Source organism: Olea europaea, chromosome 3 (genome assembly GCF_002742605.1).
Source record: "Olea europaea var. sylvestris chromosome 3, O_europaea_v1, whole genome shotgun sequence".
NCBI classification, from domain to species: domain Eukaryota; kingdom Viridiplantae; phylum Streptophyta; class Magnoliopsida; order Lamiales; family Oleaceae; genus Olea; species Olea europaea.
This window is the reverse complement of record NC_036239.1, coordinates 16444604-16516692: the sequence shown is the minus strand read 5'-3', so window position 1 is coordinate 16516692 and position 72089 is coordinate 16444604. Positions and strand designations below refer to the sequence as shown.

General features: G+C 31.9%; 2 protein-coding genes across 2 annotated transcripts; both read left to right on the top strand.

Moving 5' to 3' along the window:
* Positions 1 to 21093: 21093 nt before the first annotated feature.
* LOC111379036 lies at positions 21094 to 22188 on the top strand. Its single transcript, XM_023002361.1, has 3 exons — positions 21094 to 21275; positions 21349 to 21995; positions 22093 to 22188. Exons 2-3 carry the CDS (start codon positions 21429 to 21431, stop codon positions 22186 to 22188), a joined length of 663 nt encoding a protein of 220 aa, XP_022858129.1. The 5' UTR covers positions 21094 to 21275; positions 21349 to 21428.
* A 17380-nt stretch (positions 22189 to 39568) lies between these two features.
* On the top strand, positions 39569 to 41632 carry LOC111387479 (transcription factor MYB61-like). Its single transcript, XM_023012036.1, has 3 exons — positions 39569 to 39914; positions 40134 to 40263; positions 40552 to 41632. Exons 1-3 carry the CDS (start codon positions 39782 to 39784, stop codon positions 41456 to 41458), a joined length of 1170 nt encoding a protein of 389 aa, XP_022867804.1. The 5' UTR covers positions 39569 to 39781; the 3' UTR covers positions 41459 to 41632.
* Positions 41633 to 72089: the final 30457 nt, after the last annotated feature.

The window sequence follows — 72089 nt, the reverse complement described above, 5'->3', positions numbered from 1 at the left end:
CCCTTAGAGGCATTCTATTTTTAATTTCCAATTGTAAAGTCATCGTCAATAAAAGAACACCCCTTTTTGGGACTTTGTCTCAAGAGGTTTGTCCCTTACACAATCGTCTGATCCCTTTTAATTGTTAGCGACGAACCCGTGCGAAACAATCTCAAAAATAGAAGAATAGGAAAAAAAAAACAAACGAAAAACAATCACATAAGTGAATTGAAGTAGTGGTAAAATAATTATAAGCCTTGTTTCTATTTGACTAAGCCTCGAATACTTAAATTCATGATGTAGATTTCAGTGAGAGTCATTATTTTAGTTGAAGTTTGGAGATTAAGACATTCAAATTTTGAGAGAATCATTACCTATCCCCGATTACGGTGCCAAAAATCTATTGATTTTATATCTCGCAAGTATACAAATCATAATAAATAATAAAATGGACCTAAGGGTCATGATTATCATTCCTATGAGGACTACGGTCTAATCATTAGTTCAATTATTCACAACTTGAATTCCATTTAGGACAAATAGAAGTAGTTTCTTTTCTTTTTATGATTTTTAAATATTTTAAGTTAATTTTTAATGATTTAAGAGTTAGAATTTACAATTTCACCATAGGCCTTAATCTCAATTACCAAATTTTATAACGACTAAGTCCGTGTACCCACTTAGATTCTTCTAAACTAATTGATTTACCTCTTTCGAGTTGAAACCAATCCTACCCAATTAAGTCAACACACTATATCTTTATATGAATCTGAGTAAGCCTTAAATCAAGAACATTCAATCCCCATATAATTCAGGGTTCGTTTGATTGCAAAGATGGAATTTGGATGGAAAGAAAATAAATCTCGGGGAATTGAATTGTTTAGAAATTGTTTTCCTGGGAATTATCAATTTATTGTGTTTGATTGGTGTAATTTCTCACGTGAAAAATGTCGAAATATAAGTATTTTTTGGTGTTCGTTTGATTTTGTTTTACATAAAAATTGTCAATTAAAGGGATAAAATTTATTGGTATTGGGATAGAATTTGGTTCCATTGCCAACCAAAAAAAAAAAAAATCCAATAAAATCATCTATCTTTTCGTGTTTGTTTGGTTTTGTTTTATATGGAAATTGTCAATTAAAGAGAAATATTTTTTTACAATAATTCTTAAAATTTGTTTTCATTGTCAAATAATAATAATAATAATAATAATAATAATAATAATAATAATAATAATAATAATAATAATAACAATAACTTGCTACAATAACCAAGAAAATGGATTCTCAACATTTTGGTGAGAATTCAAATTCATCAAAAAGCTAGAATTTAGTGGAGATGGCAACAAAGTGAGAAAATGAATTCTAGGAAAAATAAATGCTATCAAAGAATGGAAAAGTGGAAGATGGAATTTCAATGGCTATCAAACACTGCCTTCATGTAATGATCGTGACAACCATGAAAAGCATATCTTACTCTTTATCCAAATTGTAGGTTTTTACTACCTGGTCTAGTAAATAATTCACTTTTTGAGAATTATCGCTTAAAAATAAATGAATTGATGATCAATTAACCCACAGCACTAAGAATAGAATTAAAATTATTCACAGCATCACTTGAATATTTAAAATTTTATAATTAAAATTAAGGCTCAAAAGTTATATTACAATTGTTTATCACTAACTAATCAAATAATTACACATCATATGAGAAAAATAAAGAAAGGATTTATTAAAGTACATTACCGAATTTTAAGGAAAAACAAGAAAAAGATGATGATATTGTACTTTGACTTGTACAATATGTGTTTAATCAAATCCTTACAAGCATCTTTCAGTTGTTGGACTAATGTATGTATTTATAGAACAAGATTTAGTTCAAAATTATTGTACAATTTGATATCTACAAAGAGTTAAAGAACAATTTCCCTCTAAATTTGACTAATTTTCTTATGCAATTTTAATCATTCATCTACTAATATTTACAATTAAGCATTCTTCATCCCAAAATCATTAATATTTCCAACGCAGGTTTTGAAATTAACAATTTAGAACCCTTGAACTTTTAAAATGTTGAATTTGAGTCCTATAACTTATGAATTTTTAGCAAACACTACTTTAATACTTTCAATTGATCAATTGCATTTCGATTAATTTTCGACTACTTTGAATCAACTTCCATTAAGCTCGAAATAACCCTTTTTGCACCAATTGTATCCAAATTAAAAAGTTTTCTACAACTAACATAATTTACACAAATTAAGTAGATAACTGTTCAATTTATATATAATTGAACAAGAATATAAGCTCGGACAAGTGCATAAATGCACTTATCATTTGTGTTGACTAGAGAAGCATCCTCTGGATGATAGCGGTTGATAAGTGTACTTTCTACACTTATTTGGGACCTCAAACTATAGCATTTTAATGGTCTTTTGACCAAATATGACCTAAATTGTGTTATGTTGTGTTTAATAGTTAAAAGTCGATGATTGCATGAAGAATTGGAAGAAAGATCGGAAAATTGAAGAAAATGATGAAATTCAAACCATGAGGACCGAAGAGTAACATTTTAATAGCTGTGTCAAATTATAGGACGGTGATTCAAAAATGCCAAGGGTCAATTGGAGGTGAAGAAAAGCCAACGGAATTAAAAATTTGTCAAAAATGATCAAAATATATATTTGAGTTCAACGAACAATATACAATTTGGTCAAAAATTGGCAATAACATGTGTAAGCATAGGCTCACAGGCCAAGAATACACTCAAACCTTAATTGGGTTGATTGAGGCCAAATTGAATGAACTATGTGTACACTCAAAATTGAACCAAGTGTACGCGTGATTCATTCTCAAAGAAAATATTTTATTTACTTATTTGTTCCACCTTATTTTAGTATGCCATATTTTGGTACTTTATAGAAGATATAATATGTCCAGAATGTCCCCAACACCTCCCCTGACCTAAAATTCATATATTCTACATATTGTGGAGAACGAGGTCAATTTATCTAGAGAAACGCATTTGCACAAGATTATTGAGGATTTCTCTTCCCTCCCCTTCAAGATTTCATTCAAGAAAGTGGATTTCTCCACTTTCGTCCATCATTTCTTAATCTGGGTGATGTTATTATTTAGGATGATTAACTAAGTTTTTCTATTGTACCGGATGATTGAAGAACCCTATTTTTGTTTATTCAAATCTAAGACATTAATTTAGGTATTTCTTGTTATTTCTTGATTGATTTTACATTCCCGTTGCACTATTTAATTGTTTGGCCATCGATTGAGTAATTGATTTACTTGTTGTAGTGTAGGAATACTCGCAATAAATTTAGAACGCCGTGAAATCAACACATAGGCAATAAGCATTAGGAATTATAATTATGACATATGCAATGACATAGATAATCTAAACTAAATGCATGATTTTCATATGACTAGGAATAGGAATGGGTCATATCAATAGTAGGATGGTGTATCTTAAAAAAAAAACATATTAGCATTATCGATTGTCAAAAATGCATGATACTAGCTAAATTATTAATTCAAAATTGAAATAAATAGAAATATGAGAAATCATAAATCCAATACAAGCATTCACATTCGATAAAACCACAATTTACTTGTTTTATTAATATAGATTAGAAGTAGTATAAAAAATCATAAAATCACTCTTTTGCTGTCACTACTCACTCAAATTTAATATTGACCATTAAACTACATTTTAAACCTTATTCCTAGTGGGAAACAACAATAACTCAAAATTCACTATTTCTATTACTTGTACAATGATTATGTATGCTTGTGGGTTTTGTCCAAACAAATTTTTGACGTCGCTGCTGGGGAATAAAATGGATTTAATTTTTGTTTAGTAGTTTATATTAAGTTCATTTGTTTCTATTTTTTCTTTTTGTTCTTTTTAGGCTTTAATTGAAAACCTAATCTCTTCTTATTTAATTCTTTGCAGGTTTCCACTAATTTATGCAATATCCTAATGAGATCAAGATACTCCCAATAGATTTTGAGATCGAAAAGACCTTCATTCAACGCAAAAGAGAACAGAGAAGAGCAAGGATATGGGCTGAGAATCATAATTAAATTTAGTAAGCATTTCAGGAAGCACTTTCAGTTCTACAACCACCTCCGGTTTAGCTTACATTAGTGGGGGGCTATGTAAATCGTATACTTGCACCAGTATAGCCAGCAAATATCTACCCATCTTTCGGACAAGCCAACTTATACATCCTGTCAGATGTCATAAACCTCTTCTAGAATCATCAAGACATCAGGTTCTAAGAGAAAGCCATGGAGAATCCACATGAACACTTACAAACTTTTCTCATATTGTGTGAAGTCATTTGCTATTAGGAAATGTCACAAGATGCATTTAAGATGCGTCTATTCCCTCACACTTTGAAGTAGGGCACAAAAGCATAGATGTATTCAATACTTTTCAGGAGCATCGTATCGTACAATGACATGGTACAAAAATTTATTGCTATCTAGAGTCCACGAAATCATAAATGAAGTATGTCATTTTAGACGGGAAAACTTTGAAATATATCCTGAAGTATATGACAGGTTCAAAAATGCGTTTAGGAAATATCCAAATCTTAACATTCGTAAACTAGCGCAAATATATCTATTCTACAACAAATTGCGCTTTGAACTCCGTATTATTGTAGATGTTTCTATGGGCGAATTAATTTTAATTATTGAAGTAAATGATGCACATAATCAATTTGAGAGGATTGCTGAGAATTAGGGAAATTAGCCAACAAACAAAGAAGCTCCAAGTAAAGTAGTTGGGATGCATAATGTAGATGTAGTGACAGCGTTGGTAGCATAGGTAGGAGCAATAATGAAAAAACTTGACACTTTAACTCAATCTGTACATATAGTACAACATCCAGCTCCAATTTGTACATGTCGTGGAATAGATCACATCAATGCAAGCTGGCCTTTGGCTTTCACTCACATGGGTTAGCCAGTAGAGGTGAATTATGGACAAAACTATCAGAAGAAAAATGGACCTTACCAACACAGCTACTATCTGGGTTTGAACAAACATCCCAACTATTTGTGGATAGATAATTTGGATTAAGTAAATCGGATGAATGACAATCTACCATGATTCAGCAACCAAAAAAAAAAAAAAAAAAAAAGAGGCAATCATTGGAGGATCTATTTGTTAAGTACGTCACAAAGACTAATATACATAACTTAAAGAATCAAGTGGGATAGATAATAGTTGGATTAGCCAATAGACCACAGGGTACATTGCCTAACGATAGAGAGAAGAATCCGCGGAAGTAGGTACTGGCAATTGAAGCTGTGAATTAAGATAAAGAGCCACCATTATTTACACTTGCTGTCCCGATAAAGGCTTATGTGCCATGCATATCATTCCCTCATAGGTTAACAAGGCAACCAACAAAGGAGTAGGTTCAGACAATCACTACCAGAAGTGGTGTCCAATTGTCAAAAGTCATTACAAAGAAGAAAGAGATAGAGAGCGCGCAAGTATCTACTGAGGGCAACGAACAGGGCAAGTTGTATAAAGAACAAATAGAGAAAGATCAAAAAATAAATTTAGATAGCCCATAGCTTTAGGCAATAGTTCGTGGTACTTCATTCAGACTTCTAGTCATTTTTCCTCAAAGGCTACTAAACACCAAACTGGAAAGGTAGTTTACTAAATTCTTAGAAATTCTTAAAAAGTTGCATATCAACATCCTATTCATTGACATAATCAATCAAATCACAACCTACTTCAAGCTTTTGAAAGAAATGTTGACCAAAAAAGAAAAGCTTCTCGAGCACAAAACGATAGCACTATCTGAAGAGTACAACACAATTATCAAGCACAAGATCCTTCTCAAACTAAAAGATTTAGGGGTTTTTATTTTACTTTGTTCCATAGGAAATTTACATTATATAAATTTTTTTAATTAATTCAGGAGTAAGCATAAATCTAATTCCTTTACCTCTTTACAGGAAGTTGAAATTGGGAGATCCTAAGACCTTCTCTATTATCCTTCAGCTAAATGATAGATCATTGAAACACCCCTATCAAATAGTCATAAACATGCTTATCAAGGTGGGAGAGTTTATTTTTTAACTGATTTTATCATTTTGGACATAGAAGAGGCAATCAAATGTCAATAATCCTGGATGTAAGGACTACTTTTATGAATATTTTATTCTTTAGCTCTTTTGCACGAAATACGAAAAAGTTGTCGTAAAGTTTCGATGTTTGTTCCGTAGTTGAGAAGCTGTTTTATTATTCTCCGAGCAAGAGAACGTGAAGCTTGTTTGCTCTTTTGATTGAGTTCGACACTATGATTTTCAAGGAGAGACCCACGAGAATTTCTTTTCTCTCAATATGCTCTAGCGCAAGAGCAATGTGAAGGGAGGCCATTTGAGTGAGTAGTATAAGAATATTCATGATAAGTTTAGAACGTAGTAAATTCAATACATGGACAATATGTATTAGGAATAATATTTATGGCATGTGCAATCATGTTGATAATCTCAACTAAACGCATGATTTTCATATGAATTCAGACTAGGGATATAATCGGGTCATGTTAATCATAGGTTGATGTATCTTGAAAAAGAACATTTAATATATTAGCATTATCAGTTGCCAAAAATGTATGAAATTAACTATATTATTAATTGAAAATTGAAATAGATAGCAATAGGGAAAATCATGAATTTAATACAAGCACTCACATTCGACAAAATCACGATTTACTTGCTTTATTAATATAGATTAGATGTATCATAAACAACCACAAAATCATTGTTTTGCTGTCACTACTTACTTGAATTTAATACTAACCATTGAATTACATTTTAAACTTATTTTTCACGGAATGATAAATTCGAAATTCACTATTTCTATTACTTATGCAACGATCATGTACGCTTGCGGGTTTTGTTCGAATAGCTCTGTACTCTGTCGATGGAAGCTTTGAGATGGATTACAATACGGATCTTTTTATGTCCTTCAATCTCGATTTGGGGTTTGATTCAGTTTAATAGTTACCAACCATTTTTTTGAGGAGATGAACATTGAGATTTTCAAGCAGTACTTATTAGGTGTTTTGGATATTACTAGTGGCAGAGTCTTTTCTTATTTATTTGGTATTTAAACTTTTCGTTGTCATTAAAAATATAAAATTTGAAATTTTCTTTCAGAATCAAAATCATTTTTCGCTATTCTTCGAACTCAACATATTTAGAGTAAGGCACCAAACACTTGGATAACATGAATAAATAAAATATATGAATGGGTGTTAAATTTTCTCGGAGTACATTTTCTGTGACGACCATGTTAAAATCAAATATGTCTTTTATAAGTTTTGGGTTGATTGGACATAATTGCTATAAATCTTTTAGTAGATTTGCAAATCAAATGAAATGGTGAAGGAAGATTTATATAGAAAACTTAAGCTCAGTCTGGCGATTACATCAAAAAGATGAAATATGAGGCAATTCAAACATAATTTTTAAAAATTATGTACTGTTATATCCATAAATTATATAGCATGGGCCTAAGAGAAAGAGTCCCACATTGACCAACGTAACGTTGACTATTTAATTTGATTGACCTATTAAATCAAGAAGCCTTGTCTTAGGCTATTTAATTGACCGGTTGCATATTGGACTTGGAACATGATTCAGCCCATTGGCTCACGGGACTCACTTTTTTTTTTTTTTTTTTTAATTTAAGTGTGCCTCATAGGTAGATCCCTTGTACACCAAGCATGCTGAAAAGAATAATCTTAATTTTTATTTTATTATTTTTTATGATCACGAGTGTTCAAGCCAACTTAAATACACCTCAACTAATCACATAGACCCTGAAGTTTACAATTGAGTACTCATCTCAGTAACCCCATGGGGACTCGAACTGATAATTTTTGGGGAGCAAATTTAAGGTTTGACCACCCTCAGCTGCTCAGGGAGGTAAATCGCAGGATGTGCCCTTGTTAGTTCTCAGATTCCCACATGACTTTTACTCCTTCCCCAAAGGGAGCCTCCTCCATGATGATTATCTACCAATAATTCCTCCTTTATTGGATCAAAGGTTCCCACTAGAAATCAAACTCCCAACACTTGGTTTTAGAGCCCCCCAATGTGATTGTTCCGCCAACTTGGATGTGCCCTGGAGGGCTCACTTTTATTTTCTATATATGTGTGTGTGTGTGTGTGTGTGTGTGTGAATTCATTTCACACAATGAAGGATGGAGGAGGTGAGGTCGAGATCCCATTGGCACATTTTTTTGGGTCAATAGATTATCGTCGACTGGAGGAAACGTACGATAACCATGTTTCACCACATCTAAAAGGCCATCAGAAAAGAAGAATTCTCTGGACAGTTTCTCTACTAAAGAAAGCGAAGATAGCAGCTGGAAAATGAAAATTTTCAAAAAAAAAAAAAAAAAAAAAAAAAAAAAAAGGAAGAACCATCACCCAAAATCAGCTACCGGTGATGCCAATGAGAAGAAGCAAAAGTAAGCCCTCCACATTCCACTTACTGGATTTTGAGAAATGAAAACCACAATTTTCATATAGCTGTTGGCATTAAGAAAATCAGAGAGTGAGAAAACATATGATTTGTTTCAACCCAAATAAAGAAAATCCCACTCCTACAGCCATCTTCATCCCATTTTTCAACTCATTCTACTTCCAAAATTTACATCTAGTTGCACTAATTTTGTGTACAAGACAATTCCAAATAAGTCTAAATAGATTCAAGTGAAAATACAATCCAAAATCTCAAACCGACTTGAAGACCCGCCGAACTATGACTATCTTGTTCTTTGCAAGCTATGGCTTCGACCTCCTGATATCAGAAGTCACTACAACCTCCAGCAGTGACCATCGAAGTAGCTAGAGTACTGGCTGCCCAATGGAAATTTCGACCATAAGAAGCAATCATCGGCATTAGCAAAAAGCCGCAACCCATAGCGCCAAGGTAACCACCAGACGGTGTGGTCCAGCTTTGGCCTATTGTATCTATATTAAATTTGGTGGAGACATGACCGTGTTTGGGCAGAGATGGGTCGATTATTTCAGCCTTTTTGTTGGTGGTTTGGCTGCCCAATGCAACGGGTTTTTGACTTTTCTATTCTTCCGACTTAATTTGTCTTAATTTGCTATCCTTCTTGCTGGGCCAATTATCCTATTAAATGATTTTATATTTCTCTTCAAACTCTGGCGCAATGGATTCACAATGAGTTCTTCTTTCATCCTTTACTTTTGGGTCATATTAATATGGGCTCAAAGATTTATTTTCTCTTGGCCCATAATTTTTTTAAGTGAAATTGTATAGGATACTCTGATTTAAATCAAAATTCCAATATTACTTTTCAAGAAGTCAGACTGCCCTGATTTGAGGGTACTTTTTAAATTAGACAAGTCAAAATGCCATTTTTTTCACTTTGATCAAAAAATTTTGCCAATCTTCAAAATGGCCATTTGTTGAGTAAAAGACAAAAATATCCTTAACTAGTTTATACAATTACAAAGATAGAATTTTGTTTAAAAAGATAAAAATACCCTTAAGTTACAAATTAAAAAATCACACACTTTTCACTTTATATTTAATTATTTATTTAAAACAATTACTCAAATAAAAAAATTAATATTTAATTTACATTCTTGTTTAAATATTTCATTAATTAATTTTCTTAATCGATTATGTATATTATTTATTTAATATTTAATTAATCTATTTAATTATTTATTTAATCACTTTTTTTAAATAAAAAATTAATGTTCAATTTGATTTCTTATTTAGATATTTCATTAACTAATTATCTTAATTGATATATGTATATTTAGTTAATTATTTAATTATATATTTTAAACACTTACTCAAATAAAAAAAATTATATTTAATTTGGTTTCTCTTTTAAATATTTCATTAATTAATTATCTTAATTAGCCCTTATTTAATTATTAATTTTAAACACTTACTCAAATTAAAAAATTAATATTTAATTTGGTTTCTCGTTTAAATATTTCTTTATTAATTACCTTAATTGGTTATGTATTCATTTAATATTTAATTACTTTATTTAATTATTTATCTAATCACTTATTTAAATAAAAAATTAATATTTATTTTAATTTCTTATTTAAATTTTTTTTAATTAATTGTCTTAATTGGCTATGTATATTATTTATTTATTGTTTAACTAATTATTTAATCACTTAATTAAATAAAAAAATTAATATTTAATTTAATTTCTTATTTAGATATTTCATTAATTAATTATCTTAATTGGTTATGTATATTATGCATTTAAAATTTAATTACTTTATTTAATCACTTATTTAAATAAAAGAATTAATATTTATTTTAATTCTTATTTAGATATTTCATTAATTAATTATCTTAATTAATTATGTATATTATTTATTTAATATTTAATTACTTTGTTTAGTTATTTATTTAATCACTTAATTAAATAAAAAATAATATTTAATTTAATTTCTTATTTAGATATTTCAATAATTAATTATCTTAATTGGTTATGTCTATTATTAGTAATTAATATTTAATTATTTTATTTTAGTTACTTATTTAAATAAAAATATTATACCATAATGTACAAGTGACATAATATTATTGGATATTTGAAAAACAGTTTTTTCAATCCTCGACTCATGAAATTTCATATGTACATTATAAACATCCTTATGAATTAGTACATGTAGAATTATCCAATATTTAATTTGATTTCTTGTTTAAATATTTTCTTATTAATTACCTTGATTGGTTATGCATATTTAATTATTTATTTTAAAAACTTACTCAAATAAATAATTAATATTTAATTGAATTTCTTTTTTAAATATTTCATTAATTAATTATCTTAATTTGTTATGTATATTGTTTATTTAATATTTCATTACTTTATTTAATCACTTATTCGAATAGAAAATTAATATTTAATTTAATTTATTCTTTAAATATCTCATTAGTTAATTATCTTGATTGGTTATATATATTATCTATTTAATATTTAATTAGAATATAAATCACATGGTGTATGAGAATATTTAACAGAGATGGAAGTCAAACTTTAGGCATGGTCACATTTACAATACATCGAACATTATTCAATAATGCCGATACTATATTTCCTCTACAAAATGAAGTCGAGTGAGAAATTCCCAATTATAGTATATTACTCTCTACCCAACGAATGTGTAATATCTATTTAAATCCTATGTACTCTCTATTTATAGTTTATTATTGATTTTCTCAGTTTTCTTTATTTATAGTGTGTTATATATGTAATTAAGAGTAATTAGTTATTTATTATACAATTACATAAAAACTGAAGTATTACAAACGTTTTAAAAAAAATGCTTACTTTTGAAATTATTACAATTACGGATCACAATGTACATAAAAGAACGCTTGCATTTTAATGTGTGTTTAGTTTATTAGCTCTACACCACGTTCGATGCTAAAAATTCAATGTATTTCAATTAGAGCTGTCAATTAATTGGATTTTGATCCGAATCTAATGAAATAAATGGGAGATGGATTTAGGGTCTTAATCCGATAATCCAATCGAGATTCAAATTCGATAATCCGTTAATTAAATGAATCAAATATGGATATAGGTCATTCCGATCTGATAAATAAATAAAATATTTATTTTTCTAATTTTTTCAATTTCAGATCAGATATCCGATAACATAGTTAATCGGATATGGATTTAACATTCAAATATCCGTCTAATTATTGGATCGAATCGGATAGGATAATTATTATTAATGGATCGGATCGAATTTGAGCAAATTCGATCCATAAATCTGATCCATTTACAGCCCTAACTTCAATGCGAAGATTTCACAATCGCCCTAGTCGATTTCACGGAAGAGGTTGGGCAACGTACCGTAAACAGATGTTCTCATCTTTGCCTCAATCGTGTACGGAGAAACAATGTGTTGTGACAGCAATCTAGTCCTCTTGCTAACCATTTACTCTGGCACATCAATAATATGTTTCGTATAAGGTGCCATCCAAACTTGCGACATTATCTGTCAAGTTGGGGGTCCTCTTTGGCATAGTTATGTCTATTATTTATTTAATATTTAATTACATTGTTTAATTATTTATTTAATCACTTAATTAAATAAAAAATTAATATTTAATTTAATTTCTTATTTAGATATTTCATTTATAAATTATCTTAATTAGTTGTGTGTAGTATGTATTTAATATTTCATTACCTTATTTAAATAAATTTTACATTATATACAATTATTTCATAAATAAAAAAATATATACAATTATTTCATTCCTGACACCGACACCTCTCCCATCTCCACTGACATCCATAATGATTCTAATGGAACATCTATGTACATCTCCACCCCTCCACCGTCACCCTCCCTGTCACCATCTCCGATACTCTCTGTCACTGTCTGAGACCCCTATCACCTACGTACTGTGCCTCCTGGGATATGACTCCGACCCTCCTCCTCGATCAACGATATCATCTCAGTGAGCAATTCAAGCGGACATATTAACATTTCACTGAGTTAATGACCACGCATCAAGATTTCAAAATAATGTACAACATAAATCATAAAATGAATAATATGTATCTCAAGATCGTTGAAGAGAGTTGATAACTGTCAGCTTTGTCCCGTGGATAGTTGTTGAATTTGTCAATGTCATCGACAACCTCCAAATGAAAGATGCCGATCAACATCTTCTTGTGATGATACCTCGGTATGCTCTCTAGTATAAACACCATCCCCAATTTCAACTTGTCAAACATATCGTCGTATTTCTTGAATGCATCTCCTAATTGTGCCAGAGTTACCGTCATAAGTAGGATCGGTGTAACAGGTCTGCGTGTTTCTCATCCAACAAATTTAGGACTAATGCGAAGCTGACAAAGTTATAGTTCGACGTAATTTTGTCAACAATATGTCTCATGACAGCGTCCAAATGGTAATTCATCTCGTAAAATTTAAAATATTTATATTTCTTTGTTATTTATGTCAATTAATTATTTTTATTGCTTGATTAACATTTAAGTTACTTGTTTATTGAATTTATTTCAATTAGCTATTTATTATCATTTAAATAATCATTTAATTATTATTTAAATGCTCATTATTTATTTTTGTGCATTTCAATTAATTATTTATTTCAATTATTTTTCATTTATTTGTTTCAATTGTTCATTTAAATTATTTGATCTAATTATTTATATTGATTGATTATTTAAATTATTTATTGAAAAATTAAACGTAAATATTTAATTATTTATTTTAAATGTTAGAAATTTATTTCAATTAAATTTTAATTACATATTTTGATTATTAAAATTTATTCATTATTTACATTTCTTATTTATCATTTAAATAATCATTGAATTATTATTTCAATGTTCATTATTTATTTTAGTGCATTTCAATTAATTAGTTATTCCAATTGTTTTTCATTTATTTGTTTCATTTGTTCATTTAAATTATTTGATCTAATTATTTATATTTATTGATTATTTAAATTATTTATTGAACAAGTAAACGTAAATATTTAATTATTTATTTTAAATGTTAGAAATTTATTTCAGTTAAATTTTAATTACATATTTTGATTATTAACATTTATTCATTATTTATATTTTTTGTTTATCATTTAAATAAGCATTTAATTATTATTTCAATGTTCATTATTTATTTTTTACATTTAAATTAATTATTTATTCCAATTATTTTTCATTTATTTGCTTCAATTGTTCATTTAAATTATTTGATTTAATTATTTATGTTGATTGATTATTTAAATTATTTATTGAACAAGTATACGTAAATATTTAATTATTTATTTTAAATGTTTGAAATTTATTTCAATTAAATTTTAATTACATATTTTGATTATTAACATTTATTCATTATTTACATTTTTCATTTTTCATTTAATTATTATTTCAATGTTCATTATTTATTTTTGTACATTTAAATTAATTATTTGTTCCAATTATTTTTCATTTATTTATTTCAATTATTCATTTAAATTATTTAATTTAATTATTTATGTTGATTGATTATTTAAATTATTTATTGAACAAGTAAATGTAAATACGTAATTATTTATTTTAAATGTTAGAAATTTATTTTGAATTAAATTTTAATTACATAATTTGATTATTAACATTTATTCATTATTTACATTTTTCATTTATCATTTAAATAATCATTTAATTACTATTTAAATGTTCATTATTTGTTTTTGTACATTTCAATTAATTATTTATTCCAATTATTTTTCATTTATTTGTTTCAATTGTTCATTTAAATTGTTTAATTTAATTATTTATGTTGATTGATTATTTAAATTATTTATTGAACAAGTAAATGTAAATACTTAATTATTTATTTTAAATGTTAGAAATTTATTTTGAATTAAATTTTAATTACATAATTTGATTATTAACATTTATTCATTATTTACATTTTTCATTTATCATTTAAATAATCATTTAATTACTATTTAAATGTTCATTATTTGTTTTTGTACATTTCAATTAATTATTTATTCCAATTATTTTTCATTTATTTGTTTCAATTGTTCATTTAAATTGTTTGATTTTATTATTTATGTTGATTGATTATTTAAATTATTTATTGTACAAGTAAATATAAATATTTAATTATTTATTTTAAATGTTAGAAATTTATTTTGAAATAAATTTTAATTACATATTTTGATTATTAATATTTATTCATTATTTACATTTTTCATTTATCATTTAAATAATCATTTAATTACTATTTCAATGTTCGTTATTTATTTTTGTGCATTTCAATTAATTATTTATTCCAATTATTTTTCATTTATTTGTTTCAATTCTTCATTTAAATTATTTGATTTAATTATTTATGTTGAGTGATTATTTAAATTATTTATTGAACAAGTAAACGTAAATATTTAATTAATTATTTTAAATGTTAGAAATTTATTTTGAAATAAATTTTAATTACATATTTTGATTATTAACATTTATTCATTATTTACATTTTTCATTTACCATTTAAATAATCATTTAATTACTATTTCAATGTTCATTATTTATTTTTGTGCATTTAAATTAATTATTTATTCCAATTATTTTTCATTTATTTGTTTCAATTGTTTATTTAAATTATTTGATTTAATTATTTATTTTGAGTGATTATTTAAATTATTTATTGAACAAGTAAACGTAAATATTTAATTAATTATTTTAAATGTTAGAAATTTATTTCAATTAAATTTTAATTACATAATTTGATTATTAACAATTATTCATTTTTTACATTTTTCATTTAACATTTAAATAATCATTTAATTACTATTTAAATGTTCATTATTTATTTTTGTACATTTAAATTAATTATTTATTCCAATTATTTTTCATTTATTTGTTTCAATTGTTCATTTAAATTATTTGAATTAATTATTTATATTGAATGATTATTTAAATTATTTATTGAACAAGTAAACGTAAATATTTAATTATTTATTTTAAACATTAGAAATTTATTTCAATTAAATTTTAATTACTTATTTTGATTATTAATATTTATTCATTATTTACATTTTTTATTTTTCATTTCAATAATTATTTATTTATTATTTAAATGTTCATTATTTATTTTATGTATTTAAATTATTTATGGAATACAAAGAAAAAAAATTATAGGGAAGCCGTTTGGAGTTGGGCCATCCTTTCCAGACGTCTGGGCCACCTGTAAACAGACAGCCCAGACTTCTGGAAAACAAATGACTGGGCTGTTTGGTCGTCCTCTCTTCCCTTTCTTCTCCGATCTAGGTGCTGGAGATGGCCATTTTTGGCCCAAAAATACCTCAAAAAATGTCATTTCCAGTAATTTTACATAATTTACAAAGATTTCTACCATTATTTCCAACAAAATTTCTTCCCCTTCTTTTTAAGACGTCAGTTTGAGAGTGATTTATTAGGGGTAATATTGGGTTTTCATTGTTTTTACAGTTTTTACAGATTTTTCAATTTTTTTTTAAAATAATAGTCAACGGTCATTTTGGAAAAGTGTCCTTTTTTGTGGTTATCTGCCACCATTTCCTCCCTAATTTGCGCTCAAGAAATCAGATGAAATTTCTTCCAATAATCTTTGCTTTCTCAAAATCCATAATTTCACACATAATCTTCTCCAGTGATATATACAAATTTGCTTTGTTGGCTGTTGACACTATATTTTCTCTTGTAATCTTACATTCTAGCAAAAAAGGGAAAGACGAGGATGCCTATACGTTTCGATCAAACCAAAGCCTTAGGCTCTATGGAAGAATTTGGATGTAGAACCCATGTATTGCTCTTAGTTAGTTCTGTTCTTGTTTGCCATTTTGTGGGAATTGAATTATGAATCATGAATAATTAACAGGTTGAATTGTTTTAAAATTCTTGAATTGTTGACAATGAGTAATTCACCACCTTCAATCTTAAGATCCTCCATTTTGATGGTTTCCCACCTCTGTGGTATGGCATTGTACTAAAATGGCATGTTAAAATTTTCAACATAATAAGCCAACTGATACCGTGTCTCTTCAATTCTTTTCGTTGGTTTGAATCCAGGTTGGGGAAATACTATGGCAGTGGAGGACCATTTTTCCTTTCAACAATACATTGAAGAAAGGTAGGCCACTAGAAACCATAGAGGATCCTAAAATCTATGACATGAACTCTTCTTGCATTTTCTGTCTTCAGCTCAATTGTTTTATTCAAGGCAAAAATTCGATCTTGTAGTATTCCTTTTCGTTATTCTACTTCTTTCATCGCCTCTTCCCCTTTCATCCCTGCACACTCTTGCTTGTATTATTCCGAAGGTCTGCTAACTTCTGTTTACCAATTCTCTCTCCATATAGACAAATAAAAGGTAGGACTTGTTCTGGAGAAGGAGGATACTTATATTCTAGCAAGTGTGACTATAATTATTGTGGATTGTTCTTGAACATGCAAGATTACAGAAATCATCCCCATTGATTTCATAATTTTAATGTTTTATCACATCTTTATGAATTTAAATTCTTGCAAGTTTTAATGCTTGATTACATGACACGTGTTGGAATATGATTTCTCAACATAAATTACCATTGTGTAAAATATCAATTGCTTAAACACGTGAACAAGTTTTGTTTTTATCATTGTAATTATTTTGACACTCGACATAGCGTGTATCACATTTTTAAACCTATAATATGTTACCTTTTTTCTTAGATGAATTGATTCAAGTGTTTATTTATGTATTATTTCATCTATTATATTAAGTGATACTTGAGTCCATACATGAATTGATTCAAGTTATTCCATATCATTTATTGTAGTGTAATTCTTTTCATTTTTTCTTTGCAATATTTATCATCATATGATTCATTATGTTTTGTGTTTTCATAATTGACATATTGATTTTTTGCACGTGTCAAGCATGTAAGGCAATTTTTTACTTTCATTCATTTGTAAAGTATATCACCGATCCAATATTTCTATGTACTTGTCACCTGCTTAAATGCACGAATACGTTTCATTTTTATTATTGTAATTATTTCTTGACACGCGACATGATGTGTATCACATTTTTCAACTTATATACATTATACTTTTTCTATTTTATGAATTGATTCAAGTCATTGCTTATTCCTGTTTCTGTGTTATTTATCTATTATATCAAGGGTTACTTGTATCCATGAGTGAATTGATTCAAATTAGTCCACATGATTTGTCGAAGTGTAGTTCCGGCTCATTTTCACATTGCAACATGTATATTAATATGACTCATTATGTTACATGTTTTCGTGATTGACATCTCGATTTTTTTACACGTGTTATAGCACATAATTTAATTTTGCACTTTCATTCATTTGTAAAGTATATTATTGATCCCATGCAATTCTCCCTTTTCTGTTTAGTTTGAATTTTCCATACGTTTTTAATTGACCGTAAACTATAAGAAATTGCAATTAATGGTATGCGTGTTGTTTGCCATTGCATGTGCTTCAGTTATAAAAATAGAATCATAGTAATTTTGGTATAATTTTCTATAATATTCAGTATCCATAAAATATAAATTGATGTGTGGTATTTAATGAATTATTTTTATTTACTTGGTTATTTGTGATTTTCTCCCTTTTTTTAATTATCTTACAGTATTGGGGCTTGTTGGATACTTTAGTTGGCTGGCACATGTTTCTTTGAATGAGGCCGCCTAAAATTCTAATTTTTATTAGGCCACTTCAATTAATTGCGAACTTTATATCTAAGAATTATAATTGGGCTTCTATTTTTCAAGAAGGAAAAATAACGCACAATCATACTTATAAACTTTACATTTCAAAACTAGAGTGATTAGGTTTAATTTTCTAAAATCAGGTGTTAATTATTTATTTTAAAATTAATAAAAATAAGTTAATTATAAACTAATTGTTCATTTACGTGATGAAATCTGTACTGTCCATATTTGAATTACACAATTTTCATATCACTTCTTTCTGCACGTAATCACCCATCATCCAACCCACATCCATTGCGTTTTACCATAAACCGCCTCTCTCTCTCTCTACAGTGCAGTGCAGAAACCACGTTGCTCTCTCTCTCTCTTTCTCCCTACCGAGAATACAAAAACGATGTTGCTCTCTCTCTCTCTAATACAGTAAAGTAACGTCCCACTCCGTTTCTCCACTGCTACCAACCGCACAATAGATCGTCATTTATTAAATTTTAGTTTCAACCATAGTTGTGTTTGAAATGGCAAAAACTCGTAGTGTTGGTGCAAAAGTGATGGAGAAGGATAAAGGAAAGAGGAAATATGTTGAAGGAGATTCTTCTTCAGCAAAGAGAATTAAAATGTCGTCCTCTGGCTGGAAGCCCATGAAGAAGGTGAACTCCGATTTTGTGACCTATTACTAGAGTAGTTTGTGACCTGATTTGGGTATTCTGCGTAGGAAACATCATTTTGTGACCTGCTTTAGATATTTTGTAATTTGAAGGTTTTGTGACTTATTTTATGTGTTGCGTAATTGTGATTTTCTACTTCTTTGTGTTATGCTTTTGAAAAATTTGTGACCAACTATTTATGATTAGGCGGGAAACCCATGAAAAAGGTGAACTCCGATTTTGTGACCTAATTTCTGAAATTTGTGACCTATTATTTGAGTAATTTGTGATCTTATGTGGGTATTTTGTGTAGAAAATATCATTTTGTGACCTGTTTTAGTTATTTTGTAATTTGAAGGGTTTGTTACTTATTTCTTGTAGTGTGTGATCAATTACTATTTATTTTAATCTAATGTGTTTTCTAAGGAGTGCTGGATTGTTTGCGAATGAAATAGGTGTTGTGACTTTTTACTTCTTTGTGTTATGATTTTGGAAATTTGTGATCAACTATTTATGATCTGAATATATATGAGTTGGTTACAGAAAAAATGTTTGTGTGTTGAAGATCACAGTAACATTTTTGATATTACGATTGTGCGGGACTGGGAATATTTAATAAAATCAGGAATTGGTTTCTGGGAAGATCACCACAACATCAATACAGAGTGTTATTATGCACTTTGTGATGAAGTTTAATGCTGCCCAGAGGACAATTCTAGACAACACATGTTTCTCTTACTACATGCATTGTAAGGAGATACTTGTGCAGCCACAATTGATTCACCAAGTTTTACTACGGGAGGTCAAGCAATTGAACAAGCAGGAGATGTGGTTTAACCTAAATGGGAGATATATTCGTTTTTCAATTGCTGAATTTTGTTTGGTTACAGGATTGAGATATAATGGGGTCGATGGTTGATTGATGTTAGATGAAAACCCGTTTTTAGTGAAGGACACATATTTTAAGGACTTAAAAGTTGTTACAAGTGAAGATGTCAAGAGGGTTTTTATTTCACTGGATGATGCACTAGACCTTGACATTGTTAAGATTGAAATTATCTATCTCATCACCTCATATTTATTTGCTACATCATACCGAAGGTGATGGATCATTACATATTTGCACTTGTAGACGATTTTGCCACTCTTGAAACATTTCCTTGGGGTAGATATTCGTTTGAGACCACCTTATCGTTACTAAGAAAGGGATTATCAAAACAAACTAGTCACTATAGATTGACAGGTTTTTTAGTGGCTTTCCAGGTGTGGCTGTATGAGTGCATACCTGCACTTGAGGGGAATGTCACAACAAGAATTTGTAAGAAATATTCACGCATTATTAATTGGACTGCGCACAAAGATCCTTCAGTGGCAATGTTGGAGGACAAAGTGTATGGAAGTGAGAATGTAAGGTTTTAAATACAACTAAATTGTTATGTAATAATTTGGTTAATTATATAAATTTTGAAATAACATATGCACAATATTTTTTCATCTTATGTGAAACGGGTTGTGATAAATGACATTGATCCATCTGAAGTTGAGCTGACAATGCCATATATGACAGGTTCTAAATATGAACTTCACATATATTATGATACGAAATATGATTTGTGACCTAAAGTATGAATATCCTGTTTGTAAAGTAACATATCTTTTATGACTGTGACCTGAAACATGTAACTTGTGACTTTCTTTGTCCTTATGTATGTTATGGCTTGTGCCTTATGACTTTCTTTGCTCTTATGTGACTTGTGACTTGTGAATGTGAATTGAAACGTGTGATTTGTGACTTTCTTCATACGATTGTGACCTGAAGTATGAATTTGTAAAGTGACATATCTTTTATGACTATGAGCTGAAACATGTGACTTGTGACTTTCTTTGTCCTTATGTATGATGTGGCTTGTGCTTTGTGACTTTCTTTGTTTTTATGTGACTTGTGAATGTGATATGAAACATGTGATTTGTGACTTTCTTCACGTGATTTGTGACTTTCTTCACATGATTATGACCTGAAATATGAATATGTTGTTTGTAAAGTCACATATCTCTTATGCCTGTGACGTGAAACATGTGACTTGTGCCTTGTGACTTTATTCATTCTTATGTATGTTGTGTATGATCGGTAGATGTGCAGTACTCAAAGCCTAGAAGACCAACTCAGAACATTAGGATCTCTAAAAATCATGCAGGCACAAGTGAGGCAACTCCCCTGTTGTTGAAGGTACACGTTGAAGATTCAGATAATGATTTTGTACACCCACCACTGTATAAACAAATGGGGGCTACTAATTCTAGGTCTCACGATCAACATAGTGCTGCCTACCATCCAGATTGCTCTTGCGTTGAAGTAAGTAATTTCATTGTATATTCACTTAAGAACATATTTTATATACAATTCCACTAACTACAAAATTTATCAGAATGTGGTTGACTGAAACAGTTAATTAATAAGGAAATAAGCAAGCTCCAAGCGGAGAACAAGGGGTTGAAAGAGGAGCTTATGTCGATGAAGTCAGAACTATCTAAGATGAATGTAAACATGCGTCAATCAAACAATTCTTTGAAGCTCAATGAGGTCATTCAGAGTTACAATGTGTTGAAAGATAGCTTGAGTGACATTAGGTTGTCTCTTAAAAATTTTGTTGAATCTGTATCTGACATAGTATCTTCGGTGATGGATGAACTTCATAAGAAGTTGAGTGGTAAAGATGTTTTGACGGAACAAGTGCCGAAAGATGATGATGATGTTGACAAAAAGGGTAAGGGTCACATGGAACTTGAGTCGAAAGGTGATGATGTTGCTGAAAAAAGTGACAACGTTCACATAGAACCTGAGCAAAAAGGTGATGACGTAACTGAAAAAGTAGACAAGGGTCACATGGCACCTGAGTTTTCACATGTTCATGATGACTATGTTCTTGAATCTCCTTCATTTGATCTAGGAGTTGGCTCCTCACAAACACCTAAAAGCTCTGATGATATATCTTTTGCCAGTAAAGAAGTGCAGAATCGGGTTGATGATGCTATTGCACGCGTGTTGGAATCTACTGAACTTCATTCCAAAGATGTCAGTTTAGTGAAATATTTAGTGTTTTAATATTATAAATTTAGACTAATTTTCATACACTAATTTAAGAAATGTTGTTTTTATATTTTTTATTTAGGAAGATACACCTGCACCACCATCATCTGGACTACCCGTGAAGAGAGCACAAAAGCCATCAAAAACTCTGCAGTCACCTTTTGTTAAGGTCGATTGATGTCATGCTACTACTAGATCAAAATCTAACTCTGTAAACGTCGTGTTCCAAAATTATTCGAAGGGATTTGATAGCACAGATCTGAGTTCATTTAAGAATTGGTTTGACAAAGGATACAAGCCCAACAATAGGTAAATTAAACGTAGATTTTAAGTGTTTTTAGTGAATTGTGACCTTCCATTACTTTTTGTGACTACAGCATTTTTGGTCACAAACAGAAATAAATTGGTCGCAATCTTATTCATTTGTTTGATGAGGACATATGTGTGTGCATAGGTTAAAGTTAAATGATGTAGATAATGTGATAAGTCCTCAATTTATATGTGGCACTGTTACTGTTCATTATAAAACTTGGTGGCATGTGTTGATTGATTCTAATTCATCATTGAACAACATGGTACAATTTTTTCACCATTTTCCACATATGTATAGTAGTTTGTATTACTTATGTATATTCTTTCTTACTACAGCACTTGGATGCATGCTTTCATTACATAAGACAACTTGCCAAGTTCGGTGAAGGTGTGAAGATGAAAGCTACCACTACAGATTGCATATTTGATATGTCAATCAAGTCGACATACTCCAAATTTATTCAAGACCCAAGCATTGTTGATAAGAAAGATGAGCTAATCAAAACCATCAATGGTGAACGGTTATCATTTAATACTGCTTAGAGAGAAGTTGAATCTGTGTTGATACTCATTGGATGTTAGGGTAGCTTGATATTACTAACCATGTCCTTTACATATATAATTCAAGCAAGAAATCATACAAGGACAACAAGGTTCGCGAAGGGGTTTTATCGCTTGTGAAGACTTGTACACACCTGTTAAAATTTGTCGGGCTATGGAAGGAAACTAGTGATGGTGTTGGTGACAAATTTGGGGAACTACATGTTAACATTGTCCATGGTTTACCTCAACAACAAATTGGTAAGTTTCGCTATGGGTATTGCAAGTTTTATCATTTTCCATCAACATTTAGTAATTACTTATAATTTATCTTCTTTAAATATTACAGGCATGATTGTGGGGGTTTTTGTCATAAAGTATGCACAGTATTTGTTGCACAATGATCTTGGCAATATGCCAGTGACATTTGATGCTAAGAATGCCAAACTTGATATTGCAGCGTTGTTGTTCAAAAATAAACAACTGAAGCAGATTGGAAAGGGAAATTCAAAGTCAGATGAATGAATTCCTGTTGATGGCATTCTTTTCATGATGGATTAGATTGATAGCTGCTCAAAATTAGACAAACATATATTTTTATGATGTAGTCGATAGATGTTATCTTTGTAATATGTTTTAAAATTGAATTTGAATTTATTTTTGTCAATTGGTACAAGGTAAAAGTACTGGTGTTTATGTGAATGATTTTGTTTATATCATCTAAGTTTTTTTATGGATGTAAAAGTCTATATTTGCAGGGTCTGAACAGGTCACATAAGAATACTGTACAGTCTAAATAGGTCATAAATAGTCACATGTGAGTAATGTGTTATATAACCGCAGGTCACAGATCGTCACAAATAGCAACAGTTGGTTAATTTGCATGACTTGAATAGGTCATAAGTGGTCACATATGAGTACTTTCTAATACAATTGCAAGTCACAGATGGTCACGAATAGTTTTGGTTAACTTGTTACATATGAACAGGTCACAAATGCTTAACATTTATCATTGACACTCTTATAAAAGAAGTAAGCGTAGAATTGGTCCTATATAGTGAAAGATGACATTCAGATTTAGTTTGAACACACAAGTTAAATAAAAAATATAGAGCTTATTTTATATTTGAAATGGTCACAGACGGTCACAATCATAAAAAACAGAGTCACAATCAATGTCTGTTTACACAGCCCTTTTCCAGAAATAAGTGACATCATGAGATATAATGAAAGCTCAATGCATAAATTTGTCAACTCGTATAATCCAAAAAATATGTCGTTCGGCAATAAAATGAAACAATTTGCAATTAAAAAGAATATCATTGTATAAAAAAATTATGCTAAGCTATTTGAATTTCTTTGGATCTTTCTTTATTTTCAGTTTTTTGTCATTCTGGTTAAGTAGTACCAAGTTCCTGCATGTTCGACAATTGTGCCTGAATTCACCACATCTTCCACATTTCACAACTTTTGATCTTTCATACATTGGCTTCTTTCTCTTCTCAATAGGCCGTCTAGAACTTCTCTTTTGGTTTGGATAAAAAAAACAACTCTATTACTTACATCTTCTAACAAATTCCATTCTGATTTATTACCTACAAGAAAGACAGTCTCTTTGTAGGTATTTAGATATGCATTTCTTGTAATACACAGAGCAAAAGTCATATACATTCAGCTTCAATGTTGCTATTACTGCCAGTGCATGTGGACTGGGAAGTTGATCCACTTGAAACATTCTACAACTACATGTATGTAGATTATATCAATTATGTATGATGAAGAATTGTCCCTTACTTCAAACAAAGTGTGACTTGTAGGTGAAACCTGAAAATAAAAAATATTTAAAGTTATACTTATGATCAACATAATAAACATAGTTTTCTTGTTTTTACCTTTAGATTTCTCACATCATTGCTCATTTCCCTTAGCAACTTCTCATATTTTGTTGCAAGCTTTGTGAAAGTGCCATGTGCTTCATCTCTATTTTTGTAAAACCAAGATTGAACCTTTTGCCTCAATGATTCTAGAAGCGCTTCAATGAGGTAATTTTTTGCCGCTTTCGTGACCACGTTAACAGATTCTACTATGTTTGATGTTAGAGTAGAGTATCTATTAGTTAGCATGTGCAATCTTGACCATTTCTCATATCCAACATCCAACTACCAAATAATTTTAGTTATTAAATAACAGATTCAAGTAACAAGTCACATATGGTCACAATTAACTCTAAAAAGTTTACAGATAGTCAGTATTATCACAGAACAGGTCACAAATGGACACATTCATAAAACTATATTATGTTTCAATTGTAAATGAGAACACATGCTAAATATGCACTGTATATTTCATTCATAATCATGTTTCAATTTCATGTAACAATAAATGAAATATAGTTTGTATATTAAACATTCGTGATCACGGATATTCATAGAAATTTTATAACATCACATAAAAAGTGACAGGAAGTCATAGAACATATGTTTCAGACAATTACATATCAAACAACAACCTATCTTTGAGAGTTTTGCTTCTACTCCAGCTATGACACATCTGCTTATTTTCAAAGAGTTTACATTATCCCTATCATGGATGAACTATCCACCATACAAGAATGTTATTTATCGCTTCGTAAGGAGAGGGGTGGGCAAGAACTCTTAGGCAAGGAGGGGCGTAGCCTCTTTCGAGATTCGAAGAATAGCGTATATAAAGAGTAGTCTGAGGCAATTCACTAATATGGAGCTGTTTATATCGACTTTCTTTCCTCCAGCATGAAACGGGGTTGAGCACTGCGCATTCCTTTACGCATTCCGTTGACCTTTCCATTATCGTGGGAAAGCGTCACCTTATTACCTACGAAGACAAATCTTTCCATGGTTGGATCAAATACCATATAGGGAGCCTCTGCATAGAAGAGTAAACCCCTTGCAAAGAGGTAAATAAATAAAAATGAATAATAAATAAATAACAAATAATAGCTCCGACAAGGACAAATGTGAGGCCTCCCATGAGGAGCTTTGCTTTGCTAATTTAGAATTAAATCATTTTCATGGCTAGACTAAACACCATGGAAGAAGTCTTTGATATGGATGCGTCACTCCCATATAAGAGCGTCAGCTTATCACAACTACTTATATATTAAATCTCATCTCGGCATCAGCTTCATCACAATGGCTAATATTTCAAGTCCGACCCACATATAATTATTTGACTTGGGAGACTATTGTGATATTAGTATTTTAGTATCATTATATTGTTACTGCTAGCATATACATTATATTATTGCTGTAAACTATGCATGTCACGTCATTACTAGAAAGTCATCACACTATTTTCATTACAGAGAGTACGTATGCCATGTTATCATCATTTTCATTTCATTATCAACATATGTTACCTACTTTACTATAGCACTAGTGATACACTGAGCTGTGCGAGCATATGATTTACAATGATGCATGATAGACTCTCTGCATATTATATCTTAGAGAAATTTGATATTTTATCATTTACTTTATCGTCATGTGTAATTTGAGGGGAAGTGGACCCCAGATTTATTTGGTATATGTGCAGTGGATATATTGTATTGTATTACATTAGTCAATATTATAGAGGAGATGCTATCAAAATTTCAACAAATTATATGCAACATCTTTCGAGGCAATTCATAAGCCCTTACTTATTCAGGCTAACACAAATATTTTCTAAGGCAGTTCGTAAGTTTTCACTTATTGGAGTGACTTATATTCTCGAGGCAATTCGTAAGTCCTCACCTATTTGAGATCGATGCATATTTTCTAGACGGTGTGTAAGTCTTCGCTTATTGGAGCTATTCATTTTTTTGAGGCAATCTGTGAGACCTCGCCTACTTGACAATTTATATTTCAAGTCTGACCCGTATATAAATATACAACTCAGATTTGGGAGACTATTGTTATATCCATAAATTACGTAGCATACACGTGACGAAGGAGATCCCACATTGGCCAAAGTGGCATCAACTATTTAATTTGATTGGGCCTATTAAATCAAGAAACCTTGTCTTGAGCTATTTAATTGAACGAATGCATACTGGGCTTGGAACTTAGTTTGGCCTATTAACTCACAGAGCCCATGTCCATTTTGTATATATATGTGAATTCATTTCACACAAAAGGAGATGGAGAAGGCGAGGTCGAGATCCTATTGGCAGATTTTTTGGGGTCAACATGTGCCACTTAAAAAACTTGAAAATAACACATCCAAACTCCTTTCATCCCCTACTTTCACTCTCTCCATCGATTACACTCATCCCACTTCTAACACTTATGCCTCCCTCCATCTCTCTCAACACCACCACCACCACCACCACCACCACCACCACCAAATCCATGCACCTTCACGCTTAAGTCCATGCACCATCACCATGTTGATCGCTTCCACCATCCAATACATCGATTGCTAAACCGCAATCTTCCACCACTTCCAAAAACTTCAATAATCCTAATGCATCCCACCAATCACACTTTCAATTTTAGATCTGTATCTTTTGAAATGGCGATTCTCATTTTCCACCATCTTTACTTGTACGCGTTAGCTCAATGCTGTCTGATTTCTTACTTTTTTATTTTTCAAAATGGTGATTTGTGGTGGTGATTTTTCTTTTGCTTCCCAGTTTGTGATGATTTTTGGTAGAAGGTGGTTGTGACGTGTGGTACAAATACGATGGTTTGGGAAGGTGGCAGCAGTGACAATATTGATGGTGGGGATGGAGTGCATGAGTTAATAAGTTATAGTTTCACTATAATAGCAAATAACATGGTCAAGATACAATTTATAAAAAAATAAATAATTATAGGTTGTTTTTTTTATAACCGTGGGTGTTCGGGTCAATTTACACACAACTCGATTAATCTCACGAGGTCCTGAAATGTACAGTTGGGTACTCACCTCAGTGACACTAAGGAAACTCAAACTGATGATCATTGGAGAGCAAATTCAAAATCTGACCACTGAACTACCTCTTAGAATTAAAAATAATTATAAATTGTAACAAAATTTAAATGTGAATTAACATAGAATGTAAATTACAATCCTTGTAACTTATAAAATGACTGATTTCTTAAAGTTCAATGTACAAAAACACATACACGTCAAAGATTATAGACAATATATCAAAAAATAATAAATTTTAAAATGCACTTGACTTTTGAAATTCCTATGTATTGACCATATTTTTCATCTAGATCCTTTAAATATTGCCTAGTGGTGTAATTAATCCATTTATGTAGCGGGTTTCAAATTATTTAGAATATGAATTTTTTGTTGTTGCTGTTCGTTGTTTGTGCGCCCCCCCCCCCCCCCCCCCCCCCCCCCAAATTTGAACAAATATATATGTACTGAAAATGGGTTACCGAATTGGTGCCCTACTCTCACATGCATGCGGGACCCGCGTGCATTTAAAAATTTCGGCTCGTGGGACCCATCCTCCTACTGTGAATGTAGGTCAAAAGTTCGGTAAAAATGTGTAGATAAATGTAGTATTGTCTAATATATTTTGTTTTGGGCCCAAATATGTTTTCCCTAGTTAATGGAAAATTTTAAACTACTTTTAAAGGCATAGTTGAGATGTGTCTTAATTCAACTGATTTGAGATAGATTAGATATTGAAGTGCCTTTAATACTTTTTATGAAACTTTCTACTAATAAAACCATAGTACAATACCTTTACACCAAATTCCCGCACATTATCTAATGAGCAATTTGACACTTTAATATCTCATTAAATTGATTAGACTCAACTCAACGAGCCCCACTCCACAATTAGAATCTCAAATGGTTCATTTAGCATCCATAAGCTCTCTCCCAAAAACTTAAAAGGGCTCCATTATTTCCACCACAAGGCAAAAGGCATAGATGTAATAATTCAAGATTGGGGGACAAAAGGGATCATTTCAAATGACATTATCACGCTTTAGATAAAAGTTTTGATAAAAAGGATTTTTAATTCTTGTGTTATAATGTTGCCTTCTTCTAAAGTCAATTTTACATTATAATTAGCATAAAGTAGTAGTTAAGCGAAATTATTAACAATTTCTAGATTTGATTAAGCTCACAAATCTTACTAAGAAAAGTAATAAATGCCATGTTAATCATCTTGTCGAACAACTAATAATTGTTTAGGGATTATAAGTTGCCATTTATGGTAAGTATATGATAAGACATTTGAAAATTAAGTTTTAAATTATGATTTAAAAATGCTTGTAAGATATATTTCCATGTGAAACCTTAAGGAGTAGTTTAGTAGTCAGATCTTGGACTTGTTCTTTAATAGTCACCAATTTGAATTCCTTCAAAGCCATTGAAGTGAGTACTAGATTGTAAAACTTAGGATTCCATGAGATTAACTGAGGTGCATATAAGGTGGCCCGGGCATTCACGATCATAAAAATAAAAATAAAAAATAAAATAAAATAAAATGATTCCATTTGTTTATGTTTCTTAATAGCATTATGATCCAGCCTATTAGCATTTATAAGGTCATCTCTAAGGGAACACACCCCCCCCCCCTCCTCCACCCCACACAAATTAAAGACTTTCAATGTTAATGTTTTCCATGGGTATTGTGGTTTGTTTCAAGGTTAAACAATTTGACAATTTTTTTCGCTTTCAAGTTTTTAAGGCCAAATACAGAATTATTAGCCACCATTTACTAGTTAATTACGTACCGATTAATTATAAATTTATCACTATGATAATATTTCGAAACCTTAGCTGGTGATTTAAATTATTTTTCTTTTAAAGATGAAATTTATCTTTGTCTAAGAAAGTGACTACGAAATACATAAAAAGGAAGAAACAAGTAAATTAGCTCATTTATTATATTGCGATTTTCAAGAATCCACGGACCTGAAAAAAGAACCAGAAAAATATTAATATTTGACGTAAAATGAGAATCCTACATATTTTACTATGGCCATGTTCGGTGTAACTTAAAAAATTGATAAAGATTTAATTTAAAATCAACAAATTATTTTTAATCATACATTTTATGGAATCCATAACATTTATCAACTTTCCAATCAAGTATTTGTCAACTTTATCAAAATATACGAAGCTTGTATTTGGTGTAGATTAAAATCTACTAAATTTTTTACGTTAAATATGACAATTAATTTTAACTATACATTTTATGGGATTCATAATTTTTTAATCAAACGTTTCATCAATTTACTTTTTAACTTCCCCAAACAAGGACTATTTACAAGACGACTAAGGTATGAACATGTTATTTATCTACTAGTTGATAAGGGAACAAGCTTCATTCTAAAACATAACGTTCCCTTGCCAATGCATCGTGGCCCGACCGTAGGATTGAAATTGTGCAACTTTTTTTCCCAGCTCTTTTACTTAGCAGCTGTTTGAAAAAACTTAAAAAGTTGTGATCAAAATCAACTATTAATTTTAATTTTACTTTTATAGGAATCGCAATTGTTATCAATTTTTCAATCATGCATTTTATCAACTTTTATCAACATCTGCTAAAATTTTTATTAAAAGTTTCGTCAAACAACCTCTTAACTAAGTTTACTGTTGCTTCTACCAGCAAAGTCTGTGAAATAAGTGTTAGAAGGAACGTGTTTTCCTAATAAGCACTAGACATTAAGTATAATATGTCATTATTTGAGGCATTATTGCTTATCCAATTTTAATGAAAAGATTAAATGAATTTGACGATAACGAAAAGGGCCACTCCCAAAGTTTTCAAAGACACACAGATTATGTCCCATTAATTTCAATTGACTATTGAATTTGTAATAGTTTCATTATTAACTCTTGCTCGTGAATTCAAGTATTGCCAAACTCAAAAGGTATACAAGATGTATTCAATCAAGAAACAGCACCATTTTCTGTTAAATAGTCCCTAAATTCTCTCGAGAGGTATTCAACACCTCGATCCAATCGAAGTGTTTTGACACTCTTACCCAAATGTTTCTCAACTTAGTCTTATACTCTTTTGATTTTTCAAAAGTATTTGACTTTCAAGACATTAGGTAAATGTATTTGAATATAGGGTAATCATCTATGAAGAAATACTTATAGTTCCCCATCTCAAGTGTATTCACAAGTCCACACGTATAAGAATGTAATAGTTCCAATACATTTTTTGTCCCATCCTTCTGTCGAAAAAGGATATCTTGGTTATATTGCCTTCCAAACAAGAATTACAAACTGACGATGATTTGATCTTAACCAAGTTGAAAGGACCATCTCTAATCAATTTTATATTCTATTAAGGTCAATTTGTCCAAAACGCCATAAATATGTATAACATTTTACGGTGTACAAGAGTAACCTTTTTGTTTCATATGTGGAATAGTTTAAAATATAAAGACCATTAATCAAATGTCCAATGCAAACAGGAACTTTATTCATTAAAATGATAAGCGTATCAAATGCCGATTTTATAGAATAATTCTGTCCTATTAAATTGAAAACAGAAAATAAATTTCTGCTTCATTCTCAAGGCTTAATAATAGTCTTTAAGAATTAAACGCCTACCACAGTTGAGATAAAATACTCTTATGCTATTGATAAAACTTTTGCTCTTGTGCCAACGATAATTCTAAACTAGTATTTTTGCTCTTGTGCCAACGATAATTTTAAACTAGTATTCACTGAGTTTCTGCTTTCTTGAAGCACTTGTGTGAACAAGAAAATATGATAAGTGGTTTCAAAATCTACAAATTGAGAAATTTATAGTATCAAACACTAAACAATACTTAGTAACGGAAAGCCTCACTCGCACTTTGCTTTCTAGCTGGTGCATCTAGGCAGGCTTTCTCTAGTGTTCTGTTCGATTGCAGTTGGAACACTTACCTTAAGTCTTTCCATCTACTTTTAATCTCTTGTTGCTCTCATACTTATTGATAGTTTTCTTCATCTTCTTTCCAAATCTACCTTTTGGCTTAGAATTAGAGAGCCACCAAATGATGTATGAGCATCATTATTGTACCATTAAAACCACTTTCCATATTACAACTCTATCATCAACTTAGTCAATGGTATCTTTATTTTGTATAAGTTATAATCCATAGTAAACTCTGAAAAATTATTGGATAAAAAATTCAATACCATGTCAAAAACTAACTATCCTTGATAGCTATTGCATCCAGACTCTCAGCTATGTTTGAATTATTCAATCATAGTGAGACTATGAAATTTCACAAATACTTTGGATTTCATGTAGATTTACTAAAAGGTACAAATGAATTCAAAAAAGCATTCCTACTTTGATGACAAAACATGCCGTAAAGGGTCTCTAGTATGTAATGGGAGGTACTTTGACTTTCAAGTCTTTGTTGTAACACATTTGATATCAAAGTTAAAATGAAACAGCTAGACATCTTGTCTATAATCTCCTACTCAACATACCCAATCCACATACTTTTTCCCAATTAGTTGGCTTTATTTTAGAATAACAAATAAATTGGCCAAGTAATATTTCATATAAAAACAATAATACATTGTATATTAAAATTGAGCAGCAAATAACAATTTAGCGTATGATGCATAAATGCACATGAAGATCCATCTAAACTACAATAATGTAACGATTGCTCGATCCTTGTAATCCAACAGGCCTCTCTATAGGAAAGGTAATTGTGTCCACTGATCAAATTGGGACTCTCCCACTAAACAAACCATATCTGACAATAAATGTCGATATAAGTCCAGTATAGTTTTATTTGGTTACCAAGATCATAAACGAAAGCTTCTATAGGAGGTTCGTAGATGATTTAGATTTGGGTGTATAACCTTTGTCTAGACCTCTAGATACTTGAAAATAATTTCACTGTCTATAGAATGATCCCAAATTATATTTTTATCTAGATGATCTTACCATTAAGGAATCCAAGCAGGCAACTTGAACTATGCGGCCCTCCTATAGGGAGTCCATTGTATTACCAGCAAGAAACAAGCACGTTACTTTACTTATGGATTGACCAAAGAAGATTGTTGATTTTTTTATTTTTTTTAAATAAACACCCACTTCCACTTAATATTTTTTAAGTGATAGATTTAATAATAAATAATTACCAATAGTTCACATTAATTAAATTAACATAAAGTACAATTATTAAGAATTTTTCGTCCAGAAAAATTTAATCTAAATTAAATTAATTAAGAAAAATTTATATAATTATATTTTGTTCATATTAATGAAATTAATATACAGTCTAATTATTATGATTTTTCAATCCAGAAAAATTTAATCTAAATTAAATTAATCAAGAAAATTAAAATAGTTATCAACTGTTTACATTAATAAAATTAATGTACAGTTTGATTATTAAGAATTTCCTTTCAAAAAAATTTAATCTAAATTAAATTAACCAAAGAAAAATTGGTGTTCGGTGATATGCATCATATTCATAGTCTTACGAACGATGTCACAAATAAATCCATATATCATGATATCTAGAATGACAATATTTCAAGAATTTAAAGCATTGATGGAGCGATAAAAATAATAATTATATGACTCAAGAATTAAAACTAAAAAAAACTTATTGGACCAAAATCCAATACTAAATCTAAATTTTTAGCCCAAAATCTCTAAGGGTTCAATAGTAGTACTCCAAATATTAGCAAAGGACTTTGCCACTGCACCTATAGAAAAAATAATTTTGATTTTTTTATTTTCAATCGAAATTTACAGATAAAATCTATCTGCACATACAGACAAAACTATTTGCACGGCAAACAAATTCATGTCTGTCGTGTAGATAGTTTGACTGTCTGCCATCGTCAGGCAGATTTTACTGTCCGTTGGGCAGAGATGGTTAATTTGTCTGTAATTTTTTTTTAAACTCAAATTTTACATCCTCCGTCTTCCAGTCTGTGTCTTCAATTTTCAATCAACTTACAATATTCAATAATTAGAAGAATTATATAATTCATATGCTCCATAGGCTCACAATTTTGAATCTAATTGAAATGAAAATTAAATCAAGATGATGGAGTAGTAATCCACCTGTCTTGTTACAGATTTGAAATAACGAATTACATCAAGAATTGGCTACAAATAATTGGTTCACAGTTTAAAATAATTCAATCATTCGATCAACATATAATAAATTATTCCTAGACATCGTTCGACTAGAACATGCAGTCAACAAGCACATGAACAATATAGATTGCTCTGATACCAGTTGTTGGAATGTGGAAGCAGAATTATCCAGAATTTAAAATTTTCTTTAATTGAATAAACAAGATCGTCTAGATGTTCACGCGTTATAACAAAATTAAAGGATTTGAATTTTTACCTAAATTCAATGATTAATTCTTGAATTAATTTTGAACCACGAACTTCCAGCTTTTTAATTTCAAGAACTCGATGCTTCAAACTTCCAAATCTTTTACGGTATTCTCCAAAGTCAAGACTATACCTATATGTGGACACTTTCTTTTAGTTAAATCAAGAAATTAATTTTTGAACTAGACAAATGAAAATTCAAGAAAAATAATTTTTTTTTCTCTCTTCAAAATTCGAACACCATGGAATTATGTATTATGAATGTTGTACAATTTCTTAGGATGTCATCTAATCTCTATTTATAGATATAGAAGAGTTCCAATCATTATACAATAATAATTCCACATTCAAATAGAAGTTCTAAATAATATCCAAGTAGGAGTTTTAATTAAAATTCAAATTCAATTAGTTACATATGTAGTCCTAGAACTTCAATTACAATTATAATTAAGTTTACAACTTTTATAGTAATTACAACTAAGTATAAACTTTATTATAATTACAATTAAGCCCAAAACTATTATAATTACTGTAATTAAGTTTCAACACTTCATGAAACTACCATAGGGAGCTGATCAGACATATATTATCCAAGCTCCAATTATTAGATCATGTCTAGTCAACCTTAGACCATCCGATTAATCATTAATCTTTTTTTTTTTCACTAAAGGCAATAGACTGAACTCTTAGAACATATAAAATCACAGAAACCAACAAATCTATAATACATTCCTCTACCTGCCTTATATATGTATTTTATTCCCATTTGAGATCCGATAATTAGGTGCCAGTATAAAATGATCATTTTGCCTCTCTAATTATTCTCACTAACTTAAATTTCATTTTCTTCCCTGTGAACTAATCATAGATGTTCGAAATTTAGCCGTAGCTAAACATTGAGCTCAGATTTTAACCGTTCAACAGAAAATACTTAAATAGTCACTCTACCCATTTTTCAGGGTAACGGTTCCTGACACAAATTCATGTTCTCTACTCCGCTTATTCTCAAGTTTTCAACTCATCAAGATATTTGACCAATCAAATTGATCCTCACCCATTAATGAATCAAAAAATTATTATAATCACGAAAAAATATACATATTCCTATCAAGGGATTTAGATGAAATATACAGCAATCCAGTAGAATTTAATATTCCGTAAGATCATGCTATATAATTAAATTCGACACGCGATCCGTTCAATACACTTCAAGTGTACTATTGTCACCTTTACCTATTTCTGTGATAAGGACAAATCACAAACCTAAATAATGAATTGATCAACACTACAACCTTTCAGTATAAGATGCCAACATTTATACATTGATTATGAATAAATTATTTATAATCAAAATATAAGTTATGTCACACTGTATTTCTCAACGCAATTACCCAACTTATATTATCTTAAGTAATTATAGGTACTTTAATTTACATGTTCAATAATAAATAATGCAATAAATAAATAAAATCATAATTTATTTATTATAAATAATTATTTTATTATAATAAAATATACTATATGGACAAACAATGTAACATCAAGATCTAGGAATATCCAACTCTAGGTCTAAGACTTGCCCCTAGAATTGTGCATGCTTGAATTGGTCTTTTGAACTATTTGTCTAATCATGACATATTCTGACATCCCCGAGTCCTTCCACTATCCCCTCGCACCCCAATCTTTCGAACCAAAAAATGTTCATTTGGTTGCTTAATTGAATTGGCAACTACAAGTCTACAACCAAGCAAGGAATGATATTGGACTTGTCAAGCAACAGAGAACACGGAATAAGCATATATGAATCCATGGTTGGCTAAGATACACATGATGAGGGATGAAGATTATATGTATCTTCTCGTGGGGCCTATTTTGAAGGAACCTTCGTATTGTCACAAGATGAAAGCTCACGAGCCAGTACATATCAAAATTATTATTATAATGCCACATTTTTGTTACTCTAAATATATTTTTATCTAGGAAATAAGCAACCATAAAATTTATTTCATTGACTTTAAATTTATTAAAAATAAATAAATGTTGTCAAATGAAACCCAGGTATATCCATGATCCTAATTTTTTAAAAAAAAGAATAAATAATAAAATCAATTTGTACACGAAAATATCGTGGATGCAATTTCGTGTTGAGACACCACGTGACAAGCACTAATATGCTGAAAAATACATGTTATAATCTTTTAATTAATACACAAAATATCCAGAATTATAAATAAATTTCAAGAAACGCCAAAAAAGAAGACACCAATGCTAGAAAATCATATAAATATTTAATTTTAATTACAAAATTAAATCTGTCTTATATATATAACAAAAAATAGCAACCGAGATTAGTTAGTTTAATCTACTTTCTTATAGACATAAGAGTGTACAATAAGCTTTTAAACCATAAACTAAAACAAAATGAACAAATATATCATGACAAGAAAACTAAAGAAAAATAAAATTCAAAATGCAAAACAAGGATATGTATCAATGTCTGTAAATAAGAAATTTGAATGTAAACTTATTTTCAACCACATATTTATACAATAAAATATTTTGTACGTAAATCTAAATTTTTTTCCACATTTTAACCACACATTCTACAAAAAATTACCATTCAAAACTCCTTTCTTTTCTTTTCTTTTCTTTTTTCTTCCCCAAAATAATGGTCATCAAATAGGGGCTTATTAATTTTTATTTTTTTTTCAAAATTTTCGTCTATTTTATTTTATTTTTTGTTGAAAATTTATAATACTTTTTCGGGTTAATTCCATTCATTGTAATTATACTTTCACTCTAGTTCAATCAGGTAATGGTAATTATACCTCAATTTTGTTCAGTATGGTAATATACTTTAATTTGATTTTAATTGGGCAACTCCATCTTATAAAAAATTGATGACGCATTAATCAAAAAACTGTTCTTCATTTATTTGAATAAAATTATACTTATTTCACATAAGCAACTAACACTAATATGTGATAATCATCATTTATTAGATGTCACGTAATCAATATCCATAAGTAAAATTAGATAAATCTACATTAATTGAAAATTAAGTATAATTATCATAGTGAAATTAAATGAAATTGTATTTATGCAATCGAAATCATATTAAAGTACAATTATCAAGAAAAGCTAGTGTGAAAATATAATTACAGTTTATGAAATTACCTATGCTTTTACAAATCTTTGATGGTAAATAAGGGATCCGTGTTCATCGGCCTGTCTTACACAGGTCCAAGTGTAACAAGAACAACGAACAAGAAAATGGCTTTTGTACTCCTTATATGAATGAAAAGAAAACCAGAAACTCATGCAGAATTTTGGTACGAAAGGAAGAAAGAAAATGTTATGTTATGATTGCTTATTATTGGGATGAAGAAATGGACGTCCCATGGGTCCTATTTATGGAGGGGGAAAGTTTTTGAGTGAAGCGCGGCTCAGAACTCAACAACATTTGCCAAGGGTCGCAGCATTTGTTGCGCTTGCTTATTGCCTTCACGTCGCTCGAGTGTCAAAAATAGTGAGTCCGTCGCTCGCTCTTTGCTGGACAGTCACTTGAGCGACTGGCTAGCGCTAGACGAGCGATGGTGTTGCTGGATTTTCCAATCAACTATTCTCATTCCTTCCCAATTTTGGATTGTAATTTCTCATTCATCTGGAATTAAATTTTCCATTTCAAATATACTATGATAATCTACTCGATGAGTAAAACAAGTTAGTCTTTTTACTTTCGTAATTTGACAATCAGATCAAGTTTGAATATTTGATTAAAACTTGACACCAAGTTACTTTTCCCAAATTATACTTAACCAAAATTTTCAATTTCTTAAACCAATTCCAACAAATTGAACTATTGAAGTAACATATTTACTACGTTGTTAAAACATGTATTTCATTTTATTTTTCTCTCTCAAGTTAAATCTTAAAGTATTAAACTATTGAGGTCGATTGAGTCACCACATGACAAGCACTAATATACAGATAATATACAATAAAAAAGTCGTACATTGTTTTGTTTTCTATCCATCTAAACTAGTCATAAATTGTACAAAAAGATTCTTATTTAGGAATTTTATATTTTCTTGAGAGGCAATTAATTAAAAAGGCCAATAAATTAATGTATGTTCTTTAATTTAATATTTGTCGAATTTTAGAGAGTTGAAATTTTTTTGCCAGTATACAATTTGTAAATATGTGTATCTGAATGTAAAAGAAGACAAGTGCAATTATTGTATTGTCGGCTGTGTTTTTATATGTAAATTTGCTTCAATCATTTTATTTCAAACTCACTTATAATCATAGACAGGATGGAATTGTTTATTTTCTTGGAAAAAATAATAGAGAACAATAAATAAATCTTGATATCAATCATGGATAATGGATAATGGAGAAGTTTATTTGTTAATTAATTAATTTATTTAGTTTGATTCTTCTACCATGTCACAAGATTGGGTAGTAGGTAGAATGCAGTCATATAAATTACAAAAGAGTAAAATACAAGATAAAGTTAGTTTAAAACAACCGTGGGCATGCTTTGAGTTTGTCTACTTGTGAGGAAAACATAAAACTGAACCATACTGTTTAGTAATGAGATGAATCTTTATAAAAAAAAGGTTAAACCCTAACCTTAAAGTGAATCTTTCTTTTTATACTTCCTGAGGTAACTATTAACTAGAATCGAACTTAATCAACTAGCTTTCTTCAATTTATATGGTAAAATTATTGAGTCTAAATAATATTTAAAATGTACATTTGGTAAAAATAAATAAAATACGAGAGAGAAAATATATAATACAATTTGTCAATAATTATTATGTCTATTACAACATCTAAGTAGGAAAATGATAGAATATGAATGACAAAGAACTTTGGTGGTCTAAAGAAAAGATTGTAACATAGTTCTTCAAATGAATTTGAGATGATTTTTCACATCAAGAGAAGCAGAAAAATTACTGAACCCGCTGGCATAAAGTTTACTGAAGAATAGGGTATTCTGGTTTCTATATAAGGACATGAGGATGTGTAACTCTAAATCTATTTAATTAATCACTAATTAATTGCTTGACATAACTAATCATGGGAAATTCTTATTGTTAAGAACATCTTACCATTTAAAAATATTTTACCTATTTTTGTGTGGAATCTTATTGGCATAATTTCCTACATATAAGGTGTTACTTGAAGTTTAATATAAACTCAAAATATCTTAATCTCATTTAAAACTTGATTATACTGTGTGGACTGATTTCATGAAAATAAAGAAATATCTTTTTATTATACCCCACAAAGTTCTGTCAATCTCGTTGTTATCATCATCATTATCATCATTTTCTCAACTTTTGATAAGAAACATATATAGGAGAGATATATTTCAAGAAATTATAATCCCTTAAAATCTATTTAACTTATTACAACAATTGGGATGAGTTCCTGAAGTCTGAATACGACCTTCTTTTTAAAGCTCCTCTATATATTCATTTGATTCCCTATTTCCATCTCACTTTCGAGAACTCTCTCTCTCCAGAATATTCTCTTTTTCCTGCTGGAAGTTGAGCTAGTACTTATACAAATAATTTTGTGAATATTTTTTGCAATTGTCAGCGTTGCAGTGCAAATGGGGAGGCATTCTTGCTGTTATAAGCAGAAGTTAAGAAAAGGGCTTTGGTCTCCAGAGGAAGATGAGAAACTTATACACCACATAACAACTTATGGACATGGCTGCTGGAGCTCTGTTCCGAAACTAGCCGGTATGCTTATATTCCCAAGTCATTTTAGCTAATGTTAAGTATCCTGCTTTACTAGAATTTTTAAGCCCGACGCTAGGAAGAATCCATTTTAAGCTTATTGGTGATACAAAAAGAACACTGGTTCGATATTTCGTAAAAAAGAGAGAGAGAAAGCCGGTTGAAGCTAATTAATTAAAACCCTTCTCTTAAATTTTCACATATTTTATGAAATTTATGAAGGTCTTCAAAGATGTGGAAAGAGCTGCAGATTAAGGTGGATCAATTACTTGAGGCCTGATTTGAAAAGAGGGACATTCTCACAAGAGGAACAAAATTTGATAATTGAACTGCATGCAGTTCTTGGCAACAGGTAATTTAATTGTAGGTTTTGCTATGTATACACCGGGTTTCACACTCCATTGTCCAGCCTCCTCACAATACTGTGCCCGCAAAATGCTACGTGTGCACCGGTAAGGCGGTCCAGTGTATCAAAACCCTTAATTGTATTTTCCTGCACCATTGTGCAATCTTAGACTGACATGTTCCCTCAGGTGTATTGGACGCAATCATGTTGAGTATACTGTCTAGTCCTATTCCATACTATATATCAAACATGTTGTTTGTAGTGATCCTGAGGGTGTTGTTTTTTTACTTCCAGATGGTCTCAGATTGCTGCTCAATTGCCTGGAAGAACAGATAATGAAATAAAGAATCTTTGGAATTCTTCCATTAAGAAAAAATTGAGGCAAAAAGGGATTGACCCGAATACTCACAACCCATTTTCTGAAGTTGAAAATTATGAAGAAAAACCATCTGCAAGCAGCATCAAGAATAATCACCAGGATCAGAAAACATCAGACGGGTCCAGTGAACCAATTTTTGTGGAATCCAAGAACTGTAATAACATAGGAATTACAGCAACTCAAAACGGAAATCTATCTTCTGTTGGAATGGACCATGATTTTTTCCTTAACAGGTTCGTTGCTAACCATGAAACCTCCACCACCAGCTGCAAGAATTCTGATTTATCAAGGCTTCTATCTTTCCAGCAGTTAAATTGTGGTCCCAACACAACAAATTTGTACTTCACTCCAAATTCCACGACTTCGGCAATGGCTAGGAACCCGTTGTCTCCACCCCGTACCAACTACGAGATCACCCCAAGGCCTCCTTCAGTTCTCCCCTCGATTCTTGCGCCTTTGATATGTATAAAGCCTAACGTGAATCAGCCTTCGGATAGTTCCATAAGCCCTTTTGGTGTAAACAAGTTTCAGAATACGGATTTCTTTGAGAACAATGGTTTCCCATGGGGAAAATCAGAGGAATTAGAAAGTCATATTCACGCATCAGAAGCAGAAATTCCACAAGATATTAAGTGGAATGAGCATCTTCAGACTCCATTTTTACTGAACAATTCTATTCAGAATCAAACACATTTGGCTACAGAAGATTCAGTAAGTGCTGCTAATTGGCATTCAAATCAGCTGCAACAACCGTTACAATCAGCAGAAGTATACAGCAAACATCTTCAAATGCTTTCTGCCTCATTTGGACAGTTTTCTTAGGTTATTTTTCAACCCCTAAAGGCTGCTAATTCAACAGTTGTGTGCTTATAAGTTTTATTCTCACTTTGTACATAAGGAACTAGATATACAGACTTCTCAACTTCTTGATACCAATATTTTGATAGAAAACTTGTTCCTGTTTCAATTTCGATTCATCTTTTGTTGTAAGGTTTATGATAAAGTTTTTTTTATGTTTCATATATTATGATGTTGTTTTAATGTAGACGAGTTTGTGAACTTTTCAATGGCTTAAGCTTTTAAATATGGAGTGGTTGAACTTATAAAAATGCACATGCTGAGTGCACATAGTTTCACTGTCACCTATGTATAGAAATTCAGCATGTATGAAATTTTGACACAAAAAAGGAAAAAATAAAAATAAAAAGAACTAGCACACGCTAAGCTGGAAGGGACTAGCTGAAAAATCGAAGAGAAATTATAGGTGGCAAGATATCAAACTTTCTTTGACAAAAGACAATTAATCCAACTATTAAAATGCTGCCATTTCATCATCTGTAAAGCTATATATACAATTCATCTGTACAAAGAGCTTCGTTGAAAATTAAGGGTCTAGTTACTTTCTGGGTTTTACAGGTGGTAACTACCTCAAATCTCGTCCTGTTCAACCCAAGAAAATCATTTCAAGACAGGGACCATCTGAGACTTTGAACTCTGGCGCACCACCAATCTCTTTCAGTACTAACCCTATCCAAAATGTACAAGTTACAACGAATGGAAAGCCCAAAGAATGCTTTTTTCAAGGAACCATTAATTTTCTCTTAAAATGGACGTCTATCATTGTCTCCTACAGATGGGGATGTATAGCTTTAACCTAACTTTTAAGTCAATTCTATCTCTAGTCAAAATGCTTATGAAAAATAATCATTGTTGTCTCCCTTTGATTCACTATATTTAAAAGAGTTTAAAAGTCATAAACACACAAAAGTATTGATGTTAATATCAACTACTATGAGTATTGCTGCACATATTCGATATTTTTTTTTTTCTCTAATGGTCATTGGTCGATTATTAATTCTGTAAAAAAAATTAAATTCATAGACACATAAACTCAATATCCTGTAATTTTCTTTACTAGCGCTCGAAGAATTTCCCAAACCCAAGGTATTTGGGATTATCTCTAACTCACTCGATATTTAAAAAAAAAAAAATAATAATAATAATAAATCAAATTTTAGTGTGTCAACACCAAGTGACACGTACTGTGGGGCATAATTAAAAAAAAAAAAAATTCATAGACACATAAACTCAATATCCTGTAATTTTTTTTACTAGCGCTCGAAGAATTTCCCAAACCCAAGGTATTTGGGATTATCTCTAACTCACTCGATATTTAAAAAAAATAAAAATAATAATAATAATAAATCAAATTTTAGTGTGTCAACACCAAGTGACACGTACTGTGGGGCATAATTAAAAAAAAAAAAAAAAGGTTGAACCCCAACTTTGAGAGCTCTCACTGCGCTGCCCCTAAAGCTTTGTGAGGGAGGTAAATGCGGGATGTGCCCCAACAGGTTAGTGAATAAAAGCCACATGTACATTGTGCCTATAAGGAGTCCAATTTCATGTCTCAGGAATCGAACTCCTACACTGCAGTTGTCAGTAAGGCATGAGATAACTTCACTCCTGTCCTTTGCACCACTGGGCTATGCCTTGAGAGGGCCGTGGGGCATAGTTTTTACTACTTATAGTGTGAACAGAAGAAGAGGATCCCCAGTGGCACACATTATAATGCTGATATATACGTAGAAAAAAGAGATATAAAAGGGAAAACAATTTCAATGTTCTGATTTTCTTTTCTAACGTTTCATTCTTTTCCCTTCAAAAATAAAATGAATTTACTTCTCTTACCATAGTACACGAGATTATTGATCAGTGGATATAACAAATCCTTGCTCGTGAGACAGGTCATTTGATCTTTCATCTTTATCATCGTCGTTTTCAAAAATGTACTATTTAAATGTTTATAGGATTCAAATTTATACTGATTTATTAACTAGTCAACAATAATTTTATGTCACTTTCAAGAATCTTGAACTTCTGTGCCTTTTTCACATTTTTTTTTAATTACAGAGAGAAAATATATAATTCCTATGTACGAATTGAAAGGAAAAGATGCAATAATTCAAGACAAACTTCAATCATTGACAGCTAAGGATTTGAACAATCAATCAAGAGGAGGTCCATCAAGATATATGAATTAAATTTCTTATGAACTGTATTTGATGTGGGGTATTATGCTAGAGTCCCTTTAGTGTACCCACGTGCAACAAGAAAATTATAACTCCCCACGTATTAATTTAACATATTGTTGTCTTTAATTGAAATATATATTTAATTCTCAATGAAAAGATAGGTGATACGTGTGCATTTGTATGTATATAAGTATAGTAATGTATTTATGAATATATGATGAATGCATGTGAACCAAATTATTGAGTCTCTCTAAATTGGCCCTACAATCTACCGTTAAGAAGAAATTAATAATAAATGAAACGGCAAATGGAAGGGCAAAATGAAATTGCAATAAATTCTAGAGATGGCAATTTACCCCGCTCCATCCCGAAAGGGGTGAAAAAAACCCGTCTCGACGAGTTGATGGGGCGGGGCGGGGCATAATTCCCATCCCCGTCACGGGTCACGAGGCGGAATATTAAAAAAAAATAGTTTTTTTCTTGGATATTGTTTTTTCGAGTACTTTTTTGAATATTGATGTTAATTTGATCATTATTTGTTTTGAATTTTTAAATTTTGAATTTGTATTTAATAATTTAATAGTATAAGTCTAAATTTTGAAAATGTGTAAAAATAAATAAATGGGCAGTAAAGGGGCAAAAAACTATCTCACCCCGCCCCGTTTAAGGCGGCCCCGTTGCCATCACTAGTAAATTCATAAAAATAAATAAATGGTTTACTGAATTGCCTTTATGGGCATGGAAAGGGGTGAAAATCAAGGTTGCGAGGTCGTAATTTTGGATAGGATTGATAAAAGTGTCTTGCGAATTGGATAGTTAAATTAAAAGGAGGAAAATAAGATTCTATTATATTTAATTATTTAAAATATTAAGATATAAATAAACATCAAATTCTTTTAAAAATCTAATTTTTTAAAATAATAATACAGATAAATGCTCAATATTTTTAATAAAAAATTAAGTGTTGAACCAAAAATCATAATGAAAGTATACTTCCATATCAATTTATCTTCAAACTAAAACTTCAATTGCAATTAATTTTATGGTAAATTTATGAACGCCAATTATCATGAAAATTTGTGTTATTATTCAAAACCATAAATAAATGGAATCTCACAAAATTATGAGATCAAAGACCACGCCTACTTCTACAATTGATTTTCAATCAAGCTAAAAATAAATAAATAAATAAATAATAAAAATTGGAGGGAAAAAGAATAATAAAGATTATAAAACAAAATGCAAATGAATTTACTTTAAAAGTGAACAAAGAAAAGGTAAAAAGAAAAGATTTCAAAAATATGATGAAAAATGAATGTCGTCGTTGATTTTTACAATGGGCGGTACAGACCAATAGATAATAGATTTCGTAATAGAGATTCTTATTTTTACCATTTGTTTTGCTTTGTTTTTCACTGAAGTTGTAGTTTGTACTTTGGTTCAAATTGAAATTCAACCTAAATATCGAATAATCCATCTTACTTATTCCATTAAAATTTAATATAAAAATTATAATGATGAAAAAATGAAGAATCACAAAGATGTTTAGACTTGTTAGCATATTGAGATCCAGCAACGGAACCGTAATCTTAAAATTTTAAGATCGTACAACTGGATCTATCGTTTTATATTTTCAAATCATAAAACCGTATAGAATAATGAGATTTGGATCGAGAATTCAGCAATCATAGGTGAAATATTGAAGATTATATGAACAAATAATTTACGTTCTTTTTTTATTTGTGTCACAAAGTATTTATGTTATTTTGTGATTGTGTCGATTTGTTCATGTATTGGTATTTGCACATCATAATTTTATAGTTGTTGAAGGTGCATGTTGAAGAAGCATTCTCATTGGGCCTGATAAGTTCGTATATATTTTCATTAAGTTCATATATGTTTTTATACATTGAATCTGTTATACCACGATCCTTTTTTGCTTCCTCCCAACCTCTCAAGTCTAGGCATTATATAAATACTCATATATGGATTTCGGGAATTATTGTTATACTACGATCGTTTTTTGCTTCCTCACAACCTCTCAAGTCCACGCATTATGTAAATACCTATACATGGCCTTCGAGAACTATTGTTATACTACGTTCATCACAGGGACCCAAAAAAGCCACGTGGCAGGAGAGACCACAGGCACTTCGCCCGTTGTCGGTCGAAGCATATAATAGCGAACCAAATGATGAACTCCTTAACCGAACCCATTCGGCCATTCCTATCTAAACCAACACAACCGAACCAGTGGGGGTGAACCGACCCAGAGGAACCCAGGCAAGGGCAAAAAACTATCTCACCCCGCCCCGTTTAAGGCGGCCCCGTTGCCATCACTAGTAAATTCATAAAAATAAATAAATGGTTTACTGAATTGCCTTTATGGGCATGGAAAGGGGTGAAAATCAAGGTTGCGAGGTCGTAATTTTGGATAGGATTGATAAAAGTGTCTTGCGAATTGGATAGTTAAATTAAAAGGAGGAAAATAAGATTCTATTATATTTAATTATTTAAAATATTAAGATATAAATAAACATCAAATTCTTTTAAAAATCTAATTTTTTAAAATAATAATACAGATAAATGCTCAATATTTTTAATAAAAAATTAAGTGTTGAACCAAAAATCATAATGAAAGTATACTTCCATATCAATTTATCTTCAAACTAAAACTTCAATTGCAATTAATTTTATGGTAAATTTATGAACGCCAATTATCATGAAAATTTGTGTTATTATTCAAAACCATAAATAAATGGAATCTCACAAAATTATGAGATCAAAGACCACGCCTACTTCTACAATTGATTTTCAATCAAGCTAAAAATAAATAAATAAATAAATAATAAAAATTGGAGGGAAAAAGAATAATAAAGATTATAAAACAAAATGCAAATGAATTTACTTTAAAAGTGAACAAAGAAAAGGTAAAAAGAAAAGATTTCAAAAATATGATGAAAAATGAATGTCGTCGTTGATTTTCACAATGGGCGGTACAGACCAATAGATAATAGATTTCGTAATAGAGATTCTTATTTTTACCATTTGTTTTGCTTTGTTTTTCACTAAAGTTGTAGTTTGTACTTTGGTTCAAATTGAAATTCAACCTAAATATCGAATAATCCATCTTACTTATTCCATTAAAATTTAATATAAAAATTATAATGATGAAAAAATGAAGAATCACAAAGATGTTTAGACTTGTTAGCATATTGAGATCCAGCAACGGAACCGTAATCTTAAAATTTTAAGATCGTACAACTGGATCTATCGTTTTATATTTTCAAATCATAAAACCGTATAGAATAATGAGATTTGGATCGAGAATTCAGCAATCATAGGTGAAATATTGAAGATTATATGAACAAATAATTTACGTTCTTTTTTTATTTGTGTCACAAAGTATTTATGTTATTTTGTGATTGTGTCGATTTGTTCATGTATTGGTATTTGCACATCATAATTTTATAGTTGTTGAAGGTGCATGTTGAAGAAGCATTCTCATTGGGCCTGATAAGTTCGTATATATTTTCATTAAGTTCATATATGTTTTTATACATTGAATCTGTTATACCACGATCCTTTTTTGCTTCCTCCCAACCTCTCAAGTCTAGGCATTATATAAATACTCATATATGGATTTCGGGAATTATTGTTATACTACGATCGTTTTTTGCTTCCTCACAACCTCTCAAGTCCACGCATTATGTAAATACCTATACATGGCCTTCGAGAACTATTGTTATACTACGTTCATCACAGGGACCCAAAAAAGCCACGTGGCAGGAGAGACCACAGGCACTTCGCCCGTTGTCGGTCGAAGCATATAATAGCGAACCAAATGATGAACTCCTTAACCGAACCCATTCGGCCATTCCTATCTAAACCAACACAACCGAACCAGTGGGGGTGAACCGACCCAGAGGAACCCAGGCAAAAGAAACGAGATTAATAAAGAGATTGATTGACAGAAGATCTCCTGAATCAGCTCTAGTGACACGACTGATTTGACTACTCCCTAACACCGCCAGCCTGGTTGGTTGAATCTATGGCCGTAAGCTATGGATTCTGAAAGGCAAATTGATGTTACCATTCAAGTCTTATGATTGACTGATTCCCATGATGGGAGGTTGTGCTCACATGGATGAGGCCACGTGTCTCCTCATCTGACGATCCTCACTCACTATCTCATATTATAAAAGCTTACACTTAGTGTCAGCGAGAGGTAATGCAAGTCTAGACTTTGATACTATAATTTTGCTCTCTACATTTTCTTTATTCCCGAATCCTACCCCTTTATTTGATATTGGAGGCTCACGTTATAAGCTCTCCCACACTCACATACATCTTCCCCACCAGAGAAGGTATCGGTTCGTCTTAGTGTGCAAGAAAACGACTTGTTCAGACGTGAGAAGGTATCGGAATCTATTGGCCACGTGGAGGTACACTTTTTGAGGTCAACGGAATCATCAAAACAAAACATTATTCAGTCATTCCAATGATTGGTTTCCCAATACTTCATACACAAGAATAACGTTTAAGTCCATCTCCTGATTTCTATACATAAAAATTTTATTTTAAGATAATCTTAATTTAAATTAAATTGCAAAATACCGTAATAATATTTACAATCATTTGGAGTATTAATAAAAATTACCGTGAATTCTTATAATACTATTGGAACAATCGAATCGTGTGATAAATAAGCCAATAAAATAGATACATATGAAGAATAAAAAGAAATATGAAATCATTTTGGGTCAAAATGTACCAAGTTTTTTTTAAATGACGCTAATAACGTTTTAATCAACATCCACAATTCATAATGGTACAACAGATTATGGGGTTGTCGCATATTCGAGGCTCGACTAGATCATTTGAGGATGGAGAAAAAGACATGACCATTAAGGCGCCGGCTAGAGGGCATGGACTTCTAGTTATGCATTATCTCAATGTTTAGCGGCTATTATTTATTTTTATTAGTGGAACGTGGATTTGTCTATATTACGTTTTTCTTATTTTCTTTGACTTTTTAGAGTTGGTTTGGTTGATGGTTAGTTGAACTTTATTGAAATAAATACGTAATTGCGGAGTTTTTTTTCCAGCACAATGAGCTTGTTGACATTGTGTTATTTTTCGTTCAACTCCATCACATCACATAAATCAAGGCAAAATTTTTAAATAAAATGTTTTAATGAGAAATGGTTTTTTCAATCTCCCAATATTTTTCCCCTTTAATTCGATCATTTTTTAAGGAAATTCTTGCAATATAGATTACTGTTTTTAATAATTATAATAAGCAATTTGAATAGCTAGGTTTTTTTGGCACACAAATTTAAGGGTTCGAGACTAAAATTATAGACCAAGAACCTTCAAGAATTGATTTAATTACCTAAGTCGTTTGCCTTCACACTTTGCTCAAGAGTAAAGGATTAGTAATTTCAATTTCTGCATTGGATGATATATAAAAGTTTAACCTTTTGTTTTTCCCTTTAATTTTATGTGATACTATTCAGTTGAAGTTAGCCCCCGTTTGACCCATTCTCTTTCTCATTCTTTTTCTCTATCTTATTTTCAATCACACAATCTTTCATAAAATAATATCACACACAAATAAAAAACTTTTCATTTCTTTTCAACCACACATTTTTCAAAAAAATATTATTCCAACCATTAAAATTTGGAAATAATAGGGGCCAAATGTGGGCTTACAAAGCATGTGAACAGGGTACAATACAAGATAAAATTAAAAATAAATTGATTATTTTAAAAATTCAAACTTGTACATGAAATAGTTAAAGATAGTAATAACGTTGATAAATGTAGACACTCATTGTCACTCGTACGAAAATTTCAGTGTCAACCCTTGATGAATCTCTAGTTTTTAAATGGGAGGGTTATTGAAACTTATGTGAAAGCTATGTTTGGCCAAGAAGATTAGTTAAATAGCATTAAAGAAGTGAAAAGAAAAATTAAAATATAATGTTAACTTTTATATATCCAACATATTCTAGAAGTTCAATTCCATATATTATGAATTCTTAGAAATCTTATTGTTTCCTGTTTTATCTTAGGAATGAAAAAAGCTTCTTAAGGGGAAAAAAATGTGGAACCTATTCTTCTAAATGAATATACGACAATCATGTGTTGTTTTCAAGAAAGTTAAGAGTCGACTTCTTGGAGTTTCATTTTTCTTTTATAAGATTTGAATCTAGGTAATCCTTCTCGTTTGCTAGAACTAGTACAAGATAAAAATTCTGAAGGGCTATAATTAGAAGAAGGAAAAGGAGGACGAGGACGAGAAGGAGAAAATTATGTTAATCTCAAAGATTCTCCCAATCCTTTCGTTTGATATTTCAACTTTTTCTTTATAAAGTATATGACCAGAGGCATTGATTCCCTTAAGAAGACTTTAGAATGAGATTTGACTTTTGAAAATTTTGAGTACAACCATGATTATCATAAAATAAGACCGTTCTTTGTCTAGATGCAACCCACCTACGAAGACCGTTTGTCCGCTGGAATAAAAGTCTTGCTTATCATTAAAAAGTTGAATTTTGACCGTCAAGTTCTTAACTTGTTTCAAATGACTTCCAACTTTTTATATATAAGTTCTTGTTTGAGTCTCATTCTTTAGAAAAAATATATTTTTTAACAGTGTTTTGAAATCATTTAAATTACACATTGTTCAATAAAATAATATTACACGTAAATTCAAAATTTTTCCTTATGTTTTAATAACACATTTCCCATCGAAACAATATTCAAAAATTCATTCTTCCCAAAAAATGGGGCTCAAACAAGGGCATAACGGGATTGAACCAATCAATCCGATTTTGTTTAAACAATATTGACAAGAGGCACCAGAAACAAAGAGCTGGCAATAATAAGAATCTCTAAGGTAGAAAGGCGACAAAGTTTAGGGCCCTTTTTCCTCAACCACTTTTTGGACCATGCAGGCAAGGCTTCAATTGTGAGCCCGTCTTCTCGCCTTCAATGGTAAACTGGGCCAGCCCACATTTTGGGCTTCCATGGACCAGAATTGTGAAGCCCTAATAAAAATTCCCCGTCGAGCAGAGGAGAAAAACCAGAGAGATCTATCCTATTCTCGATTAACACTGTTGAAATCCAGTTGATTGAAAATAATTGAACAATTGAGGCTACAAACTGAAAGCTATTTTCATAGTAGATCAGAATTTTTGAAGGTGACGTCCAACATAGCAAAGTTGATGTATTGTATTGTTTGTGAAGGTTTTCGAATTAGAATTGAAGGGTTTTGAAGTCACAATTGTTGGTGGCTAACATTGAATTGTTGCTGTATCTTCCAACTTTTGAATTTATGAAACGGTGCTGAAGTTTTAAACGTGACTTCCTGTGACGAAAATTGAAGAGCTTCATTAGCCTATAAACTATGACGGTGAAAAGATTCTTTATCCTATAAACTGCAAGTTGTTGTAAAGAAAATTGAAAAGATCCATCGTTACCTCTGATATTAATAAAATTGCCTATACCTAGTTTTATGTGATATGTAATAAGTCAATACGGATCTGTGACCTATCCACTATGAACGTGACCTATGAATTGTTACATGTAACTTGAGACCTGTAAAAATTGTGAGTTGTGATATTGATCCAATGACCTATAACAACTTCTATTGAATCTGTGACTTGTGAACATTGATCTGTTACATATGCAATATGAAGTGTGAATTATGAATTTTTAAGTATAACCTGTAACATATGAACTGTTTAACATGTTATCAGTTAAAAAAAAAAAAACATATGACATTTGATCTATTATTTACAAAGTGTGATATGTCCATAAATCAGTGATCTGTGATTTGGGAAAATTGATCTTTGACCTATACACAATTACTTGTGACATGTGATATACAATAAGTGTACATTGAACTCTGACAACTGAACAATCAATTATAAAAAAAGACCTATGACTTGTGTAAATGAACAAGTGACTTCTTATATAATTAATTTTACATCAAATTAATTTTGCAAGGTTGTTTTGTGCTATAGAATCCACCACCAACAATCAAAACAGGCACCACCAGTCTATCACCAACACCATCACTATAGATGGAATGGTATAAAGTAATAGAATTGGCCATTTCCAAGTTTGTATTTTTTGGTATAAAAGTGAATGCATAGATTTGAATTACCACAAATGCACAGTTCGTTAACAAACAGTAAAATAGATTTAGAGTCTAAGATCGTACCCATAGAAATTGTACTAGTTTAAATTGACATTAACTTTGTCTTAACTGAAACAATGAAAACTTATGATTTTTCCAAAATTAAATTATCACTAACTATTATAATTAAAAATACAAAACCTAAGTAAAATAAAATCGCTCAAGATAGTGATTAATGCTAGTTTGATTAAAATATAATGATGAAAAGTGTAGTGTGATCTCAAATCCTCTTATATCAATCCCCATTAACCCAAGACTTATAAATTTTACAACACGATTCAATTATAAATACTAATATTCCTAATTTGTTTAATAATCCCTCTGAAGTAGAGTTAAATATATTCTTACATCTCACATGACTATATTTTTATGATCGATGCGAACATATAAAAATGCATTAAAGATTTATGAATACTTAAACATCACGGAAAGAATAATGGTATATTTCTATATTCTATCGGATTCTACAATAATTGATACTATATGTAACTCATTTTCAATCTTTCAAAGATAAAATAAGTCACAAAACTTATATAACTATTGCTCATATAATGGTAGAAAAATTAAAATTCATATCAATCATTCAAGAATTGAAAACGTGATCAATTGTTAGAGAATAAATATATATTTTATGTATCTTAATACTTATCCATCCCCAAAAAAAAATATTACATTGTCCCCAATGTAAAAGTAAAAATAATTAAAATAAAGAAGTAAGGATCAGAGGCTCTTCGAGATAGATGTGGATAGGTAGAATGATCAAGTTGGTGTGACTGATAGATGTCATGACAACCTCCAATTTTCTTTATTGCTAGGTTTTATTTTTCTATTTCAAGAATTCAAAATATATATTTGTGATAGCATATAATGTTTAAATATTTGCAACGAATTTACACTAAGAAGAATTCTAATCTTCCAACTTTTAAAAAACTAACAGAGCATGCATCCTTGCAAAAATCCTATAAATAGGAAAAGATAGTTCTTTCAAATTGGTTTGAAGATTAAAATCTAGGTACAACATTAAAAATGCATATCACATAAATGTAAGCTTAATATAATGCTATGATGTCAATGATGAGCTTAAGTAAAATGAACTCAATAACTAAACACCTAAGTCTTTAAATATTACCTATAATATTTTAAAATAAATCATTTAAATGCATGAGCTCCTAAATCAATGCAATCCCTAAAGCTACTTATAATGCAATAGTTAATCAAAATAAGTGAAAATGGATAGAAAATGGGTTGCCTCCCATTAAGCGCTCGATTTATAGTTTAAAACTCGACTTTTAGATAATTTACTCAAGGTGGTTCGAAGCGGACTATACTGGCAAAACAATTCACACTAAGTTTAGCATTGCCAACCTCCTTGTTGATTTCCCAAACTTGAAATGCCCCTTCTTCATCCTTGAGGTTTCCAATGATTCCACCTATCCCCTTCCTATATGGGCACTTTGTATAATCATTTACTTTTCCTCTAACTTTTTGGCTTTTCTCATTATGGGATGGCTTTTTGACAGTGACATAAATCTGAAATTTTTCTTGCTCATCATCTATCCTCAAGGTTAGCTCGCCTGCTTCATAGTCCATAATGGCCCAACTTGTTAATAAAAATGATCCACCCAATATTGGTGATACATCCCAGTATTTTTCTATGTATAAGAAAAAGAAGTCCGTTGAAAATACGAACTTGCCCACTTTAATAAGCACGCTTTCGACCACTCCTCGAAGGACCCTCATCATCTATTTATCGATCTGCCAATTGAATAGAGATTGTAGTATCTTTTAGCTCTAGACTTATACTTGCTCCCGAATCACATAAAGCATTGAAAGTATTAGTATTTCCTATTGAGCAAGGTATTTTGACTCCCTAGATCATTTAGTTTATGAGGTACATTGTGTTACAAAATAGCTCTGCGTTCCTCATTTAACGACATGGTCTCAAATTCATTGATCTTTTTCTTTTCTTTTTTCGATAACATCTCCTTCAGGAACTTTGCTTTCCTGATTATTTTTTTCTTTCTTGATTCTCGTTTTGTGTATTCTGAGATCTTACCTTAATAAACAAATTCTAAGAAATACTCTCATGCTTTTCAGATTTCATTTCTAAATCTTTACTCCTTAAAGAATTAATGACAGTGTCAGGGATTAAAGAGTCACTACCATAGTTAACGGCAAGTCTGACGTCTGTACAAGTCTAAAGGATGGCATTGAGGAGTATAATATTTTGTACTCATCGGATACCTTCTTACCAGTGTTCATAATGTCTTAAATCAATTTATTATATGAATCTAAATTATCATCTAATTCTTAGAAAAGTAAATCGTAAAACTAAAAAATCTAACAAAGACCGCTTATTCTAAAGAATTCACCAAATAGAGTTTTTCTAATTTCTTCTATAATAGCTTAGCAGTATCTAGTTTTCCTACTTTTCCTAGCCTTAATCAGGCAGATGAAGCATAATATAAATATAGACAAGTTCATCTGCTTCAGTTTTTAGATCAGCAGTCATAAAATCAAGATAATCTTAACTGTACCTTTTGATTTTGTGTAACAAGAACACCTTTCATTTTTGTTGCCAAATCGTAAAATCTATTTTTCCATTAAAAATTCCAAATTCAAAAGTCATAGTAGTCATATTTTCAAGAAAATGAAAACCTAGTTAAATTTAAAGAAAATATCCACAGTTTCTTTTGAATTTTTTTTTTTATCAACGCAAAAAATTTTGGTTTCAAGTCACTTTCAGTAACAATAGAGACACCACAAAGTATATCACAAATATGAAATACAACAGGCTCCAAAAATAAAAAATGATGGTAAAATCACACAATATACCACATATACGAAATAGTCAGTTAACAAACAAATAAATTTTCACGGCAGATTATTTTAAACCACAATGCCCGAATTCATTAGAATTTTGGGATAATCGTGTTCTCGAATTACGGCTCAACTTGAACACAGGATAACTTTAATAGTATACTAGAATAATCTTAAAAAAAAAGGTTCAGAGTACACATGCAGTAGCATAACAATCATTATTTAAAAACAAGAACTCAAGATTTACACGCAACGTATGCAGATATTTCACAATATTTGAAAAGTATAGGTTTAGGGTCAAGAAAAATACAAATTAGAGTGGTGGTCTGGAGTCAAGATTTTGAAAAATCACTAAGAATAGCAATTTTTTCTCCACCAGAAAATGTGTTAGAAGTTACTTTTATAGACCCTAAGAACTCAACCACAGCAATCGTCTTTTCTTCAGAAATAGAATCACTCAGAACACTAATCTCACTCAAAAATCATAGATTCATCTAACTAGAAGTTGAAGATGAAGAGAAGATGAAGAGAATTTCGCAAAGAAATCTCTCTTAGGCAGCAAACACACACAAAGAAAATGATAGAATAGCCTTAGGGTTTCAGCCAAAAGCCCTATATAATCTCACAGATCACCATTGATCTTGAATGAAACCAGCGGCCTGGAGCTACTAAAATAATGTAAACTAAGTGGAAACTAAAGTTGCACATCGCAAATGCGATTTCTTCTGACCTGATATTGGGTCTGGGTTATTGGGTATCACTTTGAAGCTATTATGCTATAGTTTACCAACTAGTCCAAGCTCATTTTCATCATTGCCTTAAAATTGGATTGGACCTGGTATAATCGCCCAACAAGTTTCATTTAACATTGTTAAATGCTACGTTGTTTTATTTTAGTGTGTTCAAATTGATGTGTACAAATTATTGGACTGATTTTGAATTTTTGAGCAAATCTATGGGAAAGAATGTGGTAAGTACATTGTTAATCAGACAACAATCATCAACTAACATTCAATTACCAGACTATTTATTAATAGAAATTACAGAAATCTTTCCTTTACTAACATATTATTTATTTTCATTCCAAGATTAATTCTATTTCCATTTTTCAACCAACTCACGTGTAATATATATCACTGTGTATTGCTTCTCAAATTAATGAAGAGTTATTTTTTCTTATTCCAAAACCTAAATCTAACATGGTATTAGAGCAAGAGGTTTAGTCATTTCATACCTCTTCATGGCCGGAAATCAACCGCGCCTGCTGCAAAACCATCCACAGATGCCGTATCTCCTTACTTCTAATACCCTTCGGATCAACCAAATCAATCCCTCGTGGATGTACCCCTCAATGGCGACAACTATCCTTCTTGGCGTCCGGCCATAACCCCAGCCCTTAATGCCAAGAACAAACTTGGTTTTGTCCTCAGAACCATTAAACGTCCAACAGATGATACGGCCGCCGCTCAACTATGGGATCGATGTTGTGATATGATTATGTCTTGGCTTCTTCAATCCATCGATCGATCCCTTGCAGGGAGTCTCATTTATTGTGATACGCCATATGACCTCTGGATCGAATTGGAGACACAGTTTCAACAAAGCAACCGTACCAAAATTTTCCGTTTGAAATGGGAACTTGCAAATCTCCATCAAGAGCACCAATCAATCACCGATTACTATGGAAAACTGAAGGAATTATCAGATGAATTGGCGTCCCTACAACCCATGAACCCATGTACCTGTGGGGCAACCAAAGCTTTTTCCGACATCCAAGACTCTGATCGAGTATACCAATCCCTTATGGGATTGAAGGACAGTTTTCAACAACTCAGGTCTCAAATTCTGGCTACAGACCCTTTTCCCTCCATTGGCCGATGCTACGCCATTCTCCACCAAGAAGAAACCTAGAGGATGATCCAACCTGCTTCTTGCCCAGAGGTATCAACTTTACTCACTCGGTCGACAACTTCTCAAAGAAACCCATCCCGCCCCTATCGCTTTGGCCGGCTGGGACGCTGTTGTCTGAGGAATGCGGCAAACCCGATCAACCCCATGCTAAATGCTTCGAGTTAGTTGGATACCCGGAATGGTGGCCGTCCAAGAATAAGCGTAGCATGACCGGGTCTTCTTCGTCAACAGCAGCGCACCAAGCCACAATTCATGCTGCTGACACCTCTTCGACATTGGGAAATTCGATGACATCCACCATGAATGTCGTCCCTAGCCTTACTACCAAGCAATACAATCAAATTTTAGAACTACTCAAACCCTCTCCCATGGCTTTCGCAGGTAGGACTCATCTCCCTTCTCATTTTTTCCCAAAATCGGCTGAATGGGTAATAGATAGTGGGGCAACCTACCATATTGCTACTTACCTCCTTAATAATTTAAAACCTTCCAATTGCACCCCTTTTGTTTCTTTACCTACAGGTACATATGTTCCCATACCATCTATAGGTGACTTATCTTTATCCCCTCGATTATCTCTTTCCAATGTTTTATCTGTTCCAAATTTCCAATTTAATTTATTATCTGTCAGCCAACTAGCGGAAACTCTTAATTGTGTTGTATTCTTTTTTCCTACTTTCTATACCTTTTAGGACTTAGCCACGAAGATGTTGATTGGCGTGGGTGAAGAGCGTAACAGACTATATTTCTTCAAGTGTGCCCTACCAACTGTTCTCTAGTCATCCAGTCATATCTCATTCAATACATGGCATCAACGTTTAGGTCATCCTTCTTTAAATAATGTTCCGCGGTTTATTTCACGACCGCAAGTTATTGATCATTGTGACGCTTGTAATCGTGGCAAACATACTCGTCTACCTTTTAATTTGGTTGCTAATAAAAGTTTGATGCCTTTTGATCGCATATTTTGTGATATTTGGGGTGGATACCATACTATCTCTTTGTCTGGCGTTCATTACTTTAACCATAGTCGATGAATCTACTCGGGTCATATGGATATACTTAATGCATTTTAAATTTGAAACTTTAACGTGTCTCCATGCCTTTTTTGCTATGGCTCCACACAATATAAATCCAAAATACGTCACGTACGTACTAACAATAGCCAAGAATCCCTTGCTCGCACCACACAAGATTTTTTTACTGAACACGACACTCTTCATGAACGCACTTGTGCTAAAACACCACAATAAAACGGTGTAACTGAGCGAAAGCATCGCCATATTTTAAATATAGCTTGATGCCTACGTTTTCAAGCTCACCTTCCTATTTATTTTTTGGGGAGAGTGCGTGCTCACCGCTACTTACCTCATCAACCGAACTCCATCATCATCTCTACAAAATGTTTCTCCTTTTGAACGCCTTTATCACCATGTACCTAAATATGATCACTTACGTATATTCGGTTGTCTTTGCTACGTCAATACCATTTTTGCCCATCGAGATAAATTTCAACCTTGATCTCATCCTTGTGTCTTCTTAGGATACCCTTTTTCTCATAGTGCATATCAGGTCTATGACCTCGAAACTAAGAAGATCGTCATCTCTAGAGATGTCACTTTTATCGAACATGTTTTTCCCTTTCAAATTGCAACCCAACCTAAACTCAGATCCACTGTCTTACCCCTTCCTATTCCTGAATCTACTATCCCACCTTCAGATCCTTTACCTCCTCTCGATAACCTTCCCACCCCTTCCTCCTTGTCCTCCTCGTACTATACATGTTCCCACCCGTCTTGCCGATTATGTCTGCCCTACCTTACCATCAACTTCTTTTGTTACGCCTTCAGCTACTATAGTCACATCTTTAGGTACCACTCATCCTCTCTCTCATTTTATCTCTTATCATAATTTCTCCGCTGATCACTTTGCTTTTTTATATACCCTCTCACAATCCTCTAACCCTACTAGTTACTCACAAGCTGCAAAACATTCCCACTGGCGTGATGCTATGCAAGCTAAGATCCACGCTCTTGAAACTAATCATACTTGGCGTTTTACTCCACTTCTCCCCAGTAAGACTCACATTGGTTGCAAATGCGTATTCAAGACCGAATTCCATGTAGATGGTTCCATTGTAATGTATAAAGCTTAGTTAGTGGCCAAAGATTACACTTAGGTTGAGGGCCTTGATTATCATGAAACTTCTGCCGCTGTAGCCAAACTTGTTACTGTTCGTTGTGTATTAGCCATTGCAGCAGCTCGTAATTGGCATCTTCATCAACTTGATGTCAATAATGCATTCCTTCATGGGGATTTGGATGAGGAGGTATACATGTCTCTTCCTCTCGGTTATGGTCGAAAGGGAGAGACCTGTGTTCGTTGCCTACTGAAATCTCTTTATGGTCTTAAAAAGGCTTCTCGTAATTGGTATTCCAAGCTCTCATCTGTATACTGTCTAATTGTTTCACTCAATCTGCAGCTGATCACTCACTTTTTACTCGGACTGTTGGCTACTTTTTCACTGTTCTCCTAGTCTATGTTGATGATATTTTGGTTGCAGGAAATGATCTCTCTGCCATTATTACTCTCAAGACTTCTCTAGATAACAGGTTTAAAGTCAAGGATTTGGGCTCCATCAAGTACTTTCTTAGTCTTAAGATTGCTCAGTCCCCTCTTGGTATTTTTGTCGATCGGCGCAAATATGCGTTAGATATTATTGCTAACTCTGGTAACTTGGGTTCGCGACCAGCTACTTTTTCCATGGATCAGAATCTAAAACTTACTCCTGATGATGGCATTCTACTCCCAGGCCTAGGTCCATATCGACGCTTGGTGGGTCGGCTCTTATTCCTCACTATCACTCGTCCAAACATCTCCTTCTCTGTTAATATGCTAAGTCAGTTCATGCAAAATCCTTGAGACTCACACTATGCAACCGCCCTTCATGTTCTGCGCTACCTGAAAGGTTCTCCAGGGCATGGTTTATTCAATTCCGCTAAGTGTAACCTCCAACTCTCTGCATACTCAGATTTTGACTAGGTAAGCTGTCCCACAACTCGCCATTCCACAACTGGTTTGTTCATTACTCTTGGAAATAGCCCATCTCATGGCGTACAAAGAAACAAACGGTTGTTTCTCGATCTTCTGCTGAAGCTAAATACCATGCAATGGCTATGACCACATGTGAAATCGTCTGGCTCAAATCTCTTTTGCGTGATCTTACTGTTCTACACCCGTAGCGTATTTTGCTCTATTGTGACAATGAGGCTACCCTTCACATCACACGCAATCCTGTCTTCCATGAACGCACCAAACACATTGAACTTGATTGCCACTTTATGTGTGAAAAATATTTGTCCAGGCTCATTCTCCCCACGCATATCTCATCGAAGCTACAAGTCGCTGATATCCTTACCAAGGCTCTCGAAAAAGATTTATTTCAATATTTCACTCGCAAGTTGGGCATTACGGACCTCCATGCTCCAACTTGAGGGGGAGTATTAATAGAAATTACATAAATCTTTCCTTTACTCATATATTATTTATTTTCATTCCAAGATTAATTCTATTTCCATTTTTCAACCAACTCAAGTGTAATATATATCACTGTGTATTGCATCTCAAATCAATGAAGAGATATTTTTCTTATTTTAAAACCTAAATCTAACACTATTTGCTAATAGACGATTTGTACCAAATCATTGGTTAACAGATGGTCCTCAGTCGATTAACCGATTGTCTAGTTTTTTATACATAGTTGTCTAACTTTTTTTGAATTTTGTATTAAAATGCAAACAACTTATTAGATAACTTTTTTTGAATTTTGTATTAAAATGCAAATACCTTAAATAAGTTTATTAAGAATGAATATGTCAATGAACATGGAGTTGGACCACAAATAATGGAGAAGTTGTTTATAAATTTCATATATCCATGAATGCATGATAAAGAAATTTGTATCGTGATGTACAAAACTTTTTTAATGTTGACTCTCTGAATATGAGATGGAGTTCAAATTTCTTCTTCTTGAGAATACACATTTCTCGATTCCACTAATAAAGGACATAATTGATTCAACTTAACAAAAAAATGTCATTCTCATCTTTGCATAACTTTTGTAAGGTAGGGTATCCTTGAGAATGAACAAAATGCAAGTGATGAAGTGGATCATAATGTGGATAATTTTCGAGACATTAAGAAGATAGCCCGAAAGGATGCCCAAGGCCGGTCATGAGGCCAGGCAAATGAGACCTGTGCCTTAGGCCCAAAATCCAGGGGTCTCATTTTTTGCCCAATTTTTTTTTTATTTGAACAATGGCAGCCCAAAACTCTCAAGCCCAAATCCAATTCCCTTATCCTTAATCCATTTCCCAAAATGGCCAAACCAACTTATATATCCATAATCCATTATCTATTTACCCAAAATTCTCAAATCCCAAAATAAAATCCCATTTTTCCCAAACGCTCGTCTTTGTCTCTCCCGTCTCTCTCGACTTCTCCTTCTAGAATCCTAGATTTTCTCTTCATGGCTTGGCTGGTTGGCTTCCCTAGCGTCCTACTGTCCCAGACTCCCAATCGCAACTCCCAACATAGGTTTCAAGCTTCTCACTTTCGACGTTCCCCTGCTGTAGTTTGCCTCTCTTAGCAGATGGTAGTTGGCTGTTAGCGTGTTACTATGTTAGTATAGATTGTATAGTATCTATTACGTTATTAATTCCATTTGAATTATTTATTTGATTACATATACATGTTGCTGTTTATAAGTATTAAACTCTTTTACCATTTACTTATTATAATTTTGATGGCTTGATTTTAATTGATAAATGGACTTTTTTCTATTCTATGTGGGTCGTAGGGTATACTCTAATTGGAGAGAGCTCAGAGAGGCTCCTATATTTCCGTGTTAATGTGTTAATTGTTATCTAGGATGTAGTCGAGGACCTGAAAATGCTACAAATATAATATGTTTAATGATTATTGATTAATATATAATTTGTTGTACAAGTTTGAAATGAAGAACTTTCAGATCTCTAGTAATGTGTAAAATAGTTTATAGTTAATTTCAATAACTTAGTTTGATAGGTAAGGTGTGAGAATATATATTTGAGAACTTGAGATATTATTATGTCAATGAACTCAATAAAAGATAACTTTAGTTTCTGCGACCAGTATACTAATTTTAATTAATTTATTTTGTTGATGACAATATTTTAATGGTGAATTGGTTATTAGTTCTTATTAAATGTTTTATTTTCCTAAGTTTGATGATCATGTTCATATTTGTATCAGCCTTTGATGTTAAATTTTTGTTTCAGGCTCATGAGTTGTGACGGTGAAATTCTCGAGGGTGTAATTCCACAATTTTAATCGAAATTCTACTTCTTTGGTAAGCAATGACTTGCCCTAGCTTGTTATTGAAGAGATTGGAAATGTTTGAAGCCTTGTCGGCTTATATGATTGATTATTGTAGGATCAACAATTGCACAAGTGCACATAATAACTATGTTGAAAACTCTAATTATAAGATGATTGAGATATTTTGTAGTTATTTTTTAGGTTAATCATTGGGCATCAGATATAGATTCATATATCATGCCTCCTAAATATGAGTTCGGTGCTCAAAAGAGAAAAAAGAAAGGAAATAAAATTGCATTAATTCAAAGTCAAGTAAGGGATATTGACAAGTACTTTAAAGCAACAATGTGAATACGTTGAATGAGGATGAAGTAGATATTCAACCTGCCCGTGTTAATGAAGTAGATGATAAGGATGAAGAAGTGAGTCAACTTGCCTACACTAATGAAGTAGATGATAAGGATAAAGAAGTGTTGAAACCTGCATGTGTTAATGCAGTTGATGATAAGAAAGAAGAGGTGAAGAAACCTGCCAATAGTAATGAAGTAAATGATAAGGAAGAAGAGGGATGCTTTTCTCTAAATTTGGATGATCTCGAGAATTGGAAAATCATTGATCAAAAAACAAGGGATTACTTATTTGAAAAAGGTCCAAAAAGAGTTGATGAGATCTCGTTTTCGAAAGATTGTACAAATAGACATTTCGATTCTTCACAATATAAGTAACTGCTACCAAATGAGCAAAAAATTGATAGAAGATGGCTAGTATATTCAATATCTATGGACAAGATCTTCTGCTATTGTTGCAAGTTGTTTAAAACAACCAAAAATGTGACCAAAGTTGGCCAACTAGGTAATGATGGATTCAAAAATTGGCATAATTTGCATCAATCTATAAAAAGTCATGAGAGAATGAAGAGCATTTACGTTGCATGACTAGCTGGATTGAATTGAAAAATAGACTTCGAACAAAAACTACAATTGATAAAAGCATTAAATTATTGATCGATGTAGAAAGAGAACATTGGAGGCACGTATTAACAAGGATAATTGCTATTGTAAAAAGACTCACAAAAACACCTTGCCATATCGAGGAGATGATGAGAAGCTACATGTTGAGAACAATGGCCTGTTTTTGCAAATTGTGAAAATGGTTAGTGAGTTTGATCCAGTAATACAAGAGCACCTTCGATGGGCTAAAGCAAGAGAGATTCAATATACGTATCTTGACAAAAAAATCCAAAATGAGTTGATACAGTTGTTGGCTAATGAGGTTAGAAGTGCAATTGTCAAGAAAGTTAAACATGCAAAATATTTCGCAATTATACTTGATTGTACTCCAAATGCAAGTCACGAAGAGCAAATGTCTTTAATAGTACGATTGGTAGATGAATCAGCAAACTTACTTACAATTGAAGAACATTGGCTTGAATTTTTGAAGATAGATGATACAACAGACTTGGACTTGCAATCGAGCTTCAAAAGGCTTTGATCAAACTCGGTCTGGATATTGGTGACATTAGAGAGCAAGGGTATGATAACAGATCTAACATGAGTGGGAAGTACAAAGGTGTGCAAAGAAGAATACATGAAATGAATCCCCGAGCTTTCTATACTCCATGTGGTCCTCATAGTCTAAATCAAGCATTATGTAATATGGTGAATTGTTGTTCCAAAGCAGTATCCTTCTTCGGAGTAATACAATGCATCTACATATTGTTTTTGTCTTCTACCGAGCGAAAGAATATTTTCAAAGATAATGTGCAAGGGTTGACAATGTAACCATTGTCACAAACATGTTGGGGAAGTCATGTTGAGAGTGAAACCTATAATGGAGTAAACTGCATAGATAAGAGAAGCATTACTTGATTTGACAGAAAGTAACGAAGATCCTAAAGTGAAGAGTGAAGCCGAGTCGTTAGCAACTCATGAATTTTAAAATTTTGATTTCTTGCTTTACATGGTAATCTAGTACATGTTGTTGCATGCAGTCACTATTGTGAGTAGATTTCTTCAAACCGAATCCATGGATATTGATCATGCTATCGACCTCTTGTAAGGACTTATTTCATTTCTTGAAAATTATAGAGAATTGGATTTGCTATTGCTATGGATGATGCGACAAAAAAAGTAATCGAAAAGAGAATAGAAGCTATATTAACAGAAAAATGCATAATTTGAAGACAAGCAATTCGATGAAAGCGGTAGTGACGAGATAAAGCGATTAGCAGAAGAATCTTTTAAAATTGAGTACTTTGTTTTTATATTTAATCAAACTCTTTCTTCTCTAGGAACTCGATTTGAATCATTCAAATAATATGATGACACATTTGGATTTTTGTTTAATTTGAAGAGGTTAAGGAATGCAACTTTCTCAAGTTTGTTGAACTCTCATATGAATCTTGAAAAATATTTTGAACATGATGGGTGTATAGACATCAGTGGGGATGATTTATATTCGGAGTTACAAGTCTTGAAGTGTTATATATCAAGTGAAGCAACAAGAGCAATTGAAGTGTTACAATATTTAAAGACATTAAATGTTTGTTTCCCAAATACTTATATTGCTTACAAAATTTTGTTAACCATGCCAATTACAGTTGCATCTGCGGAACTAAGTTTCTCGAAATTGAAGTTGATCAAGACCTATCTCCGATCAACTATGTCACAAGAAAGATTAAACAGGTTAGCTATGTTATCAAGAGAGAAAAAATGGTTGAGTAGCTAATTTATTCAGATTTGATTGATACTTTTACCTCTAAAACAGTAAGACAAATAGTATTTAACTAATTGTTTGAAACATTGTTGGTTTTGGTAGTTTGTAATAGAAATCTTCTCTATAATATATTTGATTGTTATTTTAATGTTAATTTTTTAAGTTAGCAATGTGTTGCATAATACGCCGTTGAATTTTACATTTACGTTGATTTCGCCAGGTGGCCTAATTTACGAACTTTGTGTCAGACCCTGAAAATCACAGGACAGGCCCTGAGGATGCCACATATATTTTGGAGATAGATGCTACAAATTAGGATCTTACTGTAATATAGATACCCTAGATATAGTTAAAGACAGGGAGGAGAAAATTTCATTTGCAAATCAAGATTGCATTGCTTTACCCAACATGAATACAAGTTAAGTGGCAACTTATGGACTGGCCCAGTTTACTATCTTCCTGCACTTCATGTGTGATTTTCGATGACGACGAGTTTCTAGTCAACCAACTATTTTGACACCAAGGCAAATCTTCAAGAAATTGTGCATGTGATTTCAAGTTCAAAGTGAAAAAAATCAAACAAGACAATATACATATTTGTCCATATATGGTATTAAATAATAAAACTAATAAATTGGATCTCATATTCATACATTTAATTGACCTTATTATTTTCACAGCACATCATGTCTCGTCAAACCGAGTTTATCACAATGAATAAATTGGAGACAAGATTGTGAAATGGGTCAAAAGTTGGGGACTATGGTTGTAATTCACCCTTTCTAACTAGAATAAACTAAAGAAAATTTTTAGTAGAGATTACTAAACTTACAAGTTTGTTTTATGTTGGCTATCTAATTTCAATTTGTTTTATTTTGATATATATTTGGTTTCAGATTAATCAAGGAGTCTCCAAGCAAGACAAAACTAGCTCGGTCCTATGTGGGTAACAAAATACAAGAACTCGTTAGGGTGTGTTTGAGCCCCATTCCTTTTGAAGAATGTATTTTGAAATAGTAAATTGATGTAGAATATGTTATTAAATAAGAAGAAATTTTTTTTTATTTGTGTGTGATATTATTTTAATAAAGAATAAACGGTTAAAAGGAAGGAAAAAAATGTATTTTAAGAAAAATAAGAATCAAATACCCCTAATATGAAATCATCACTCTTAATCTTTTGCTATTAAGGAAAGTTCAAATGTCTAAAATAAGAATTCTAAATGTGCATATTTTGCACGATCCTCTATTTATTTATTTGGTAATCTAACAGTTGATTGATTGGCTTTTTTTCTTACATATATAAAAGAGTGAAACTCCTGCTGAACACGTGTCGCAATTTCCTATCATCCTCCAATATTTAATTTATTTTTTCATTACTTCACTTTCACTCTACTATTAGCTCAAATCCACTCTACAGTCCCATACCTTCAAAATCTGACACAGAAGTTCAACCGGCCAAAATTGCAACGCCCATGAACTCCATCACCCACATTTTATACAACCCAAGAAGAATAGTTTCATGGTGACATATCTTCAAGAAACTTTTGAAATCAAAACCTTTCAAATTTCTGTGTAAGTATACATTTATTGTATTTTCATGTAATCATTTGTTTTCTGTTTTACGAAATTTGCTTGTTTGTTCATCTGATACAACTAAAGTAGTGTTTTGGATTCAGCAAGATGATGGTTGCATGGAATATGAATTTCTGAACTTGTGTATGATCTTTTGCCACTTTTCCCATTCGAGAACTTTACTTATTGACCAAGAACTACAGAGAAAAAGGATTTGGGTTCGTCGTGTTAGTTCTGCATAGATTAGTTTAATTAAATGACAGAAAGGGATATTTATTTGGATTTTGATTGATGGATTTATCTAAAGATTGATATGAGCATGCCTAGAAATTTCAAAATTTTGAAATTAGCTTCGTGAAAATTTATGGTAGTTGAAAGTTTCAATTTAGTCCTTACAGAGTTAGATGTATGGTCATTACAGACATGAATTATTTTCAGAAATTTCTGCAACTAAATTTTTACTCGGCTTTGCGCATAAATAGTTCATAGGGCTTAAATTATCTGGAGTGTTACTTTGGTTGATAGATTTATTGAAATAATCGTTTGTGTGCAAATGTCATTTTCAAAGTAATTCAACTATTCTTTGGAAACTCCTTTCCATGTCAATCAAATTTCATTAATAGAAAATTGATAACTGCTAAGTAAGTGCTAGGGTATTGGAATTCATTTTTAAGTTGAGAGTTTCTTGCCATTTCTTGTGCCTTCGTATTAAAAATTGAGGATTTCATGTGCATCCACTTGTATTTTTATGTAGTTCATTTTGAAAACCAGAATAACTGTACTGTGGTTTGGAAACTCTTTGCTTTTTACCAACATAGAGAATTGAACAATTTTTGAGAAGGTATTTGTCTCATAATAATTGCAATGCCTATGCAATAATTACAAATTATATTTGGAAAATTGTGTTCTACTTATTGTGATGAAGTGGAGTTGCTCTCGAAGTGAATTCATGTATGCCAACAGTTTTTGAGTCACATGATTGTCAACTCTTACGTTCATCAGTTTTTTTTTATACCACTTATCCCTTGAAAAAATTTCTTCCCAATTGTTGTCTCTGAGAGTTTTATCTGTTTTTCAATTCATGAAACTTGCAATATATTTACTGTTTCTAAATTTCAACGTGCAAAAGTTATTTTATTAGTTTTGCATTGTTCGTTAAGCACTTTTCCCTTTCCTTTCCTTGGTGTTTCATATATTCTTAGAAACTCTTTTCGGCTTTGCAGCCCAGCTCAAGAGGCTCGCTCGTCCAGTGTTTTATTAAACAGAATAGTTCTATGCAAACAATCTATCTTTACCTCAGTTTATCTCAAGGCACGCAATTGTTCTCTGAACTTCATCTCTGATTAACATTGCCCCGGATTTGCCAGCTTATTGTTTATTTTTGAATTTTTTTTTTAATTTTTTTCCGTATTTCTTTGCCCCCACGGACTAGCTCCGTGCTACAGGGAGCAGCGGCTCCGTGCATGCACGCATGAAGCTGCTGGCCTTCTGTAGTCAACATAATATATTTTTTTAGTTATTTGGTCTTCATCACAGTAACAATCACCTCATCCATTTTCATACACAACTCGAACAACTCTCCCTCAGTATCCTTTTTACTTTCACTCCCTCTACTAAAATGTACATACGTCCTCATAGTCTCTCTAAATTTCCCCTTCTCCTTTGCTCTTTGGGACTTGATTGAGAGAAAAATCCATTTGCTTAATTATAGCGTTGTTTCCATTGTCGATTTCTCACAAAGAAGGTATTTCTCTAATCCCATCGCCCTTCGTTCTCTGAGCTGTCGATTTTTCTTTGGCTTGCATTTTTTGGGTGTTGGGAACATGTGTATTGGTTCGATGATCGATGTAAGGGAAATGAGTATTTTGCTAAGTCTTTTGATTTTGTGTTGCTTCATTTTCATTTGATATATTCTATGTTGTTTCATTTTTCTTTGGCTTACATTTTTTGGTGTTGTGTACTTTTTCTTGCCCTAAACTCTCGATTTGCCAGGAAAAGGAAGATTTTTGGGTAGGTCTTTCAATTCATGACTGTTTATTAACAGGTGAGTATATCCTTAGTGAACTTTCTAACAGATTAGTTGCTGAATTGTGTATCTTTACAGATTGTTTGCTTTACTTCTATTTTACCAGGTTCATTACCATAGTGTCCATTGTGCCGTTTTACCATGTAATCGAACTGTTTATATTTCGTCATATTTTATGTATGTGGCTTCTGCCCACTTGTCTTTTAATCAAGTACACAATAGTCGAATTGTTTATATTTTTAACATGTAGAATATTGATGTTTTAAAAACTATTAGCATACTACTTGACCCTGTCTTCCATCAGTTGGTCATGTCTAATTTCATGCATCATGACTGTTGCTAATCTAAGAAATTATCTCAGGTTTTAACATCTCATCTTAAAACACCAATCTATATAATTCTGGTTTGCAATATTTAAAATGGAAAATTTTGAAATTTAAAGAGTACTATCTATCAATTTATACTCTCTATAGATAGTATGGTATTTTTTCATGCTTTTGAGGACAGTTGATACTGAAAATACATACTTATGTCCCTGCTTTGGAATTTTATTTAGGCATGTGGAAATCAGAGTGAAGTTGATGTTTTCTTATAAATACGTTGGTCTCATTTAAGCTAAGTGATGATGTAATCTGAAGCAAAAATGAAGGCTAGTAAGAAAAGTTTCTGCATTATTATTTTTATCGTTAGTGTGATGCTTAGGTGCTGTCTGGCACAGCTTTTCATCAGAAAAGTTACTGTTGACGGTGAAAGTACCACCGTTGGCAGCCGCAATGTTTGACCCACTCCACTACAGATGACGAGTGCCCATTGACTAGTACAGCATGGAGTAGAGATGAATTAGGACTCAAGAATATTTTCCCTTTTCAAAACCATACCCCATCACATTTCACATATTGATGTTTAGTTTTATTGGAACTCTCCTCCACCAATTTATTATAGAAAGAATCCTGAAGTACCTCTTGCTGCAAGTCCTTCCACCTATCAACTTTTAGGAGAGAGAGAGCTAAAAAGTTAACTTCTTCCACACGTGACAATGTATCTGCCCCCTTATTCTCTTGACCCTGCTTGTACTCAATGATGTAGTCATACCCAAGAAACTTCGGTAACGAACGTGTTTGAGCAGGAGTAGTGATGTGCTGTTCTATTAAAAATTTGGGGCTTTTTTTATTAGTTTTAAGAACAAAAGATCGACCCAGAAGGTATGGCCTCCACTTGCGAATAGCTTTTACAATGGCGAGCATTTCTTTTTCGTAGGTAGCTAATGTGAGCGCTGACCCTTCAATGCCTCGCTGAAGAAGGCAATAGGCTGTCCCTGTTGAGATAAAATAGCTCCAATGCCCATTCCACAAGCATCACATTCAACTACAAATTGTTGAGAAAAATCAGGAAGTCGAAGAACAGGAGGAGATGATAAAGCTTCTTTTAATTTGTTAAAAGCATTTTCTGCTTCCAAATTCCAAGTGAACTCGTCTTTGGCTAATAGACAAGTTAAGGGAGCCGCAATCCCACCAAACCTACTAATGAATTTTCTGTAATACCTAGCGAGACCCAAAAATCCGCGTACCTCCTTGGCGATTGTAGGAACCGGCCATTCAGTAACAGCTTGAACTTTAGCAGGGTCGACAATAACTCCTTTTTTAGATATGATATGCCCCAAGTAGTCCACTTGTCTTACTCCAAATTGGCATTTTGATTCTTTAGCAAATAGGCAATTAGACTTCAAAATTTGTAAGACAATTTGTAGATGAGAAATGTGTTCCCGCCATGACTTGCTATATATCAATATATCATCAAAGAAGACCAAAATAAACTTACGGAGGCAGGGTCGGAAAAGATCATTCATTAAACTTTGGAATATTGTAGGTGCATTAGTGAGTCCGAATGGCATGACAACAAATTCATAGTGCCCTTCATGTGTGCGGAATGCGGTCTTTGGTATGTCACTATCATGAACCCGTATCTGATGGTATCCTAATCGTAGGTCAAGCTTTGAAAAATATCTAGAGCCATATAATTCATCTAGTAATTCATCGATCACCCGTATGGGATATTTATCCTTTATGGTGATGTCGTTGAAAGCTCTATAATCAAAAATAAATCGCCAACTTCCATCGGCCTTTTTTACCAACAATACTGGAGAAGAAAAAGGGCTTCGGCTAGGACGGATCAGCCCCGAGTGTAAGAGTTCTTGAACCATTTTCTCGATCTCGACCTTTTGGTAATATGAATAACGGTAGGGCCTAACATTCACTGGGCCGCTATGAGGTTGAAGCAGTATTTGGTGATCATGTATACGAGCTAGTGGTAGTTGAGACAGGGGTTCAAACACTTCCTTAAACTCCTCAAGAATATTAGCAAGGACTGGGGGATGACCCTCTTGGTTGGATGGAGGAAGGGATATTAATTGAAGGAGCAAACTAGAACCACGGATATAATGACATTCCTTCTCATTGAGAGCCTCCAATCCTGCATGCTTTATGCCTTGAAATGTGTGAATGGTCCCACGATCTTGAAATGTCATGGTCGGGCTTTGGTAATTTGTTTTCACCATTCCCAGAGTTGCAAGCCATTTAACTCCCAAAACTGATTGACAAGCAGCTACTGGTAAAATGTAAAAATCAGCCTTAACTTGATATCCTTGAATGTCTAAAGGTATGGCCAGACATTTCCCTATACAATCGATTTTTTCTCCATTGGCAACCAAGACTTAGAATGTCTTATCACGAGTTACGGGTAAGCCACACTTTGTTACCAATGATTGATCCACAAAGTTATGTGTACTCCCCCCATCGATCAAGATCGTGATCTCTCTGCCCTTTAACTTGCCTTGGAGTCTTATGGTCTGGGGATGTTCCGTTCTAGCGATGGCGTAGAAAGAAATTTCTGGCAGATTCCCTGTAACTAATGGTTGCTGCTCGACATCTTGCAAGTCCTCTTCGGTGTCTCTTATGTCGTCCATCATGAATAGCTGAGGTCATTGACATCGATGCCCAAGAAGAAATTTTTCATCACAATAATAGCATAGCCCCTTTTCCCTACATTCTCTGGCTTCCTGACTTGTGATTCCCTTGAAGGGATTGGGATTGTTGTTTGGGCTGGTTCCTAATTTAAGCAAAGGTGGGGACCAAGAACCCCAACTGAATTATTAGGCCCTAATTTTGGTTATGGACCGAGCACAGAAGGACGAGGGAAGTTAGCTGATTTTCTTTGTAAAAAGTTTCTTTCTTCAATTAACTTGGCAACGCCGATGGCATCTGAAAGTGTTCGATGCTATTTGATTTTTACGTCGAGCCTTATCTCGTCACGTAATCCGGCTATGAAGCATCCAACAAGAAAGGATTCTGGTAGACCATCTACTCGGTGGGATAATTTCTCAAAAGCTTCTTGGTAAGCTGTGATAGTGGTGGTTTGCTTGAGTCCAGTGGGTGCTTCGAAGGGGTCTTATAATATGTTGGCCCGAAGCGGAGCAATAATGCCCTAGTAAAATCTGTCCAGGTCACTGGTCCTTTAAACTTGGAGTACCATCGATCCCATTGGAGAGCAATTCCCTCGAGATGAAAGAAAGCAAGTAAGACTTGCTGATTAGGAGTGACATCATTGAAATTGAAATACTGTTTAGCTTTGTAGATCCATCAAGTTGGGTCTTCTCCATCAAATTTTGGGAAGGTGAGTTTGAGATGGTGATTGTTATGGTGTGATGATGGTTGAGAGTGACCGGCTGAAGGTTGGCCAATTTGATGGGATGATTCGGTCGGGGCGAATAGGTTTGTGTCTGGGTTATTGGGATGAGGAATTTGTGATG

Coding starts and splice junctions, on each gene's coding strand:
- LOC111379036 (XM_023002361.1), top strand. CDS start 21,429: ATGTCGATGAAGTCAGAACTATCTAAGATGAATGTAAACATGCGTCAA. Junction 21,996..22,092: donor CTGAACTTCATTCCAAAGAT/GTCAGTTTAGTG, acceptor TTTTTTATTTAG/GAAGATACACCTGCACCACC.
- LOC111387479 (XM_023012036.1), top strand. CDS start 39,782: ATGGGGAGGCATTCTTGCTGTTATAAGCAGAAGTTAAGAAAAGGGCTT. Junction 39,915..40,133: donor CTCTGTTCCGAAACTAGCCG/GTATGCTTATAT, acceptor AAATTTATGAAG/GTCTTCAAAGATGTGGAAAG. Junction 40,264..40,551: donor CATGCAGTTCTTGGCAACAG/GTAATTTAATTG, acceptor TTTTACTTCCAG/ATGGTCTCAGATTGCTGCTC.